Source organism: Onychostoma macrolepis, chromosome 16, assembly GCF_012432095.1.
Source record: "Onychostoma macrolepis isolate SWU-2019 chromosome 16, ASM1243209v1, whole genome shotgun sequence".
NCBI classification, from domain to species: Eukaryota; Metazoa; Chordata; class Actinopteri; order Cypriniformes; family Cyprinidae; genus Onychostoma; species Onychostoma macrolepis.
In genome coordinates, this window is record NC_081170.1 from 30,233,932 (window position 1) to 30,305,719 (window position 71,788).

The 71,788-nt window shown below is 37.6% G+C and overlaps 6 protein-coding genes across 8 annotated transcripts in view; 1 reads left to right on the forward strand and 5 right to left on the reverse strand.

Moving 5' to 3' along the window:
• Positions 1-12,082: 12,082 nt before the first annotated feature.
• LOC131522474 (uncharacterized) lies at positions 12,083-20,692 on the reverse strand. Its single transcript, XM_058747978.1, has 3 exons — positions 19,600-20,692; positions 17,928-18,632; positions 12,083-13,885 (listed from the first exon to the last, which is right to left on the reverse strand). The coding sequence occupies exon 3, from the start codon at positions 13,421-13,423 to the stop codon at positions 12,083-12,085; it is 1,341 nt and encodes a 446-aa protein (XP_058603961.1). The 5' UTR covers positions 13,424-13,885; positions 17,928-18,632; positions 19,600-20,692.
• Positions 17,920-19,609, reverse strand: LOC131522475 (GTPase IMAP family member 8-like). Its single transcript, XM_058747979.1, has 3 exons — positions 19,600-19,609; positions 18,342-18,632; positions 17,920-18,251 (listed from the first exon to the last, which is right to left on the reverse strand). The coding sequence occupies exons 1-3, from the start codon at positions 19,607-19,609 to the stop codon at positions 17,920-17,922; spliced, it is 633 nt and encodes a 210-aa protein (XP_058603962.1).
• A 125-nt stretch (positions 20,693-20,817) lies between the features above and the next one.
• LOC131522248 (uncharacterized) lies at positions 20,818-23,661 on the reverse strand. The gene is made up of 2 exons (XM_058747617.1): positions 22,893-23,661; positions 20,818-22,695 (listed from the first exon to the last, which is right to left on the reverse strand). Exons 1-2 carry the CDS (start codon positions 23,644-23,646, stop codon positions 21,899-21,901), a joined length of 1,551 nt encoding a protein of 516 aa, XP_058603600.1. The 5' UTR covers positions 23,647-23,661; the 3' UTR covers positions 20,818-21,898.
• Positions 23,662-25,062: 1,401 nt separating this feature from the next.
• med18 (mediator of RNA polymerase II transcription, subunit 18 homolog (yeast)) lies at positions 25,063-27,792 on the reverse strand. 2 transcript variants are annotated; one of them, XM_058746407.1, is made up of 3 exons: positions 27,772-27,792; positions 27,145-27,311; positions 25,063-25,831 (listed from the first exon to the last, which is right to left on the reverse strand). In XM_058746407.1, the coding sequence occupies exons 2-3, from the start codon at positions 27,215-27,217 to the stop codon at positions 25,278-25,280; spliced, it is 627 nt and encodes a 208-aa protein (XP_058602390.1). In that variant the 5' UTR covers positions 27,218-27,311; positions 27,772-27,792; the 3' UTR covers positions 25,063-25,277. The 2 variants fall into 2 exon arrangements, with proteins under 2 accessions (XP_058602390.1, XP_058602389.1); XM_058746406.1 differs by lacking the exon at positions 27,772-27,792 and adding an exon at positions 27,399-27,543 and having other exon boundaries at positions 25,065-25,831.
• A 153-nt stretch (positions 27,793-27,945) lies between these two features.
• atg5 (ATG5 autophagy related 5 homolog (S. cerevisiae)) lies at positions 27,946-59,056 on the forward strand. 2 transcript variants are annotated; one of them, XM_058746405.1, is made up of 8 exons: positions 27,946-28,042; positions 29,179-29,332; positions 29,423-29,550; positions 30,578-30,656; positions 30,730-30,892; positions 34,282-34,376; positions 38,345-38,462; positions 57,612-59,056. In XM_058746405.1, the coding sequence occupies exons 2-8, from the start codon at positions 29,219-29,221 to the stop codon at positions 57,746-57,748; spliced, it is 834 nt and encodes a 277-aa protein (XP_058602388.1). In that variant the 5' UTR covers positions 27,946-28,042; positions 29,179-29,218; the 3' UTR covers positions 57,749-59,056. The 2 variants fall into 2 exon arrangements, with proteins under 2 accessions (XP_058602388.1, XP_058602386.1); XM_058746403.1 differs by having other exon boundaries at positions 27,964-28,042; positions 29,219-29,332.
• A 4,619-nt stretch (positions 59,057-63,675) lies between these two features.
• The window catches only part of prdm1a (PR domain containing 1a, with ZNF domain), a 10,484-nt gene continuing 2,371 nt past the window's right edge, over positions 63,676-71,788 (reverse strand). Inside the window, exons 3-7 of the mRNA XM_058746402.1 lie at positions 70,665-70,784; positions 69,295-69,547; positions 66,425-67,389; positions 66,191-66,319; positions 63,676-66,079 (exon numbers count right to left, since the gene is read on the reverse strand). Coding sequence (XP_058602385.1) covers positions 65,492-66,079; positions 66,191-66,319; positions 66,425-67,389; positions 69,295-69,547; positions 70,665-70,784 — 2,055 coding nt within the window. The 3' untranslated portion in view covers positions 63,676-65,491. The remainder of the gene's footprint in view (positions 66,080-66,190; positions 66,320-66,424; positions 67,390-69,294; positions 69,548-70,664; positions 70,785-71,788) is intronic.

The following is a 71,788-nucleotide window of genomic DNA, read 5'->3' on the forward strand; positions in this document are numbered from 1 at the left end:
TGACCAAGTGCGTGAGCCGGCAACATCATCCGTCGCAGAGGGAGTTTTGGTGGAACTCGAGGGCTTGGAGGAAAGCCCCGCCCACACTCCTACGACTGAGGGTGAGCTGCAACTGTTCTCTGGGAAATATGTAGGGGAACTGAAGGACATTTTTCAGACAGACCTTATTGACTGGTGGGGAGAAGTACAAACCTGTGTCCCTGAATCTCCTGTATCTCCGCTGGTTCCGTCCAGCTCCGCGCTTCAAGAGCGCCTCCCAGTGCCTGCGCCACGAAGGCGCCTCCCTACCTCCGCACTTCCAGAGCGCATCCAAGAGTCCGCGCTTCAAGAGCGCCCCCAAGAGTCTCCGCTGGTTCCGTCCAGCTCAAGTCCTCCTGTGGTCCCTCCCAGCCTCCCTCTCCCGCCTCCTCTCAAGCCAGCCAGTTCTTCGTCTCCATCTCCGCTGATGCCTGTCAGTCCCTCGGCTCACCCTCAGTCAGTGCCTGCCATGCACTCCACTCCGCCGCCTCGGGACATCCAGTCTCCAGCTCCGCCCAGACGTGCGGATCCCCTGTCTCCACTCCCAGCCTCCGAGCCCTCGACTACACCTCGGTCCTCCGACCCATCGGCTCCACCTCGGCTCCTAGCTCCCTCGTCTCCACCGGTGCCAGTCATCCCACTGGCTCCACCGGGCTCCCTCGTCCCTCCGGCTCCACCTTGGTCAGTCGTCGACCATCCGCCGCCTCGGGACTGCACTCCTCTGGCTTTGCCTCGTCACTCCATCCCTCCAGCTCTGTCTCGTCACTCCATCCCTCCAGCTCTGTCAGGCTCCTCCTTCCCTCCGGCTCCACCTGCGTCCTCAGTCGCACCGGCTCCACCGCGGTCTTCCGGATCCCCGCCTCCGCCTCAGTCGCCTGAGCCTTCAGCTCCGCCTTGGCCCTCCGGATCCTCAGTTCCGCCCCGGCTCTCTGTCTGCCCCGTTCCATCTGGGTCTCCTTCTCCAGCAACGCAGTCTCCGTCAGTCGGCCCCCTGGTGTCGTCAGACCATTCTCCACCATGGCTCCTCCCACCGTCGACTCCGCCGTGGGCCGCCATCCTGGCTGGCCTCTGGAAAACCACCTGGCTTCTCCTGCTTCAGGTTCCTCCCACCCTCCACTCCCCCTTGGACTAACTTCTGGTTTTGCCCCTTTCCCATTACCTGCCCTCCTCTTGCTCCACGCCCACCTCCAGAACCCCCACCCTCCCTGTCACATGTATGACCTAGTTTCTTCTGTTCCCCCTATTGGTTAATTAGATCCTCACCTGTTTCTGTTTTCCCCTTGATTACGTTTATTATTTAAAGCCTGTGTTCTCCCTCCATTCCTTGTCTGCTATTTCGTTTGGCATAAGTGTTTTGCTACTCAATGCTCCTGGAATTCTACTGTGGATTATTAATAAAAGACTTTTGTTTTCTCTACTCCTCGTTGTGCGCCTCCTTAGCATACACGACCGTAACAGAGAGAGAGCTAGCGAGTAAAATAAGGGTTACGCGTAAAAGAGCATTATAGTTATTTTGTTGGGGCCCTGTACCTGAAATTTTCTTAGGGCCCCCAAATCACTAAGTCTGCGCCTGGATGTGGTGAATAAGCTTCCAGTGATCAAAATATTGAATATGAAGTCATTGGAAAGGATAGTTTTGAGAATATTCTTGAAATTGCAAATATGAGTCAGATGCTGAATATACTGTGGAAGTGCGCTCTGATGATGACAGCGATGGTAAAACCATCTGATCAGATTGAACCCTTTTAACTTTCAAAAGGTAACGAAATATGCTTTATTTTAATCTTCTGTAATTATTCTTAAAATATCAAAATTTTTTTTTTTGCTATTGCAGCAGTTAGATATCCATCTGTGCTGGATATATTGTCCGGGTCGCTAAAAACCCGATATGTAATAATGATTGGCGAAACATTTAACAAAGGGTTAAAGAGACGTGTGAAAAGTGCAGCACATATCATTAACTGCAGCCATTTCTTTAGCCTCAGTTATTTCTGAACTTTGCCCAATCTTGGCTGCTCAATTGACCCTTCGCCGGGAGTGTGATTAACAGGCGATCTGACACCGCGGTCAAGCCAGCCGCAGTTCAGAAAAACACGGTCAAGCCAGCCGTGATTGGAACTATGGTGCGCGCGTATTACTATGATTACGGTAATTGCAGGACTAACTCAGAGTGAACACGCTTTCAGAAAGCTTTTCATTCTAGACACCCAGAATTGAGAGAGATAATGAAATTTTTTCGGGATTTTTTTGTTTTTTGTACATCTGCTTTAATATTCGTGTTTTTATTGGTTTGTTTGACGTTTCTGTTTTAAGCCTACTATATTCTTCTACCTTTCAAATCATTGCAAGATTTGTAGAAAAGGAGATATGGGACATTAATCGATTTGGAGAGGTATTAGGACCCCGTTTCTAATAAGTAGAAGAAATGAACGGTCAGTTCTTATAGAGGACATCCCACACTATATGCACACCTGATATGAAACCATTTTACTGCAGCATTTTGGATATATGGGACATTATTGCATTTTAGAGGGCTTTAAAGACCCCATTTCTAATAAGTAGAAGAAATGAATAGTCCATTCTTATATAGGACATCCCACACTATATGCACACCTCATAAGACACCATTTTACTGCAGCGTTTTCAAGAAATGGGACATTATTACTCTTTAGAGGGATATGAAGACCTAATTTTTAATAAGTAGATTAAATGAATGGTCAGTTCTTATACAGAGCACACTTTAAATGCACGCCTCATATGAAACCATTTTACTGCACCATTTTTGAGATATGGGACATTAATACACTTTAGAGAGCTATAAACACCCCATTTCTAATAAGTAGAAGAAATTAATGGTCAGTTCTTATACGGGTCATCCCATACTATATGCATGCCTCATATGAAACCATTTTACTGCAGCGTTTTCGAGATATGCCACATCATTCAATTTAGAAGGCTATGTGTACTGGACATAGCATGCATCTGAATACAACAAATACAACAAATTGCTATTTAAACAAATAAGTAGAACCACTGACTATTTTTTTAAAAGGCACATAATACATGAGGGGTACCCAATCCTGTTTCAGTAGATACCTTCCTGCAGAGTTCAGTGTCAGTCCTGCTCCAACAAACCTGCCTGTAACTATCTAATGTTCCTGACTCATAATTCGATTAGGTTTAGAGCTGAACTTTTAGTGAGATCTCCAGAAGCAAGACTGGGCATACTCTATGATCCATCCATGCTCCAAACTGCTACAGAGCAAAGACTCCATATTAGGTGTTCCGACAGTGTGTATAGTGTGACAGTTCTGACAGTGTGTGACTTCATTTTAGCTGTGCTGATAGAGTAGGAGGTGCCTTGCATGCAAAGGCCATTATTTTTATCTATATATTTAAATTGATGTTTCTATAAGCCTCAAAATTGGAGAAATAATGTACAAAGTGTCTTAAAGTGTCTTTAAGAATTTTTGTATTTGAATGTATGCAACTTCAAACTGCCACAGTACTTCTCATTAGGTGCGCTGAAATAGTAGGAGATACTTTGGAAGAATTAGCCTTTTTCTACTTATTTGAAATAATATTTCTAGTTTTCAATACTGGAAAAAATGTTTCTTTGGCTTTGAACTCCAAATTGCTACAGTAAAATGTTTGTCCCATAAAATAATGTCCCATAAAGGGTGCAGATAGTATGGGAGGTCCCTTATAAGAATTGGTTGTTGATTTTTTTTTTTTTACTTATTAGAAAGCATAAATGTACAATTTTATAATCCTATAATTGAAAAAAAATAGCATGCTCTTTAAAAATGATACAGTAAAATGTTTTCCTCTGATGTATGTATAGAATATGGGAAATGACTTATAAGAATCAACTGTTTTTGTACTGAGATTACACAAAACAGATGTGTTAAAAACAGTACAACCTGTTATATTTGAACACACCTGTGTGTCAAGTTAAGGATGATATTATGGTTGATATTCTTCAAATATTTAAGTAGTGCACCTTTAAGAATAGCACATCTATGACACAAATTGTGTTATTTATGACACATTAGTGTGTTAAAAAAGGGATGTGTTAAAAACAACACAACCTGTGTTGTTACACAAAACAGATGTGTTAAAAACAATACAACCTGTTATATTTGAACACACCTGTGTGTTTAGTTAAGGATGACACATTTTGTGTTAATAAAATTTTAACACAACCAGTGTGTTATTTTTCTTAACACAGGCAGTGTGTTAAAATTTAACACACTAATGTGTCATAAATCACATGATTTGTGTCATAGATATGCTATTCTTAACCAGTTAAAATGAATGCAATACATATATATATATATATATATATATATATATATATATATATTTATTAAAACTTGACTGCTACATTTACACCAAGTCAATTTTCACATGTGATTTGAATACTGAACATTAATAATACAAAAAGTAGTTCACAAGCACTGTTAGAATGAACAACATCTACCCCGCTAGAAAGGTAAAGTTCTCAGGACGTCCCGTCAATGACGTTCCCACAATGTTTCCCGAGATGCTCATGATGTGGAGTTCTTTAAAGGGTTGGGCGACGTTATTTGGAGGACCTTCAGGGATTAACACTGCTCAGAAACAAGTGCTTAATGAGAATTAAAAGAGGTTTAGATGTTAGCTTCATTTCACAAAACGTCACCATCACCATCACTGTGGTCAGTGTTTGCTTTAGATGGGCTCTTGACCCTTAAATTTATAACATTAGTTTTTCATTGGCTGTTATAAATCTGTGTTTACAAAACACTCTTATTATGACAGAAAAAAAAAACATGATCAGTTGGTTTTGGCTGATCAGTGATCTGTTTAAAAAAAAAAAATTAAAATTGTGTAAATCTGTGATTATGTTTGATGTTAAATTAATTTAGTGTTTTTGTTTTAATCAAATAATTTGTTGGATTTAATAATGATAATAAAAAAAACATTTTGCACAAAGCATTTTGAACATCTGTGCAACTGAGATACAAACATTCATCAAGAATCAGCACATGAATCTCAATGATGGTGACAATAAACAAAAAGCTTCATGCTGCAGTGCATTCTGGGTGCACCAATCAAAACTCATTCATGGATCCCAGAATGCATTGCAACATGAATAAATTATGCACCTGAATTGTCTTAGTATTTTCTTTTATTCTTATTATTTGCTTTAATTGTTGTTATTTTTGATGTGACTTTTTAGAAGCTTGCTTTGTGATGTTCAAATATGTTTATCTGAATATTTTGTTGATTGTCACCATTGTTGAGATTCATATGCAGATTATTCATGCCAATGTGTGCTTTTCGTGCCCAATTGTTTTAATTGTCCAAACACAGTTAAAATTCAATCTAAAATAAAACAGTGTGAAAGGCAACATTCAATAAACCAAGCCACTACGTGATGATTGCTTCCATCAAGTTTTCTTTGCTACGTTAATGTGCTTTATAAACACAAAACTACAGCAAGAAAAAAAAAAAACAATTTTGTAAATTTAAGGGTCAAGAGCCCAACTAAAGCAAACACTGACCACAGTGATGGTGACGTTTTGTGAAATGAAACTAACATCTAAACCTCTGTTAGTTCTCATTAAGCACTTTTGTATGACAGAAATAAAGTCAAACTGGTTAGTAATGAGTGAAGCTGGTGATGCTGTTTGTGGAGTTGTTTAATCCTCCTCTGCTGAGATCTTCAGAGATTTAATGTGTTTTATTTCAGTTGATTTCCTCTAAGTCTGTGACTAAGTCAGTTGTAGTTGTGTTTCTGTTCATTTCTCTTTTTTTATGTTTCTCTTTCTTCAGCAATTCTGCTTGTTAACATTCTCATTAAGTTCAGCTCTGCTTCAGTGTTACTTTAACACTCTGTATTGTGGGACCAAATACACTCTGAGCAGTGTTCATCCCTGAAGGTCCTCCAAATAACGTCCCCAACCCTTTAAAGATCTTCACATCATGAGCATCTCAGGAAACGTTCTGGGAAGGTCATTGACACCGGCGGGACGTTCTGAGAATGCTCTGGGAACATTACATTTCTAGTGGGGAAATCCATATACCTGACATGAGTGCATCCACATCATCCACCAATGAAAAAAGAGACGCGGATTTGGTTAACAGCTTGTGGAGTGATGCAGCAGCAATGTGATTGGATGATAGTTAACACATATTGTGTTGTTTCTCTCTCTCTCTCTTTCTTTTTACACATGATCAACTTAAAATTACACAAAATGTGTTAAAATGGCCATAACACAAAATGTGTTATTATTTAACACATCCTTTTTGAGAGTGTAAGATTTTGAAGTAAAACATAATGGTACATTTCTCTAAAATGTCTCAGCAAAATAGCTTCATATAAGAACTGACCTCTCATGACTTCTACTTAGCCAAAAATTAGATCTTTATAGCCCTCTAAAGTTTAATAATATTACATATCTCTAAAATTCTGCAGCAAGCTGTTTTCAAATGAGGTGTGCATAAAATATGGGATGTCCCGTATACGAATTGACCATCCATTTCCTCTTATTAGAAATGGGGTGTTTTTGGGACTCTGAAATAAAACAACAGCACATTACTCTGCAGTAAAACGCTGCAGTAAAAAGGTTTCATATGAGGTATGTATATAACATGAGATGTCTTATATATGAACTGATCGTTACTGAACTGAACTGAACTTATTAGAAGCCCTCTGAAGTAGAATAATGCAATATTTCTTCAAAACGGTGTAGTAAAAATGATTAATATGAGGTGTGCATATAGTATGGGAAGTCTCGTATAAGAACTGACTATTCGTTTTTTCTACTTATTAGAAATGGGGTCTGTATACCCCTCTAAATCGAATAATGTCGCATATCTTGAAAACGCTGCAGTAAAATGGTTTCATATGAGGTGTGCATATAGTATGGGACGTCCCATATAAGAACTGACCAATCATTTTGTGTGCTTATTAGAAATGAGGTCTTTATAGCTCTCTAAAATGTAATAATGTACCATATCTTGAAAAAGCTGCAGTAAAATGGTTTCATATCAGGTGTGCATATAGTGTGGGACGTCCCCTATAAGATTTGACTATTCATTTCTTCTACTTATTAGAAATGGGGTCTTTATAGCTCTATAAAATGTAATAATGTCCCATATCTTAAAAAAGTTGCAGTAAAATGGTTTCATGTGAGGCGTGCATATAGTATGGGATGTCCCATATAAGAACTGACCATTCATTTATTGTACTTATTAGAAATGAGGTCTTTATAGTCCTCAAAATGCAATAATGTCTAATTTCTTGAAAATTATGCAGTAAAATGGTTTCTTATGAAGTATGCATATAGTATGGGACGTCCCATATAAGAATGGACTATTCATTTCTTCTACTTATTTGAAATGGGGTCTTTATAGCTCTCTAAAATGTAATAATGTACCATATCTTGAAAAAGCTGCAGTAAAATGGTTTCATATGAGATGTGCATATAGTGTGGGACGTCCCCTATAAAAATTGACTATTCATTTCTTCTACTTATTAGAAATGGGGTCTTTATAGCGCTCTAAAATGTAATAATGTACCATATCTTGAAAAAGCTGCAGTAAGAAGGTTTCATATCAGGTGTGCATATAGTGTGGGACGTCCCATATAAAAACTGACCATTCATTTATTGTACTTATTTGAAATGGGCTCTTTATAGCTCTCTAAAATGTAATAATGTACCTTATCTTGACAAAGCTGCAGTAAAATGGTTTCATATGAGATGTGCATATAGTATGAGACGTCCCCTATAAAAATGGACTATTCATTTCTTCTACTTATTAGAAACGGGGTCTTTATAGCGCTCTAAAATGTAATAATGTCCCATATATCAAAAACACTGCAGTAAAATGGTTTCATATCAGGTGTGCATATAGTATGGGATGTCCCATATAAAAACTGACCATTCATTTTGAGTACTTATTAGAAATGGGGTCTTTATAGCTCTATAAAATGTAATAATGTCCCATATCTTGACAAAACGCTGCAGTAAAATGGTTTCATATCAGGTGTGCATATAGTATGGGACGTCCCCTATAAGAATGGACTATTCATTTCTTCTACTTATTAGAAATGGGGTCTTTATAGCCCTCTAAAATGTAATAATGTACCTTATCTTGAAACAGCTGCAGTAAAATGGTTTCATATCAGGTGTGTGTAGTGGGTTTGTTTCTGCGTTGTGTGTTGTTGATAAAAGAGACTCCATACAATGATGCAGGTGTCACGTGATTTACTTTCGCCTTCTCAATTTCTGCATTAAAACATAACAGACACCATCAGACAGAAAAAGGAGAATCTCAGGTCTAGCCGTGCCTCTCATCGCCATGACATCCCGCGAAAGAGAGAGAGTTACCGGAAATTACATCAGCTCTATCCTCGCGCTTACTCACGACATAACTTGCGTGGCAGCACTTCCTGAACATTTTGACTAAATTAACAAATTTATAAAAAGGAAAACCAAAAACAATATGCAAGAAATACAAATATACCTATATAAGACAATTTTAGCATTTCCGCAATCAGAGATCTTTCAAAGTTTGCACCCTTATCTGAATGGATTCGTGCCGGGAAACCATATATACAAAAGAAATTGTTCCACAGAACACGGGCAACAGACTTTGCAGTTTGATTTGGACAAACGTACGCACATGCAAGTTTAGTGAAATGGTCGGTTATTACCAACACATCAACTGACTTATTATTGACATCCTCAGCAGTCCAGAAATCGATACAAACCAACTCAAGTGGTGCGGTTGTAGTTATCGACACGAGTGGTGCTCTGGCCTCTGGCTCAGGAGTCTTACTTAATACACATCTCTTGCATTGCGACACGTACAATTTTGTGTCGTTCTCCATAGAAGTCCAGTAAAATCTCTGCCTCGAAGCCAAAGAGTGCGGTGCTGGCCCTGATGACCTGCGTCATCATGCACCCCTTTCAAAACCAAACCTCTTAAAGCTGCTGGCACAACATACTGAAAATTATTATTTTTTTATTCTTAGACACACGGTAAAGTATGCCTAACTTTATCGTGAATTTGCCCCATTGTCGAAGTGTTCGTACGGTTTCTTTCGACTCATTACCTCTTTCTCTCCTAGAAGGCCGTCTACCTCGCTCAACAAAGAACCTCACCCTACTTATGACTGGATCCTGACACTGCTTGTCAAGTAACTCAGCATGGGTAAGTTTATCAAGTGGGTACTGCACGTCATCCTCCAAAACTCTCAAATGCTGAACATATGCGACTGCTCTTGCTGCAGCACCCTGCTCCCAGTGACGATGAGAACGGATCACAGCTGACATCTCCTCACAAGAAACTTTCCCTTCAACAAAACTCTGAACCAGGTTAGTCACTTCATTACACTTCTGTGACCCAGACATCTCCTCAACAACCTCCCCTTTTGTATGATCACAGGACAAATGAAACATACCCTGCACCTGCTCAACCCCAAGCGTCTCCGCCTCTTGCTTCAAAATGTCATATGGCATTCTGGTCAGTCTGTGTAGAATCCTGGAAGCAGCAAAAGGCTCTCGACTCAACGCATCGGCTACAACGTTTTTCGGTCCAGGTATGTACTGTATGTCAAACTCAAAAGGAGCCAGCCATGACCCATCTCTGCTCGCAAGCATCAAGCCTCGGTTTGGTCAGAATATACTTGAGCGGGTTGTTATCTGTCCAAACCGTAAATTTGTGCCCACGAAGCCAATGACTAAATTTATCGCAAATGGCCCATTTCATAGCCAAAAATTCAAGCCTATGAGCTGGATACTTAGACTGAGCATGATTAAGTGACTTTGAAGCAAAGACGATTGGCCTTGCGACCGCACAACCCTCCTGAACTTGGGAGAGCACGGCCCCAAGTCCACTCGTTGAAGCATCCACCGACAGTATAAACGGCCTCAAAAAGTCAGGGTGAGCAAGTAAGACCTGATTTACCAGTGCAGTCTTAAGATTCTCAAATGCCCCTTTGCATTCATCTGTCCAGTCGTCAGGAGTGAGTTTCCGGACAGCTGCTGACCTCTTTCCAACACCCTCCCTTTTCTAGGTCTCTTCTGACCGGTCATCAACTGAAAGAGAGGCTTTGCGATCATGGAACAATTCTCAATGAAATGTTGATAGTATATAACCATCCCCAAGAAGGACCTTATTTTGCCCACTGAAGGGGTGACACCATCAGCCTCCATTACATCCCTTTCTGTCACATTCGTAATAGCCTCTACTTTCATTGGATCACTAGCCACTCCCTCCTGTGAAACAATGTGACCTAAAATTTCACTGACCTCCGTAAAACCTACACTTGGGCGACAGCTTCAAATTATGATCCTTGAGACGCTGAAACACCATTTCTAGCCTCTGCAAGCTTTCTTCCTCATTCTTACCAAAAACCAACAGGTCATCCAGGTAGCATAGCAAGCTCAGGAAATTCTGATCACCGAAAATAGTTAGCATCATTCTCATGAACGTCGCGGGAGTGTTACAAAGACCTTGCGGTAAGCGGTTGTACTCATGCAACCCAAGGGGAGAGCTGAAGGCTGTAAATTTTTTATCCTCTTCATGTAAAGGGATGTTATAGTACCCAGACGTTAAATCCATGGTACTGAACAAAGCATTCCCCCCCAGTGCTGCCAGTACATCCGCCTGGTGAGGAAGGGGATGCGCGTCCTTCACCGTACGAGCGTTCAGCCACCGAAAGTCAGTGCACAGTCGCAAGTCCCCATTCTTTTCCAAACTAACACTAACGGTGATGCAAATTCACTGGATGATTTTCTGATGATCTCTTTCTGCTCCATTTCATCTAGAGTCTCCTTTAGCTTGTGGTAGTGTGCCGGTGAGAGTCTGCGGTAAGGTAAGCGAAAAGGTCTGTCATCCGTCAAACGAATGCGATGACAGAAACCCTTTGCCTCACCACAATCCAGCGAATGTCTAGAAAAAACACACTCATATTTCTTTATCAGATCAATGAGCTTGCTTCTCCAGAAAGGTATCACCTCACAATCAGTCACATTTAAGTCTTTGAGGCCCAGCTCATCCAACTGACTGTCACTAAGGTGCCTGGCACCAGACACAGAGTTATTTGCTGACAAGCTACCACAAGAACTGCCGCTACTCATGGCCACATTCTGGAAAACTCTCTGCTCTGGCACCTGATCAAAATCTTCCAAAGCGATGCATGGGTAGACATCAGCCAGTTTCGCATTTCTGCGCAGCACAATTTCAGAGTTTGTGGGGTTTATCATTTTCACCGGGAGCCAACCATCACCCCATAAAGGCGAGATCACTCTACCGACGAGGACGTTACGATGGACACAACGAGAAGTACTAGGCTCAATCACAACCGTGCTACCCACTGAAAGTTTCAATCCTGGTGGCAGCCGACCCCAGACAAGGTGCTCACTCATCGGCTGCAAAACCACAGCCGATTTGGACTTTAAAGTACCAACCTTGTCAGGATAGTGCTACCCTCCACCTCTCAATGCTCGAAGCATACGTAGAAACTGACAATCTTCACTCTGATTTGATTGGTCTGGTTTATCTAGTACTCTCCAGAATCTGTCATTAGATTTCATCTCTCTGATCAAAGGTTTCAGCACGTTGGTACCAATGATAAGTTGGTCCACTTGTCCACCCACAATAAGGACTGGGACACTAAAATGGACCCCATATACCTCAAGTGTCAGATCACACAAACCTTCAGGACTTGTCTGTTTCCCACCACACCCAACCAGGACAATGTTCGACGGAGGAAACAACTCCTGATCCAGGACTCCAGCCTCTCTCAGTTGAGGTACCACATCAGCACTCAAAGTAGTTGCCATGGAGCCACTGTCCAGCATCCCCCTCAGACGAACTTTGTCCTGTACCAAAACACTTGTATAGAACAGACTGTCATTCTGCATTGACTGAATAGTATTTTGAAAAATCACAGTTTTGTCTTTGCTTACACTCTCACAATGAAATGAATAAATCGACTCGGCATCAATATCCAAGGAGGAACTTTCATTTTGCCCCACATTGCCCTCCCCACAATGGAGGCTCTCTAGTTTCCCTGAGGCTCGTCATCTCCTCGTCTGCCAGTGGTTTCCCTGGGCACAGTTTTCTCACAATTAAAGCTCATATGCCCAGAAGAAAAACACTTAAAGCAGAGATTGTACATCTTGCAATGAGCAGTAGTACTGTGATCTTTGCTAGTACAAACTCTACATTCCCGGCTCTGTCTGTTAGGATTCTTAGACCAGCCACCGCGCATAGACTGTGCATTACAAACAAGAGCTTTCTCCAACATGGTCAAGACTTTGTCTAGAGCGCCATTATCTGTTGCTGGAGTGGCTGTTTCTGACCTATGAGACAGAGGAGTTGAATCATCAATAGGCTCAAGAACTTTGGCTGTTTGTTGACATACAACTCGCTTTGTCGCTTTCTGTTCCCTAAGCATCTCATCCAATCTCTCTTGGACCTCAGAAGCTGTCCACGACTGTGTAGGTTTGCTTTTGAACACTAGAGACAGTTCCTTATCAGGGCAGTGTCGAATAAACATAACAGCCAGTTCTCTACTTCGATTTTCTAAAGTTCTGCCCTCCTCCCTAAGGCCCTGCTCAGCCACCTCAGCCGCTTTGTTCAACCTTATCCAATAATCCAGGGGACTTTCATTGGAGTAAGGTCTCACAGAGTAGAAATCGGCTAAAGGCATTCCTGAGCTACTGGAATCACTGAAATGGTGTCTCAATACTGTGAAAACAGCATCTACAGTTGGAGTAACCATTCTGTTACTCAACCAGACTTTTATGATATCTCTAGCCCTCCCCATTAGTCTATTTGTGACTTCTTCAACCCTTTCAGAGTTTACCACTTCTTTTTTATTAAGGTATACTCGCATCAGTTCTTCCCACTCCATCATGGAGCACTTATCTGTACCGTCTCCCCGATAATACGGTGGTGCAGTTATCTCAGACTTCAGTATCAAATTTAACTTGGAGGCATCGATAATGGTTGCATTCGACATCTTGGTGTCAGAAACATTACTGCTTTCTCCAAGACAACCACTAGGTGACAGACTTGAATGTCTAGTCTGCAACAGACTGTCTCTGATAGCTTCGCCAATTTCAGATCCAATTTGTCTGACAAGGTTACTCATGTCACTTGGAAGTCCTGAATCATGTTTGGTATACTCTGGGTTGCCCGATTTCGTTATTGGGCTACAGCCCACGTCAGGCCTAGCATCAACTGACAATCTCAGCAATCCACCCCTCCCAGTGCTTGCATACTCAGGACCCATAAACTGAAAACCTCTGTCAGGTGTGGCTAGTAGTGCACCCCTTCCTCTACCAGCCATCATTATGCGGTGTTCGAATGCTAACTTTTCCTCCTTGTCATCGGTCATAATGAATCCCCTCAATTCGCGTAATGCACACACAAATAAATTTGATCCGAAATCAAAATGACTTTAAAGTAAAATGTCCATAGTTCCTTTACAGAAAGAATCGTCCCTTTGAAAGAAAGAAGTTAGAGTTCAAACCAGTCACTGATGAACCGCTCCAATCATGCAGATCAACGATGACATCAACACAGTCCCAGGAAAGACAGTCACTCTTACAGCGTCCCAGGCGGTCAGCAACCCGCAAGCCAAACTACTCCAGTCCCGCAGATCACCAATGAAGACGTCGACAGAGTCCCAGGAGATGTTCACCCTCGCAGCATCCCAGGCGGTCAGCAATCAGCAAACCAAACGACGGGTCACGGCACCAATATGTAGTGGGTTTGTTTCTGCGTTGTGTGTTGTTGATAAAAGAGACTCCATACAATGATGCAGGTGTCATGTGATTTACTTTCGGCTTCTCAGTTTCTGCATTAAAACATAACAGACACCATCAGACAGAAAAAGGAGAATCTCAGGTCTAGCCGTGCCTCTCATCGCCATGACATCCCGCGAAAGAGAGAGAGTTACCGGAAATTACATCAGCTCTATCCTCGCGCTTACTCACGACATAACTTGCGTGGCAGCACTTCCTGAACATTTTGACTAAATTAACAAATTTATAAAAAGGAAAACCAAAAACAATATGCAAGAAATACAAATATACCTATATAAAAAAAATGAAAATAATACTTAATGTTGTGCTTGTAACCACATGACCGTGCATCACTCATGCAATCTCTCCTAATTACAATTTCAAAATAAAAGTCCTGTATATTAGTACCATTAATTGAAAGTAATTACAATAATCTAGTGTAACAACATTACACTTGCCACATCTGCATATAGTGTGGGATGTCCTCTATAAGAACTGACCGTTCATTTCTTCTACTTATTAGAAACGGGGTCCTAATACCCCTCCAAATCGATTAATGTCCCATATCTCCTTTTCTACGAATCTTGCAATGATTTGAAAGAAGAATATAGTAGGCTTAAAACAGAAACATCAAACAGACCAATAAAAACACGAATATTAAAGCAGATGTACAAAAAACAAAAAAATCCCGAAAAATGTCATTATATATCTCAATTCTGGGTGTCTAGAATGAAAAGCGCTGTGAAAGCGCATTCACTCTGTGTTAGTCCTGCAATTACCGTAATCATAGTAATACGCGTGCATCATAATTCCTATCGCGGCTGGTTTGACCGTGTTTTTCTGAACTGCGGCTGGCTTGACCGCGGTGATCTGACTAGGGGCGGTTTCTCCATTAGGCCGATCGGGCAACGCACCACCAAAGCGCGAAAGGGAGGTATTTTTTTTCTTTCACATTCAATCACAGTGTTACGCTAGCTTTTACTCTTCTAGACTGTTTGTTCCCGTATAGACTTTCATACAAAGATTTTTTTATTTATTTATTTTTTTCCAAACTGCAGGCACTGCAATGCAATCTCTATGGGTTCCAGGATGGGTAGCACTAACGTGCTTTAGTCATCATGCGTAACCTTAACTTGTGCAGCGATTGGTCGGAACAAATATACCGCTAATAAGAAGAAATATGGGTAACACTTTAGAATACTGTTCCATCATTAATGAATAACTACACAAGAACACATGAGTAATGCAATATTAGCACTCTAGTAACTACTAGTAACTAACAAGCAACTCTGATTATTGAATTAGTAAGTAATAGTGCTTAGTCGAATGTGGTAGTTCACTATTAGCTAATCAGTAACTATTATTTTTTTCATACCTCCCCAAGAACTACTAGGAACTACTAATGTATTATTAATTCTAAAGTAAAGGTCATGGTAACCCACTAGTAATGACTCAAGTATTACCAAATTCTTCAGAAGGAATTACTAATTATTTGGATCAGTATTCTAAAGTGAAGATCATAACTCCCTAGTAATTACTGAAGTCACTGTACACTTTTGAGATCTTTGTAAGGTCCTGGTTAGTAATTCATTTAGCTAGATTTGGTAACACTTAAATCATTACTAGTTGTTTTGTGTTGGTTACCGTGATCTTCACTTTAGAATACTGATCCAAATAATTAGTTTCTTCAGAAGGATGTAGTAACACTTGAGTAATTACTATCCAAAACCTTACATATATCTCAAAAGCTCACAATGGCATCAGTTAATATTATGAAGTTATGATGATTTTCACTTCAGAATAGTGATCCAAGTAATTAGTAGTTCAATACACACAAACTGTGTATGTGCACTCTCTAGCTTTATGAACACATTTCAGTATGATCGCATGTCTGGCAAGTGTTTTATAATGGACACTCGCTGAAGAAGCGTGTTTTTATAGGAGTTTGCTATGTACAGTGGTGTATTGGCATCAACATTCACTCTGACAGAAGAACTGTTCACTGGTCAGTCATGTTGAGCTGCCTTCGGATCACCACACTCAACAAATTCATAATGTTTTTATTTTATTTTTTTTAAAGATTTTGCTCTGTTTACTAATTCTGAAAACAGATCCGTGTATATTTATATAACTTTAAGGTAACTGGTATAGTGGTCTGTTGGCGTCTCCGTGTGGTCCTGCTTGGTACTGCAGCTTGACTTGTAGTTATATAAATATGTATAGAAAATGGTCTAAACAAATGTAACAACATTTATTTTTATCACAGATTTTGCTGTTGCACTGTTTACATCAATATTGAGTTATTATTCAAATTAAAAACAAAATGTTTTCATTTTTCTTGAAAAAAGCATGCAGAAAATATAGTTTCTAGTATCTTGAATTTGGTGAAACAATTTTCTTTATTTAAAATGTTTCATTTCTTAATACTTTTCCTTTTGTTATACTGGGATAAATCATATCGGCATGTATGCTAACATTTTTGGATGTGGCGCCCGACCTAGAAAATTTGCCACCAGCCGCCACTGGATCTGACCAATTGAATCCATCATTTCTGTCCAACAAACAAACAAACAGGAGAGTAGATTAACGTCGTGGACTTGGACTTGAAAAATGGTGTGTATTGACATCTTTTAAGGGCTTGAATCAAGATATCTTCTGATGCTCATTCATGTTTATTTCATGCTACAACTAGTAAAGATGAAGAGATGATTGGTTCATGTGCCGCTTGAACTGAGGCGCTACAGTGATCTGTCACAACACATTAAAGAGCAACAAAACAGTATTTATTGTTTGAATTTCAAAAAAAAAAAATTAACTCAAAAAGTAACTTGATCTTTCTTGTATATCGGTGCATTGTCAGTGTCCTCTTTGCTCCGTGATGTATTTTTCACTGCATGAGAACATGATATGTGGCATAAAAGTGCCATGGTTTGTCAGACAGTAACTAAGGGGGGTGGGTCTTTGCGAAGGGTCAATTTAGAGTAGCGGGAGGTTGCTGGCTCAGGTTCTGAAATGACAGCATGAACATCTTTCTTACAGTAGAAAATGACATCTGGAGTTTGTGCTTGACTGCAGGGTTAAAATTAACATAACATGCTCTCTATGGCAAGCGTTTACTTTGCTTGGCAGTGGAATCTGGTAAAATAGATTAAAAATAGTTATTAATAAATAATAAATTACTAATGAATGTATAATTACCAAACTAAAATGACATGTTCTAAATTTTTTCTCATGTTGTATAAAGACTAAACAGAAACATCTGAAATGACCCAAATTGCATAAAAATCTATTCCAAAGTATACTAAAATAATGTATTTTATGTACATAAACCATAAATTGAATATAAAAGCACAAAAACTCCAAATCTGGGACATATATCTATAACGTAAAACACTCTGCAGTGGTCGCACCACATGATATTTTCAAATTTAGTCAAAATTTACAAACACATAATTGGCCACCTAAGCAAAACAAGCTAGCTTCCCACAAAAGGTCACTATGAAATTTATAATAAAAATAAATAATTGTAGAAATAACGTAATATTCATTGTTTTTTTAGGTCATACCACATGATATCCAAATGTGCTAACTACATACCAGCCATTAAAAAGGCTATTTTTTTCAAAATTTGCTTGATGCTTCCATGGGTCCTTGGCAAATTGGTATATGATGCAATGTCCTATCTTTGAATGGATTTCAACATGAAAGTATTATTAAATATAAATACAAATGCTTTGCAATTTTATACCGGATTATAAAACACACTTTGGAAATCATGTGAAATAGTACAGAAAATTAATCTCAATAAATTTAGGGTAATTTCAGAGATGCTTCCAAAACAGTTGCACCGCACGATATTTTGATACTTTGAATAACAGAAAAATTACAAATAACTAATGTTTTTTGAAAGGTTAAAATGAGTACATACATGAGAGAGGCACTTCATTTTTTCTGCATTTAAACCAATTTTTAACTGCAAAAAATGCAATCGCACAGAAAATTTAGGCATCATGTCATTGACCCACTTACATTTATAGGCCAATATGAAAAAAAAAAAACAGGATATGATTTTTGTGCTGTTCATTTTTTACTCACTCATCTGTGATCGGATGTTTTCTCTCTGTTTTTTTATCATCTTCATTCGTTCTTTAGCTCTCTCTTCCTCTGCTCTCCTTTTTTCTTTCATGTCCTGTAAAAACTTTCTGTCTAGTTCAAAGTGGCAGCTGTTGTTTTGAGCCACTGTCTCCTCAATCTTCTCTAGCAGCTCCTTGATCTGAGTGTCGTCACTCCTGTTCTGATTGTTGAGAACATGATATCTGTTCCCACATTTGTCCAGCAGCCACTGGAGATCTTTCCCTTCACTCTTGATGTGCTGCTCTATAGATGTGTCTAACAGTGTGTCTCCATATGTGAACAGCACTATAACGTGATTCCAGAATCTCTCACTGAAAAGATCCAGATGCCCCTGCAATACTTTTCCCACATAATCTTAAAATCTAGTGGCTGCACGCATGAGCATTAGTACAACGTGTGGTCCTGGAGGACAGAGAGACATGCTGAGCAAAATCTCCTGCTTTAGTATCTCAGGACTTTCCTCTGCAGGTATATTCCTCCACCATCCTGGAGCTTCAATGACAGTGATGTGTCTGTCTGCTACTTTTCCATGTCTACTCACACACAGGGCAGATCTCTTTAAGTCAAACACTTCTCTGCCCAGGATGGTGTTTCCTGATGAACTCTTACCAGCTCTTCTGTGACCCATTAACACAATCCTCAGCTCTGAGAGATGTTGATTGTCTCCTGCAAATCAATAATGCATATATTAACAGAATAGTTCACAATAGTTAAATAATAATCATAATACAATTCTGTGCATCAGTACAAACTGAGTGAACACCAAGTGTAGAGAACATGCAAGAATCAATCTGATTTAAGTTCATTTGGGGTACGAGATATGAAGTACTACTTAGAAACATTCTGAGAATATAAGGCCAGGGGCCGGTGGCATAAACTGCTTAGACTAGTCTTAAAAAGTTAGTCATGTAATAATTGTTTCTTCTAGACTGGTCATAACTTTTTAAAAGCAGTTACAAAAGGTAGACTGGTCTAATTTGAAACAAATGTAAAACTGGTTATCCCTTGACTAACTGCTAGTTGGTCAAACTAGTTCTTAAGACACAGTCTTAACATAGTGGCTATGTTTAAGCAACCGGCCCCAGAACTGCACAAAATATACAGCCCTAGATGCTATACTGTTGAGAAGTACTTAAAGACAAATACAAGGTGCATTACATAGTGGCAGTATAGTGAACCAACAGCAAGTTCAAATTCTTAACAGATATAAAAATAGATAATAAAAATAGTCACTTGGTCAAAAATCATAACTTACAAAGTCCCTCAGTGAGTCATATTTATTTGAGGTGAAGCACAAACATGAATTCAAAATGCTGTAGTGTGTTATTGACTCTCAGCCACAACAGAGTTCCTCATCATTGCTAAAAAATAAAGTTGTTTAACCAGTAGACCATTAGACTTTTAGCTTGGCACAAACTATGTAAAATGTTGTTGTCACAGATCAACTCTTACATGCATGTTCAGGAAGCACATATTGTGTTGGTATTATCCTTGGTTCAGAACTAACACAATTTCTAACGCATATTTCTGGTCAAATGTTGAAAAAAGTATGCTTTTCTGTGTAATCATGAGAGTAGTACTTTAAAGTAATACCGAAAAAGGTTCTGAATAATTTTCAAAAGAGAAAACTTACCAGTGTCCATTTTCACGTCTTTTGTTTTGTAGGAGCTTCTGAGTAAAGTTTCTCTAGCTATCAAGTTTTTACTTTCGCATTTGATCTGATTCCTGCCAAAGCATGTCTGCTATTTGCTCCAGTCAGGGTTCAAGAAAACAAGAAGTGTCACATATCCAGAGGTAGATAAAGTACACAAATCAAGTACCTTGAGTAAATGTACAGGTACGCTAATAAAACATTACTCCAGTAACAGTATAAAGTACTCCTTTTCAATTTTACTTGGGTAAAAGTACAAAAGTACTTGATTTTTAATGTACTTAAGCATTAAAAGCAAAAAGTGGCGTACATCATTTGAAAATAATTTTACATCATTTCACATCATTTGAAAGTGCTGTGGCAGCAGGTTAGATGAATGGGCATTAATTTGTGTTATTTTAACTTTGTTTATTTTTAAATTAATCCTACCCTATTTTCAGATGTTAATACATAAATGTCTAGGCCTACATGTCACAACAGTGAATTAACACATGACAAGTTCAGCAACCCACATTTTGCTTCAGATTTCCATCAGAATGGCTTTCATTTGAATGCATCAGAAAATGACTGTATCTCTGCTACTGGTTTTTAATGTTTCTTTCCATGCTTAGCCCTCTTCATCTACATATGCTCTACAATGGACAAAGTGGCCAGAAGGGTCATTTATGAACATTCAAATAATTGTATTATTTCAAAACCTAATTTACATGCACAATTCAAAAATATTGAACTCAGTTCTGTCCGAACATGGCAAATGCTCTATATATGGTGGCATCCCCACGACCCTGCAGAGGACAAGAGGTTTAGAGAATGAATTGATAGATGGGTGGTGGTACGAACGTGCAAGTACATCTTATTTATTTATTTACTGATTGATTGATTGGAGTTCAATGAACAATGAAGAGGAATTAATTTGCAGTTACCCTTTACCCAAACAGGTTTCCACCTGGAAATTCACCTGGAATTTGCACCTTGCACTGAACTAAATATTTGTTGTCAACAATCTGATTTATGAATTAACCGTTGTTATGTATGGATTACTGAACGAATAAAGTAATGCATGATGATTAACAAACTGAAATTGACTGCGTAACGGTGAGGCTCTCTGCTAAGATGGAGGTAAATGAGCCTTAAAATAAGCAGAGTTTCAAAAGTATAGACACGTGACGTTGACATGATTTTAGAGTGAGAAAAGAAACAGAAATATTGTGAAATTTTATTACAATTTAAAATGGAATAAAAAAGAATAAATGTAATTTATTCCTGTGATGTCAACGCTAGATTGTCAGCATCATTACTCCAGTCCTTAGTGTCATATGATCCTTCAGAAATCACTCATGTTGTTTATGCGCATTTTGTAAATTTTCTATTTCAACAACCATTTGTAAGGTGAGGAAGTCTTGTAATATCCCTTAATCACTAGAAAACTGCCACAAAGGCATGATTCTCATCTTGCTCCGAACTAGATTGCAACTAATTAATCAATTCTCAGCTGTCTTTCACATGCATGATCCATGTAAAACAATGCAATCCATGATTCTGAATGATTACCTTATTCACACTCCATAGTATTTATAAATTATTTCAAAGAATACCATGGTTGCATCATGGAACAAGTATAAAAGACACGGTATTGTATACTATAGTACAATATAGTAAAGTAATACTGTAGTACCATTTTGTTATTATAGAATCCCAATATAGAGTTTAAGTTAAAAGAGAGTTTACTTCACTATCTCTGTTGCTCAAATTGATGCATCCTTACTGAAAAAAGTATTAATTTCTTTTTCTTTTTATTTTATGGTTGCGTACCACAGTTTACAAAACAAATAAATATGAAATATTTAGTAGCAAAAACTATTTCTTGAGCACCAAATCAGCATATCAGAATGATTTCTGAAGGATCATGTGACAATGAAGACTGGAGTGATAATGCTGAAAATGAAATCACTGGGGAAATTGTAGTCTTGGACGGATGCGGTTTAAACAGACCGTTTGTCATATCAGCTGTCAGAAGTCAACAATTCATGCAAGAATGAATTTACACAGAATTACCTGAATTCATCAAGTAGTAAAAAGGGAAGAAATTATTTCATTTTCATTTCATTTAGTCATTTTGCAGACGCTTTCATCCAAAGCGACTTACAATTGGGGAATACATAAAGCGATTCATCTTGAAGAGGCAATCAGACAGACGAAGTGCTTGCAACACCAAGTCTCAGGCATTGTTCAAATAAATACAAACTACCAAAGGAAGGAATACATTTTTTTTTTTTTTTTGTCAAGTCAAGTGCTGTCGAAAGAGATGAGTTTTCAGTTGTTGCTTGAAGATTGACAGGGATCCAGCAATCCGGATAGGGGTGGGAAGATCGTTCCACCAGCCAGGAATGGTGAACGAGAATGTTCTGGAGAGTGATTTTGAGCCTCTCTGTGATGGTACCACGAGGCGTCGTTCACTAGCAGATCTCAGATTTCTGGAGGGGATGTAGTTTGTTAGTAGAGAGTGCAAGTAAACGGGTGCTGAGCCTGTGGTTGTTCTATATGCAAGCATCAGTGTCTTGAACTTGATGCGAGCCGCGACTGGTAGCCAGTGCAGGGAGATAAAGAGAGGTGTAACATGGGCTCTTTTGGGCTCGTTGAAGACCAGTCGTGCCGCTGCATTCTGAATCATTTGTAGAGGTTTGACTGTGTTAGACGGAAGTCCAGCCAGAAGAGCATTGCAATAGTCCAGCCTAGAAATGACAAGGGCCTGGACAAGAAGTTGTGCAGCATGCTCTGTCAGAAAGGGCCTGATCTTTCTGATGTTATATAGTGCAAACCTGCAAGATCGAGCAGTCTTTGCAATGTGGTCTTTGAAGGTCAGCTGATCATCAAAGATTACACCAAGATTTCTGACCGAAGTTGATGGGGTTATTGTTGATGAACCTAACTGGATCGTGAAGTCATGCTGTAGAGTCGGAGTGGCCGGGAGGACAAGAAGCTCAGTCTTTGCCAGGTTGAGCTGCAGGTGATGTTCTTTCATCCATGCCGAGATGTCCGCCAGGCAACCTGAGATCCTTGCAGCTACTGTTGGATCATCTGGTTGAAAAGAGAGGTAGAGCTGTGTGTCATCAGCGTAGCAATGGTATGAGAATCCATGTGCCTGTATGATGGGACCCAGTGATGTAGTGTATGTGGAGAAGAGGAGGGTCCAAGAACTGATCCCTGAGGAACCCCAGTGACCAGTGTATGTGCTTTGGATACCTCCCCTCCCCAGGCCACCCTGAAAGACCTACCAGTGAGATAGGATTCAAACCAGCGAAGTGGAATGCCAGTGATGCCCAGTGCTGAGAGGGTGGACAGGAGTATCTGATGATTGACAGTGTCAAAATCGGCAGATAGATCCAGCAGAATGAGGACTGATGATTTGGAATGGGCTTTTGCAATTCGCAGGGCTTCAGTGACTGAGAGTAGCGCAGTCTCGGTTGAGTGGCCACTGCTGAAACCTGACTGTTTAACATCCAGTTTGTCGTTCTGTGAAAGAAACAGTGAGACTTGGTTGAAGACAACTCGTTCAAGTGTTTTCGCTATGAACGGAAGGAGAGAGACAGGTCTGTAGTTTTCTATAAGAGAAGTGTTTAATGTAGGTTTTTTGAGCAGTGGGGTTACCCGAGCCTGCTTGAACGCAGTGGGGAAGATGCCTGTGAGGAGGGATGTGTTGATGATGTGTGTGAGTGCAGGTAAGAGTGTGGGAGAGATTGCTTGGAGAAGGTGTGAGGGGATTGGGTCAAGAGGACATGTTGTAGGATGGTTGGAGAGGAGAAGCTTGGATACTTCAGCTTCAGTGAGGGGACAGAAAGAGAAGATGGGAGTTTTAGCAATGGATGTGGTAGGGTGAGGGTCCTGTGTGCGTGGAGGTGAAAACTGACCACTGATTGATCTAGTTTTGTCTGTAAAGAAAGTGGCAAAGTCATCAGCTGTAATAGAGGTGGTGGGAGGTGGTGGAGGGGGACAGAGGAGAGAATTAAATGTTCTGAAGAGATTACGCATGTCTGGAGCGCTGTCGATCTTGTTATGGAAATGTGAGGATTTGGCAGTGTGGACTTTAGCAGAGAAGGATGTGAGCATAGACTGGTACCTACTGAGGTCCGACAGATCGTTTGATTTGCGCCATTTTCTCTCTGCCGCTCTGAGTGTAGTCCGATGTTCACGAAGAACCTCGGATAACCAGGGGTTGGAAGGAGTGGCCCGTGCTGGCCTAGAGGAGAAAGGACAAATGTCGTCTAGACAAGAGGTTAAGGTAGAGCATAAAGTCTCAGTAGCTGCGTTTACATCCAGAGATGAGAAATGGGTGGGTGAAGGAAGAGAGGAGGATACTACAGAGGACAGATGGGAAGGAGAAAGGGAGCGCAGGTTTCGTCTAAAAGTAACTGGTAGGGGGGTTGGTGGCACAGGAGAAGCAAAGTGTAATGTAAATGTAATGAAGAAATGGTCCGAAGTATGTAGAGGTTGTACCAGAATTTTATCTGCAGTACAATTGCGTGTGTAAATTAAGTCAAGTTGGTTGCCTGATTTGTGCGTGCTAGTAGTGGTAAGGCGTTTGAGATCAAATGAAGCTAGGAGTGAATGGAAGTCTGTAGCATAAGGTTTGTCTAGGTGAATGTTGAAATCACCAAAGACTAAGAGTGGAGTGCCATCCTCCACGAAAGAGGACAGCAGCCCGTCCAGCTTCTCTAGGAAAGTGGCTAGAATTTGGCTAGGGGGACGGTAAATGACCACAATCTGGAGTTTTATCGGAGCTGATACAGTAATGGCATGAGATTCAAATGAGTTGTAATTGCATAGGGAAGAGCGGGTTGAGTATTTCCAATTGTTAGAAATGAGCAGACCAGTGCCTCCACCCCGGCCAACTAGACGCGGGGTATGAGAGAAAGAGAGATTAGTAGAGAGAGCAGCTGGGGTTGCTGAGTCTTCTGGACGAATCCAGGTCTCAGTCAAGCCCAAGATGCTGAGCGTGGATTTTAAAGAAAAGCAGAAATGAAGTCAGCTTTGTTGACAGCTGACTGACAATTCCAGAGACCCACAGAGAAGGAAAGAGGTGTAGTGGAGGAGGTAGAGATAAGGCGAGGTTAGCAGGGTTACGTTGCCGTCTCGTGGGACGTTAGAGCGTGGTTGAGAGAGAACCGGAATGGTTTGGAAACACATGATAGAGGTGGCAGGAAAGAGGATGGAAACGGAGAGTGTGTAAGGGAAGGGGGAAAAAAGAAAATATACTTAAGTGTGTCGCCGAGTCGTTGCTCGGTTAAAGTCGCAGGAAAAGTCGATGGTCTTTACCTCGCCGGTCTTCACACGAGGAGGCTGAACGCCTGCCAGCGCCGGACCTCTGATAAATACAGCCTAACACACTACAGTGAAAACAGCTGTGGCCGGCTTCTGATTGGCCCAGCCAATAGCCAAGTGCAAATAACTCAAGACGAAACTAACACTTCGCTTGCAAGGAGCAAAGAAAATGATCCAGGTTCCTTCTTAATTACTTTTTTTAATTAATTTTTTTACCATTCAGTTACTTCAGACTTTTATTATATAACTAAAAATACATGTTTTGAATGTTTATCAATCAATTAGCATAAAATACCCATCATCATAACACAAGCAAAAGTCTCCAATGAAATGAAGTCACACTACATTAGTCTTTTAGGGTCAATTTTCTCCAGGTGCACCAGAGGTTTCAGCTGTTCTGCGAAGCTTCTCATGTCCTCAGACACAGTGTCCTGTCCCGCAGGAGCCAGTACGCTCAGCTCAACAAGATACGACAGAGACAGCGGCTCTGTGTTCTCCGTGTTTCCTGTCGCCAGGACACGTAACAGTTTGCTCACTACCACCTTCATCACACCCTTCCGGAACACTTGACCCTTGGCCACAAACTCATTGTCCATGCGGAAACCCATCTCGTTGAGAAACTCCGGTAAGCTGTGCGAGGCAGCCACATCCACACAGTTTCGCACCAGGGCATGACGGCTTTTGTCGCCCACCTCAGGCTGACCTAGATAGCGCAGATGCCAAGGGGCAGTGGGGTGAAGAAGCGAGCGGCGTGCACGCAGCATGAACGGGTTGCCCTGTTGACCCTTCAGGAGATACACAAGCTCATGATCAGAAAAGCTCTCAGGCTCCATGTTATCACACAGACCTCTGAGTCGATGTAGGAGACTCTCCAGAGACTGATCCAGTACACTGCCTGTGCCGAAGAAAATCAACAAAACAGTAAAGTTAGAAGATATAACTTTACAAAGCTTACTTAAATTTAAAAACCAGTGACACATTTATGGGAGCCTGTTATTGTCATGGAATTAAGGAATAAAAAGGTAATTGCAGTTTATATGTTATAACTGTATTACAATTCTGACTGTGTTTCTTGCAATTCTGAGAAAAGTTAACTGTGAGATAAACTCAGAATTCTGACTTTTTTCCCTCATAATTCCAAGTTTACATTTCACAGTTCTGAGTTTATATATATATATATTTTTTTTTTGCAATTTCAAGTTTATATCTTACAATTCTGACTTTTCTTCTCAGAATTAGGAGACTCAAAATTATGAGACTGAAAACTGTGAGAAAAAAAAGTAAGCATTGCGAGATAAAAAGTCGCAATAGGCTTTATTTATTTTCTTATTATTTTTTTCCATGGTGGAAACAGGCTTCCATACATGTTTCTGTTCAAATCAATTCAAAGTTTCTTTATCAAATTCAAATCAATAGAATGACTACCAGTAATCCCTGAAACATGTGCATGGGTTAAAGCAAAAAATAACCTCACAAAATGTTTTTGTGGTAATACCATGGTACAGTATTGGTGTCACTTAGAAAAAGAATAGTGCAGGGATCCTACTTTACCTCTTCTGACCAATAAATTTCCATGACTTTTCCAGTTGTTAACAATTATTAGAAAATGATTTTAAAAACTAAAACAGTAATTTCTATCCAGTGAAATATTTTAGAGCTGAGCACTTGTTAAACTCACTACAGAAAATCCCACATCTTCTCCATATTTTATAAACATAGCTATCCAAGACCAGGAGGATAATTTTTTTAATATAATTTCCATGTTCAATTGTTTCATTACAATGCGATACATAATTCTAAATGATTACCTTATTTATGATCCGTGGTATTTACATGGCATTCAGAAGTACTTCAAAGAATACCATGGTTGCATTATGGCACAAGCATAAAAGTCTTCATATACCATTTTTGTATTATAGAATCTCAATGTAAGGAGAATAATAAGATCAATAAAAAAAGTTTAAAAAGTCTTATTAGGTGCATATAATTATTGTAATGAATTACATTTACTTTTTTTTTTTTATCTAGCAAACGCTTTTAACCAAAAGATTTACAAATGAGAAATAGCTACAATGAGCGATTTATCATAAGGAAGCAATTACACGAGTCATGCTAATATAACAAAGTTGTAAATGTTGTCCAGATTGGTATAATGACTGAGGGATAATCATAGTAATGAGATTATATTTATGAACTGATGGTGTTTACCTTGCAGAAGATACTCCATCATATTTATGGTTCCACCCGTTACGGGCATCACAGTGACCGGCGGAGCCTCCATCACTCTGTAACTCTTCTCAACACTTCAAGTCTTTCAACACATTCAACAGTCAACTACCAGTGGAAAATGACACATAACATACACAACAAAAGACCTGCAGAGACAGTAAGATATTAACAACAAAACACCGCCAGCCAGTATAATACTCTGAATAATAAATGCAAAATAACATATATTTTACTTGTTATAAGAAAGCAAAATCCAAACGTTTTATGTGTTTGCCTAAAATGCCATCAACAATTAATACAGCTCACTCGACTGCCTCCATGTGCAAGAAAAAAAAGCGCACGCGCAGTGTAGATAGAAAGTACAACGCATGCGCAACATTTTTTCCCTTCGTTTAGCGCCATCTATCGGACTGAAGGGATCTCTTTTCATACTAGTAATGTTTATAACATTTGACTCAAATGTATGAAAACTGAAATGCCTCCAATATTCCCTCAACTTATGAGTTGAATGAAAATGTAATTCTATCAAATTCTGTAAATGTGTTTTGTAAAAATGTGGTTATGTAATAATAATGCGTGACATTGACGCAATCAAAAGCACATGACCTTCTGTAAGTGTAGTCCCGTCCAAATCAGAAGTGAATCAATCATTAAAACAGCGCCACTGAAAAAATAAAATAAATCAAATGAATTACTGTATGCAGAACTGTGGAATAAACGCATAGACTAACTGCGACTTTTATTCTGAAAAACAACGAACGCATTCAACATGTAGAGACTTTTAATTTGAAGGTACGTGCCATCTTAGGGATGCATGACATCGCTTGGTGTTAAAGATGAGCTCAGCTCCAATGCTTCCTGTAGACATCTAATGAATGTAATTTATTAATCTATTTTCTGTCTGTTATTAATGTTTGGATACAGTAGTTTTTGAGTTCGGGGCAATTTTGGTATCGTTAATTACTCCAAAGGTGTCTCACCGTGTGTAATGTTGTTCTGTCACTGCTAGCTGTAACGTTATTTACAAACATGATCATAGTTACAGCCACAAAAACGCGAGTAAATATCACTAATACCTGATTTTAGTAGGTGGTTTTACAGTGTGTCGATTTAAAGATTGTCTTGGGTCTTCTGTATGCCATAAACAATGTTAAACGCTAACACTAACTTAGCCCAGTGTTAGCAGAGCTAACATTTTACTTATGTTTACGTATGTCCTCTATTAATGATTATTTCTGGAGTCATTTAGACTAGAAGGTGTTTTCTGTATTCTTTGGAGCACTTGATGAGATACGAAAAGAGGTTTTATACGTTGTTGTGTTTATGGCTGGTCCCAGATCATTTTCTGTCTCAGAAAGGTGTTTAATATGTTGCTCTCATTGTTTAGCGTATTCAAAAACTTGGGTTGTCAATGGAATAAAACAACTGATTATGTCATGATTTTCAATCGGTACGAAACAGGATTAAGTTAGTATTAAATTCCGTAAAAATTATGTTTAAAGTATCTCAAATGAACAATTCTGACAACCCTAAAATTTCGTTTTATAAAATAATTTTATCATCTCAAATGTTCCATCAGTAGTAAAAAAGTAGTAAAGTTAGTGAAAATTAAAGTGGTTAACTATCAAGCACACACATTCGTGGCCATATGAATATCCATTTTCAGATGTCGATTGGGTTTCTAGGTTACTTCTTGATATTGGCTATGTTTATTTGAAATGTGAATTGTTTACTTTCTGAAGTGCAAAAATAATCACTGTTTCACCTATCTGCTATTAATCAGACAAACGAATAGTCCCTCCCCGAACTCAGGTCACTAGTTGAGCCAGTGTTGCTGTGTTGGGGTTTTTGGGATTCTTACTTACATGTGACTTACTTTTAGTTGTTCCTGCAGTTGTTAAGATAGATAACAATGTATTTTATCATATTCAAACGCTTACTTAAAATCACTTAAGTTACTTACCGCTTGATATCTTGGTGTTATGAAATATTGAAGTTCTGTGTTCTAAACAGCTCAGTAACTAAAGACATTATATGTGTCACCTGGAGAAAGATGATAATGGCAGATGACAAGGATGTGCTCCGAGATGTTTGGTTCGGAAAGATACCGGCCTGTTTCACACTGTCTCCAGAGGAAACCACAGAGAGAGAGGCAGAACCCTACTATGTAAGTTAAGGTGACAGATTTTCTTTCTGCTGTAGAATTGTTAGTTTCATGTCACCTGACCTGTACTGTTTTTCTCTGTCAATCTGTCAGCTGCTCCTCCCACGGGTCAGTTACCTGACGCTAGTCACTGATAAAGTCAAGAAACATTTTCTCAAAGTCATGAAGGCAGAAGACGTGGAGGAGATGTGGTTTGAATATGAGGGAACGCCTCTCAAGTGGTATGTTGGGTTTACAATGTGTTGTCAAACCTTGTTTAATCTAAACTAACTTTTGCACATGACTTCCATTTTCTCATTCATGAATCTTGCAGATGCTTTTATAAAAAGTCACTTACACAGCTACTCAACTAATTGAAGTACAGAAGCAATTAAGGCTGAATGTAGGCCACTTATACAAAATGCATATCAGTTGTCAGTCTATTTCTCCCAATAATATGTCTTAGTTAGATGATGAAATGCTTCGTTTTATGATCAGAGGTCTGTAGTTTCAAAACAAACAATGCATCACAATACTTTGATGATCGAGAGATTGCAAATATATGTTCCTCAAAAGCCTGATCATATTTTTTCTAAAAAAAAAAAAAAAAAAAAAAAAATGATGTAGGTTAAGTTACCCAACTAAAACCTACTAAAATGATGCATGGATAATCAAGTAAACATAAGTTGTTTAAGTTCAATAAGTGTTCGTCTTGAAAATATTACTAACAATATTGCATTTCTCCTTATGTTTACTTTATAAAGATCAGTAAAGATTTCACAGCAAAAAGGCACTTGTATTACAACCTGTAGGTGGTACTAAAAGGCCTTTTACTTGCTAAAGACATAAACTGTCAAACAGCTGACAGAAGGCGGGTAGTAGATCGTGTACAAGAAGTTTTTCAGAAAGTTTTCATCATGTTGATAATTTAGAGGCTGTTTACATTACTTTCTCAATGGCATTTTCTTAGCTGGTGCATATATGTGGTTGCTCGCGTCCAGCACTTTTACTTAGATCTGATTTATTCCATTTTATAGATTTTTGTTCTCTCAAATCCTGGCAGCTTTTTATCTGTTAGTCTGTTAATAGTCTGAGTTATAGCTGTAATTTAGTCTTGTACCACTAGGTGGCAGGACAAAACAAGGTTTATGGATGAGATCTCTGTTTTCTTGAGGAATGAGAGCTGTTTGATTTTTGCCATATTTTGGGCAACTCAATGATTGATTTTGATTTTATGGACTATAAACGTGTTATTTTCATCGTTTTAAGGCACTATCCCATTGGCGTTTTGTTTGATCTCCTCGCATCAAACACAGCTCTGCCCTGGAATGTCACAGTGCGATTTAAGGTGTGTAGACTCATTCATTTATTGTTCATGAAGTTATTAATATTCCACAGTTGTAATTTCTTTTATTTTGTAGAACTTCCCAGAACATGACTTGCTTCACTGCCCATCAAACTCTGTGATAGAAGCACATTTCATGTCATGCATTAAAGAGGCAGATGCACTCAAACACAAAAGCCAAGTCATCAACGACATGCAGAAAAAAGACCATAAACAGCTGTGGATGGGTCTGCAGAACGGTAAGAACTGCAGACATATTTGATACTCACATTTGTTTCTCAAATATTCTAAAAAAAAAAAAAAAATATGTTAACCTACTAAAACCTACTAAAATGATGCATGGATAATAAAGTAAATATACAAAAACCTGCTGAAAATCATGAATAGATAATTAAGTAAACATAATTTGTTCAGGTTTAGTAAGTGTTCATCTTGAAATATCACTAAAAAAAAATTTAATTTATTCTTATGTTTACTTTATAAAGATCAGTAAAGATTGCACAGCAAAAAGACACTTGTACTACAACCTGTAGGTGGTACTAAAAGGCCTTTTACTTGCGAAAGACATAAACTGTCAAACAGATGACAGAAGGCATGTAGGACGTTCATATCTCCTGTTTTGCTTGCACTCTTCATGTGCATACTCTGTGTGAAGGCAAGACAATACAACTCCATACTTTCCCCAGTTGGATAATCACTGTAGATTAAAACAATACATTTTTATTAAAAGTGTTCTGAAATGTTATGTTTAAATAAATAAATAAAAATTGACATGGTTTGATTTAATATTAGATTTTGGATATCTATTTTAATTGCTCCATAAGTCAGAAAATACTGTCAACAGCTAGGAAAAAAAATACCTTTTTACTTTTACCTTGTTAGGAATAGAAATCTTTAGAAACCCTCATGATATAGATAAAGCTGTAATGTTTGGTGTATGTTAGTGCTGATGAAGTAGAGATTTCTGGCTTAGTGCAGGAGAAAATTATAATTTTGAGGAAACCGCCTTTAAAAATATGTAATATAATAGAAACCTACAGATCCAAATACATAGGGTCATTTCACGAAATCGGTGCCTTTTCCACTTGGAAAAATGAAAAAATAAAATAAGTTTAATCAACATTTTTTAAATATCCATGAAATGATGACACCTTAAAATGACAAGAAATTATTGTATTGTGCCATCTCAGGCTATGCAATTTACTATTTTATGACAATTTTTCTACCTCATGTTTTGGTATTTTTGTCAACCCTGTTACCAACACAAGCATTACTATATATTATAGTTTAATTAAAACTATGTGATAGTTTTCACATATGTGAGCAGCATTTTAGTCCCTCTTTTCACTGGGATTGTTTCAAACTTTGGATTTTTTAAAATATTTTTATATTTGTCATTCAGATGACCAAGAACATCCTAATTTTGGAGGGTGACCACATGTCAATTAAGAATTTTTTTTTTTTTTTACAAGAGAGAAGAGGGCTTTGTCCAAAATAAAATATAGTTCAAGTTACAATGGAAACACCTGGAAGGCTGTATCAAATATATTTTTACAAATTTTTGTGAAATTAATGACAGTAACAGGATTAACGTCATAGTCACAGGACTGACCAGAGTAACAGGGATGACATGACACATTCTTCAGCACACTGCACATATTTGTTTACATAATACTCTACAGTTTTTTTTAAATTGCATTATATTGTTTTTCCCAAAATTGCCCTGTGGCTGAACAAAAACAACAATAGTTTTACTCATTGAGTCTTGCCTTAAAGGGATAAGTTACCCAAAAATTAAAATTATGTCATCATTTACTTGCTCTCAAGTTCTTTCAAACCTTTATGACTTTATTTCTTCTGTTGAACACAACAAATAGGCTTGTTTTGAAGAAAGTGGGTAACAAAATATTTTTTCTTGGACCAGCAACTCTTTGGTAACCCACAATCTTCAAAATATCTTCTTATATGTTCAACAGAAGAAAGAAACTTCTACAGTTTTGGAGCAACTTGAGTATGAGTAAATGATGACAGGATTTTCATTTTTGGGTGAACAATACCTTTAAAGCGGAGATACACTACTCAACTTTTGCCCATATTTTCCCCCCAGTTTGCAGTCTAAATGAGTTGACGGTAGTTGCAGAAAGTTATAGCCAGTTTGGAGATTTTTAGCTGTCATAGTTGACAGATTTCATAGAAAATGACATAATGTATGATGGGCACAGATTTAGATATTAAGACTATGATTCCGTCCAGTCGGAGGATGTTCGATATTTTGAGATGGTTTTAGAACAAATATTGTTTTAATTTTTCATGTGTCTCCTAGCAAGGAGGTGCATGTTTCTGCTCATGTTTGTGTGATTCTTAGTTGTTTAGTGTTTGAAATCCAGTTTTTTTCCTGTAACCATTTACAAAGTTGGAAAGTGTATGAATAATTTGAAAATCTGTTCAGATTTGAAAGGAATAGTTTACCCAAAAGTGAAAAAATGCAGAAAATGTACTCACCCTCAGGCCATCCAAGATTTAGATGAGTTTGTTTCTTCATTTGAACAGATTTGGAGAAGTTTAGCATTACATCACTTGATCACCAGTGGATCCTCTGAAGTGAGCAAATCATGTAATGCTAATTTTCTACAAATCTGCTCAAATGAAGGAACAAATTAATTTACATCATGGATGTCCTGAGTAAATTTTCAGCAATTTTTCATTTTTTGGGTGAAATAGTTGGAATGGTTTAAAAGTCACGTGGTGCATTCCAGCTTTAAGCTTTACACATAATGTCCTCGGTAACTTCAAACCCATACGTTCATCTGAGAATTAGTGTGTGTGATCCAGGCAGTGCTTAGGCAGTGGTTTCAGTTGTTAATTTAAAGGTGAAAATGTGAAGCTCTGCAGATAAACCAAGAGAGGTGTAAGTTTCAGAAGCATAGATGTTTTGATAACACACTGTCACAGCTGTCCTGTTCTCTGGTGAGAGTGTGTGAGCAGAGAAAGTAACAATTTCTAAGCGGATGTTGAGTTTCACCTGCACATGTGAGAATGCAGCCAGCGTGACGGAACACACACGGCTTAGCTCAGAACTCATGCCTGTTTATTCCAAAGTTATCAGCTGTAACTATAACATTTTAACAATCATTATAATTCTTTTAGAGTAGAGAAATCCACAACTATAATTCACAGCTGTAATGATAATGACACAGGGGAATGGTATCATTGGAATCACTTTCAGAATGATTTTTTCCAGCTGAATAACAATAAATACATTTGCCGGATATTGTCTGTTGCTGTGGAGGCTAAAATAGTTGTAGTTATTTTGTATTTATTGTTCTTGGTGTTAATTGACCTTTATTTGGAATAATTTGGTTCCAGACCTAAATGGTTTTCTTTCTTCTGTGCAGCACAAGAAGAGATGCTAAACAGATGTTAGGGGACTGACTGCCTTAGTCACTATTCACTTTCATTGAGTTTCTGTTCCATACAGTGAAAGTAAATGGTGACTGAGGCTGCCCCACGGAAGAAAGAAATTCAAATTGTTGGTACAATACTGTGCTGCATAATTTCAGAGAGAGAGAGTCAAAAATGAAACATGAGTTATTGTCATTGATTTAAAACAATTTCTTTCTTTTCTCAGATAAATTCGACCAGTTCTGGGCCATGAATCGTAAACTCATGGAGTATCCTACCGAAGAGGGAGGCTTCCGCTATATTCCCTTTAGAATATATCAGGTATTTTCCTCATTTATTTACTTCCTACAGTTATGTACTGTACAGTACGGTAAAGGATTTGACTGATTTGACTTAGCGAATAGCAGAAATATTTTTGTTTATGACTTTATATGACATTTTATGACAGGTTTTTTATAAAAAAAAATTTACATGTTTGTTTTAGTGAAAACATTCAAAAACATTTAGAAGAGTGCTACAATTTTTAGATTTGTTTATTATTTAGAATTCAAAATTATATTTAGGTTCTTAAAGGCTTGATTTTTTTTTTTTTTTAATGATCTGAATCTTGGCTGCAGCAAACCAGGAAATTACATTAATGTAATGTAAAGTCTTAATGTAAACCATAATAAAAGAGAAAAGAAAACATGCTTCTATAATGCATCAGCAAATTTGTTGAATAAAAAGTGAGGATCTGTCTTCATAACACTTGGCCTGTTGAAATGAAACTCATTGTGACTATTCCTTGATGGTACCTGAGCAGATTACTGGCAAATCATCACATACTGATCAAGAAAGATGTCTGAATAGTTTGGCCTAAAATCATGATGTTGAAACTTGTTATAGGTGTCATCATACTTTGAAAGTACCTGAAAAATTTGGGGCAGCACCACCTAATGATCAAAATGTTTTCAGATGCTTTTGATTATTGCTTTTGATCATCTAGTCTAATGCATCAATAATATGAAGGCAAGATGTTAAAAAAAAATCATCTGACACAACCCTTCATGAATATAAACAACATTATTATTTTTACGAAATGCATAAATTATGTATGTTTTTTCAGGTTGAAGTCTGTCCGTATTAAAAGAATAACCATTTTCAATTTCCATTATACTAACTAAACAAAAAAAAAAGATAATGACTGATACCCATAATGCCATATCTAGTCCGTGACATTACCACCTGTTGATCAAATGTTAAAAGCAATTGTTTTTAAATAATTCTTTAAATTGTAGTTAAATTAATTGCTACATTCAGCTAATTCCTTGCTTTAATTCTGCAGTCAGCTGTTTGAATGTTGGTTTTGACAGTTTGAATGTTTTAAATTCACAGTGCAAATGTTTGTCTAAATATTTGTATTGATACAGTTATATTAATGATTATTTGAATTCACCATTTGAATATTTGAAAGACAGTTTGGATATTTTGGTTGACATTTTATTTATTTATTTATTTTTTGAATTTTTGAATTCAGATTTTTTTCATTTATTTATTTATTTTATTATTGATTTGATTGATTGTATTGACTGAATTGACAGTTTGAATATTTAAGTTTAAGTAAAATTTTCATATTTGAATATATATATTTTTTCTATGTATATATTCAAATGTTTCAGTATTTTGATATTTTTTTGACTATATTAATATTGTTTGGACTTTGAATCGACCGTTTGAATATTCAAATGACATGTTTTTTTAATTTACTATTACCTGGGGTAATAGTAAATTACCAGGGGTACCTGCTTCCCTGAGTGACTTACTTTGTGTTTTACACTCCGATTATTGCTTAAAGAACCTATGGTTATCTGCATGCTCTAAAGAATAGAGTTAGCCTCTGATCATGAGCTCTGAGACCTGAGAGCATCTCTTTTCTCTGGCCTCTTGCTTTTGGAGAAAGGCTAATGATGTCTGTTGTGTGGTTCATGTGCTGGTTTGCCAGCTAGGGTGTCAGGGGAGTTGAAAAGAAAGTGTCGGCACCCAGAGTATCACACTTCTCATCGGTATCAGGAGCCTTTTGGATAATGCTGGGGTCAATAATTAATGCTGCCGTTTAAAAATGCAACGAAGTAGCTGTCACTTCTCACACTCTCTCTTCTCTGACTCTGGAGATGATCTTGGTGCAAGTGAGCAGTGAGTCAGTTTTTCTGGTAACCTGATCGAGGCCGTAGCATCCTGAGACACCTTCTCTTCCTGAGACCTGGGGGTGTCGGTGTCAGCTGGACTACCTGAGCCGTTGTGTCACCAGTTTCCTTTTCACAGCACCAAGATTGACTCCTATTGTTTGTCAGGCCGCTGTTTGTCACCATAGGTCCAGATCTTACAGAATGATACCCTCTATCACTGACCACATGCAAGTTGTGTGTGAAAACTGGATCCTGTCCAGCATTCGACACCTCGCTCGCTCGCTCAAGGCCAAAGGAAAGACTAAGCCGTGACTGCCGGCTGTTAATCTGCTCAATATCTTATTCAGCAATTCACAACATTATACCCAACTAGTGTAGGTTAAAACAGCTGCTAACTGACATGATATTAGCAAATGAATTATTTGTTGTTAGTGCTCCTTAATGGGTGTGAAAAGTGGGTCCCCTGGAATGACGTAGGTGCTATTTCTCCAAACTGTAGTCATGTATGCTGACTGGCTGAAGAGGACATATAAAAGAAAAGTAAATTGAGAAAGCTCAAAGGAAAATTGTTCTCACTTGAGTGTAGGTGGTCGGTGTGTATAGTCATTGTGTTAGGGTGTGCTATATCTGCGTCACTGGACTTTGCTGGTGTTGTTTGGTGATTCTTAGCTTTCCAATATTCCAGTATATACTGTACATCCACTACACATGCCTCTGTTTCATCATCTGAAACAACTCTTCATGAATATAAACAACATTATTATTTTTATGAACTGCATAAGTTTTTTTTTTTTTTTTCAGGGTAAATCATGAAGCCTGTCCTGTTCTTAAAAGAAACCTCATTCTCACTTTCCATTGTACTAACAAAAACTAAAACTGTTTTAGTTAAAATATTTGTATTTTAAATTTGACCGTTATGGGCTTGTGCCAATGTAAATAATACAATTTAGCAAAAGAATGCTAAATGCTGAATTTAAGTAGCAATCTTTTCTTGCATATTGCAATGTATATCCAAGTGAAACAGATTATTGAAGAAGAAAACAAAAAATGTAGATTGAAGACAATTTTTTGATTGTTTGGAGGCAGACTAGAATGTTAGTTTGCAGTTGATTGTAAGAAATAAAATAAAAAAATGCATGGATTAATTATTCACAGTGGGATGAGTGCATTTAGACAACAAAATTTTCACTTCATGCTGACTAGGAACTTTCTGAACTTTTCACTTTCTGTTGATAAGTTTGTTGTTTCTTTTAGAACAGCCAGAAACACAACTTTTGTAAACTGACCTATCAAGCACAATCATTCAAATTTATTTTATAAATATATTTTAGTTTTTTTAATGTGATCAACATTTTTAGTATTTTCGAATTTCAGCTTACGGAGCATAGATACACAGTCACAAATAAAATAGACTATATGCAAACTAGAGATGCGCATATCAGCTGTAACTTCACTCTGCTGTTAAAAATAAATCATCCACCCTAATATGACAGTGTGTACAAAACAGTAACAAATAGCTCGGAAGTCTGAAAATGCGGCTTTATTTGAATTTATCTGTCAATCTGAGATGTTGTTGCCATTACGCTCCGCTGTGAGTTGTGTGTGTCTTGCTCAAACAAGCTCAAATTTCATTGTCAATGACAATGAGAAGTTGAGTGGTAATTTCCTAGTCTTATTCATAAATTGGTTGAAAACTATGCAGACACTGTCTGTTTTCAGTTTTTTAACAAACTAAAATGGCTAAAATAGTAGTCACATTAATTGAAAGTCATGTTTAATTTACTATATTTATTTCCTTTGTTAACATTTTGTCTAATCCACCCATGACCCACCTGCAATTAATCAGAATGTTATTTTTTTTGTACTTTTATTACTATTACGCCCACCTGTGGATTATCTGCAGTCTCCGTAGATATAATCCCGATCTACGCACCACTAATACAAACATATCCTGTGAAAACTGTTCACCAAACTAAAACTGTCCACAAAATAAGTGATTTTTTTGTTGTTGTTTTTTTTGTTATTCTTCAGTGACACAATTCAGATTCTGCATTTTTGAGAACTTTACACTGTGATTCTACTATCATAATCAGTCTAATGGCTTTCATATTTGTCTCGTTTTAGACGATGAGTGACAGACCGTTCCTCCAAAAGCTCTTCCGACCTGTGTCTCCTGAAGGTCATGTGCTTACGTTGGGAGACCTGCTGAAGGAGCTGTTTCCTGCTGCCATATGTGCGGAAGGTGAGCTGAAAATAATTCACACACATATTATTTGATAAAAACGTGTTTGCAGTTTAGACTTATCTCTCACAGGAGGTTGGAATCAAAGATGAGAGGCAAAGACATGAGAGGAAAACAAATCTTTAACATCTAGAGATTTACAGAAGAGATGAGAAATAGGGAAAGAAAGAAAAGGACAAATCAGGGTTGCATGAATGAAATCCACAGCCAAAACAGGGGCGGTCTTGGTTTCTCCTGAGAGGAAGTAGCATAGATAAGCAGACAATAGCAGTGACAAACGGAGCACCTGCATGACGGAGCACATCTGTGCTGCTTCCAGCCCAATTCAAGACCTGCTTGCTTTGTCTGAACGGCCTGGTGGTTTGGTTGAAGAGAAAGTGGCACTTTGTGCTTCTCTTTTTGTTATTGTTCTGCCTCTTCCAGATATGTGGGATTTGCTTTAATAACCACGCAGAGCAAAGTGTTGAGATTACAGGGAAATACGTGTCTACTTACTCAACCTGGGAAATACCTTTTCTGTCTCAGGATGGTCTCAAATCATTTTTGTTTATCACAGTGTCGGCTTGATTCATATCAATTACACACGAGTGAAAATCTGCATTTTGTGACTTTAAATGTGTTCTTTTATCAGCAGATGAGGTTTTCTGTTTTATGAAAGGCTTTGATGGTGTCTTAATGCCACAGATGATTTACAGTACTGTTATGGTTGCAATGTAATGGGGATTCCCACAAATAAAAATAAAAAGTATAAGCTTTAGCCAGTCTGACATGTAATATCCGTGCCATATTATAGCCATCTGTATGTCTCGAACACCCAGCGGAATGGAATCTATTGCTATATTCACCCCTTTGAGGGTAAAAATGGAGACATTCTCAAACTGTGAGGTCTCTCCTACGCTTCTCACAATAAGATAAAGATTTTTTATATCGAAACGCAATACATGGTACTTTACAAATTTCCCCATGTTGTGCTTAAGAAGTCGGTCAGAACAGTGAGAGGTTTTATAGTGAATAAGAGGGTGTGTGGTGGTATTATTTCAAATAAATGAATTGCACAGAAAACCCCCGCCCAGCAGCCCTTCATGTCAACCCACGCTGCGAGTGGGGAAACCTCCAGCTGGCCCTCCCACCTCCATCACCACCTATTCTCAAAACTATTGAGTCTCACTATTCAACCTATGACGAGCACTGAAGTAGCACTTTCAGTGGCTGTCTTAACGTGGTAAAAGAAAAAGGGTCAGTGACTCAAAAATGATGAACTCTGTAGACTGATTAATTTTGAAATCAGAGGGCTTTTTAGAGACTTACATAGATTATGTAAACTGTGTAAACTCATATGTTGGATATACAGGGTTATGCGTTACTGGGTAGTTTACACAATGTGTTCATGTTTTTTTTTTTTGATAAACTATATATGAATGTATAAGGAAATGCATATACATTAGGTGAGGTTTTGCAATATTTTTAAACTTTACTCTTACCTTAGAGGGATAGTTCACCCAAAAATGAAAATTGTCATAATTTACTTACTCATGTCATTCCAAACCAATAAAACATTTGTTCATCTTTGAAACACAAATTGAGATATTTTAATCAAACCTGAGAGATGTCTGTTTATCCATGGAAAGTCCATTCATCCAAAACTTTGCATTCATAAAGACATTGTAAAAGTAATCCATATAAAATGAGCCGTTTAATCCAAGTCTTCTGAGGAGACATGGTTGATTTTTTATTCTGAACATATGTAAATTATGCTTATATATAAACATTGATCAATTCACATAGATGGAGCACATCAGATATGGTAAACGGAAGCTCAACTGTACTTGTGTGGCATGAGAACAAATTTGATTAGTTCTTGCGGATCAGTCAAGCATTTTTGAGTTTCTGTTTACCACATGAATGCAAGTAGAAAAGCTTTTTATGAAGTACGCTCACTCAGGGACTTTTACCAGAAAAGATTTCAGGTTTGCTTTAATTTTTTTCTTTCAAGTTTAAAGGCAGACTTTTGCTCCCATGTTGAAGAAAGTTGTAGAAACTATATGTATACTCCTTTAATACATTTAATACATGTTTACATTAGTAACATAATAAAATTCGCTATGAATAGCTCACATTTCTGACACAATACCATGGTGCAGTTAGTGTTACTACAGTATGTCCATGGTAAATGATGGTGATTTGTAGATTGAAAAGTCTTCTGACTGTATCGTTTGCACAATGTTTCTCCCGTTTATCAGTGCTGTTTCATCTGGCTGTAAACTAGTTTATTTATTTATACACTTTTTAGCTTTCCTCAGTGGATATTAAAACTAATGTTTTATTGTGAATATTAGACAGAGCTGACGAATGACTGCTGTATCAGATACAGGTAATCACACTCGCTCAGTCCATCTCTCTCTCTCGTAACACTCTACATAATACAGTGAGCTTTTAATACAGTGATACGATAAGTTTTCAATGAAGCAACTCAGTGTTCCTTCGTTACTAGTTCTAAAGTGACATTTTGGAATTAGTAACGGAGGCTCAGCTGTTAAATTGTCAAACTGAGAATTGAATCCGTGGCTGAAGGAAGTAGTTCTGCACAAAAATGGGTATTTTAAAGACACTCCATTGTTCTTTCTTATGTATTTACACACTTATGCCGTCAAACTGTTGTATAAATGCAACATCACACTCGTAGCATTGTGATATGGCTGTATGGCAGCAGGCTATGATTAAAAAAAAAAAAATTAAAATAAAATATATATATAAAATAATACACACACACAAATATTTCATATTTAAATATGACTTGTATAGAAATATATATTACATATATTTCTTACAAATATATATGCAAGTGTGTGTATTTATATAATATAAATATACACAGTGCACACATACAGGTGCATCTCAAATTAGAATGTTGTGGAAAAGTTCATTTATTTCAGTAATTCAACTCAAATTGTGAAACTCGTGTTTTAAATAAATTCAATGCACACAGACTGAAGTAGTTTAAGTCTTTGTTTCTTTTAATTGTGATGATTTTGGCTCACATTTAACAAAAACCCACCAATTCTCAACAAATTAGAATATGGTGACATGCCAATCAGCTAATCAACTCAAAACACCTGCAAAGGTTTCCTGAGCCTTCAAAATGGTCTCTCAGTTTGGTACACAATCATGGGGAAGACTGCTGATCTGACAGCTGTCCAGAAGACAATCATTGACACCCTTCACAAGGAGGGTAAGCCACAAACATTCATTTCCAAAGAAGCTGGCTGTTCACAGAGTGCTGTATCCAAGCATGTTAACAGAAAGTTGAGTGAAAGGAAAAAGTGTGGAAGAAAAAGATGCACAACCAACCGAGAGAACCGCAGCCTTATGAGGATTGTCAAGCAAAATCGATTCAAGAATTTGGGTGAACTTCAGAAGGAATGGACTGAGGCTGGGGTCAAGGCATCAAGAGCCACCACACACAGACGTGTCAAGGAATTTGGCTACAGTTGTCATATTCCTCTTGTTAAGCCACTCCTGAACCACAGACAACGTCAGAGGCGTCTTACCTGGGCAAAGGAGAAGAAGAACTGGACTGTTGCACAGTGGTCCAAAGTCCTCTTTTCAGATGAGAGCAAGTTTTGTATTTCATTTGGAAACCAAGGTCCTAGAGTCTGGAGGAAGGGTGGAGAAGCTCGTAGCCCAAGTCGCTTGAAGTCCAGTGTTAAGTTTCCACAGTCTGTGATGATTTGGGGTGCAATGTCTTCTGCTGGTTTTGGTCCATTGTGTTTTTTGAAAACCAAAGTCACTGCACCCGTTTACCAAGAAATGGTTTACCACTTCATGCTCCCTTCTGCTGACCAGCTTTTTGAAGATGCTGATTTCATTTTCCAGCAGGATTTGGCACCTGCCCACACTGCCAAAAGCACCAAAAGTTGGTTAAATGACCATGGTGTTGGTGTGCTTGACTGGCCAGCAAACTCACCAGACCTGAGCCCCATAGAGAATCTATGGGTTATTGTCAAGAGGAAAATGAGAAACAAGAGACCAAAAAATGCAGATGAGCTGAAGGCCACTGTCAAAGAAACCTGGGCTTCCATACCACCTCAGCAGTGCCACAAACTGATCACCTCCATGCCACGCCGAATTGAGGCAGTAATTCAAGCAAAAGGAGCCCCTACCAAGTATTGAGTACATATACAGTAAATGAACATACTTTCCAGAAGGCCAACAATTCACTAAAAATGTTTTTTTATTGGTCTTATGAAGTATTCTAATTTGTTGAGATAGTGAATTGGTGGGTTTTTGTTAAATGTGAGCCAAAATCATCACAATTAAAAGAACCAAAGACTTGAACTACTTCAGTCTGTGTGCATTGAATTCATTTAATACACGAGTTTCACAATTTGAGTTGAATTACTGAAATAAATGAACTTTTCCACGACATTCTAATTTATTGAGATGCACCTGTATTATGTAAACAAACCTTTTTTAGGATGCAATTAATTACGATTAATCGATTTGATAGCCCTTTGTTTTCATGTGATGTCAGGTTACGTATTCTGTCCCTTTATGATAATTAGGGGGAAAAAACTGCACAAACTTCACAAACTTCACAGGATGTTGTTACAGAAACCTGTGACAAAAGTCATGTGATAGTATTATTAAAGGGATATTTCAAATTCTTTCATCGTTCACTAACCATCATGTCGTTCCAAACCTGTATGCATTTCGTACTTCTGTCAAACACATAAAAGTTATTTCACAGAATGATGGACTCCAAACAACAATGAACAAAATATCTTCCTTTTCTTAGGTGAACTATTCCTTTAAAAGTTTTCATCGGCAGTTTTAAAGCATTACGGCCACTTACTTAAAATGAATGGTGTCTTAGTGCTGGGGGTACTTTTTCCAAGCAGCTCCCTGTACTAAAATGTTTTCTCCCACCTTCCTCCGACTGTTATCTGTAACCCAGTTGGGCCATGCATAATCTTGCATAGGTACCAAGTGCAACCCTCTAGCTCAGGAATCTCCAACCATTTTTACACCACAGACCGGTTATGTTTTGAAAATGTTCTTATGGACCGGCTGGAGGGTCCGTGAGATATATATTAGTGGTTCAACGGATCATGTTGTGGTTTTTGAGACTTCACGGATCAGATGATTTTTTTTTTTGGATAAGCAAGAAAAAAAGTATTTAAAGCACAGAGCATGAGAATGCCGAGAAGGTTTTTTTTTTTTTTTTTTGATATAATTTTATGTGCATGTATCTCAAATGCAGGGAGATGTAAAACAGAAATCAACTCTGTATTCTCGCGCTGTCTGAAACACATCTCTGTGAGTCAGAACAATCATTCATTTACTAATTAAACATTTAATTTACATGGAATTGCATGCAACAAATGAAAATACAGAATAATTAGAACAATCATTAGTATGCAATAAATAACAGAGTGTTATATCTGTACACATTTTTCCCAGAACATTCTTGTGACCCGGTAGCAACTCTTCCATGGCCTGGTACTGGGTCGCAACTCGGTGGTTGGGGAACTCTGATCTAGCTCAAAGAGTAGAGTGTAGCGCAAGCAATGGCAAGGTCACGACAACGGATATGAATAGTTTATTAACAATCATGTAGCACAGAAGATAATATGAGAATTGAGGAAATAACCGTTTTTGGGTTTTCATTACCAGCTTTGGTAAGTTGGTCTTGGTTGAGTGAAATATTCCAAGGTGGCAGAGGTCCAGAGCCAACCCATGCTAGGGTTTTCTGTGGGCGTTTGTCATAACTGCCAGAAGAAAGCAAGTGTGTTCGATTACTATACGAGTTTGTGTTGTTTGAATTCCCCTCGCATCATTCTGAGAGTTACACTGGGGACGCACCCACCTTACACCCTTACAAACTCCACGGGGGCAGACACACACACACAGGACTTCAAGGAATGAGTTACTACTTCTGCTCATTACTCTTATTACTGTGTGACTTCAAAATCAGGGTCAGTTGATCGTTTAGTCCTCTCTTTGAGTTGGTTTTTGTCTAGCTTGACCGTTAACAATGAAAAAAGTCAAGGTCAGAGCTGTGTTCAGGTTTTTAGATATCATCAAACTCTATCATGCAAAGGATTTAAATCTATATTCCAATAGCCCTGCAGCTTAAACAGGCTTCAAGTCAGTTCCGTTATTACGTGGATGTTTTGTTCATGGAAGTGTGTGCGCTTGTGTTTGAAATGGTCATCGTGTTTAGTCATTAGCTTAGCGAAGCTTGTTGCTTCCATGTTCTTGGTATTTGTGGGAGGTACGGATTTCAACTTTTTTTTCCTGTTGAGCAAAAGACCTTGTTGACTTACCCAAAAAACGAATTAACATCTACAACTGTCGCCAGTTATGAAGAACATGTACAATGAACAAATGCCAAAACGCTCATTTGTTACTCATTTTGTTGATTTTATTAAACGGGCTATTATTCACTAAATTTGTGAAATTTAGTGGAAATAATTTTGTGAAAACTTTGTGTCTTATAACAATAAAAATAACAATAATGATGATAATAATAATAATAATGATAAGAGGAAGAAAACAACAACAACAATAAATTATTATTATTATTATTAATGACCACCACTTATCTTTAACGGACAACAGCAACATATTTATACAAATACCAAAAATATGTACAAAATGGAAAAGAAAAAAAATCTGTACGTAATTTCAGAACGAAAAATATGCAGCAGCAGCAATAAATAAATAAAAAACCCTAATAACAAAGTACGGGAAACATAGATGGTCCTATAGTGGCAGATGCGATTTGCTATTGGAAGTATATAATGTGATGATTCATATAGTGATTTTTTTATATATATGGGTCAAAGACAAAAAGGGGTTTTCAATCATGCTTAATCTTAATACAGCTTTATCTATTTTTTTATTTTTTTTTCCCACATACATTAGAAAGTGTCCTGTTTAGTTTTATTTTTTTCTGTGCAAAAATGAATGACTATCATACATTTTTACCATGTTTTACAGAAGAAACCTATTAAAATGTTATTCAGTGTAACAGTACCAAAAAGTCTTGTCAGGCACATTTAGAACAAGAATCATTACATTACATCGACATTAAAAGACTCTATTTAAGGATCACAGTGTAACCCCAAAAAGTAATTAATTGTAAATTAATCTTTATCAGTCTTTGCCACTGTCCTTTAAACCACTAGGTTTTTACCCATTTATATATAGGTTTTTATATATTTATATACACTGTGTGCATAATTATTAGGCACGTTGATATTTTGATATTTTTTTCCAAGCACATTTGACTAATTCCAAATTTCAATCTTAATAACTACTATTAATTTTGTATTTAATCATTTATAAGTGATATATCATTGTCCATGAAGGCTGGAAGTGAAAAACTCCTTATATTGAGGTGTTAGGCATGTTTTCTTTTATTGATAAAATGAGCCAAAAAAGAGGTTTAACTCAGACTGAGATGCCAAAAATTATTAAATCCCCATGAGAAATATTAAAAACTAATGCAATATAGAAATTGCAAAGTTAAGCCATGACCATTGGACAGCAAAATGCTCACTGGGTCAACGGGATCAGAAAAAACAGGTGGAGAAGAAAAGACACGTTAACTGCAAAAGATTTAGGAATTAATGTGAAGAATTAGGTGTGAAACCATCAAGAACCATTTAGTCTCCAGTGCCAACATTTTCCAGAATGTCTTAACTTTGCAATTTCTGTATTGCATTAGTTTTTAATATTTCTCATGGGTATTTAATAATTTTTGACATCGCAGTCTGAGTTAAACCTCTTTTTTGGCGCATTTTATCAGTAAAAGAAATCATGCCTAATTCTGCACACCTGAATATAAGGAGTTTTTCACTTCCAGCCTTCATCGACAATTATAGATCACTTATAAATGATTAAATACAAAATCAATAGTAGGTATTAAGATTGATGTGGTTTGGAATTGGTAAAATGTCTTTGGAAAAAAAATATCATCAGAATATCAACGTGCCTAATAATTATGCACACTGTGTGTGTGTGTATATGTATATATATATATCATATTTATATATGTATGGGTAGTTGACAAATAGCCAGTAAAAATGCATTTTTTTTTTTTTTTTTGTAAAAGACCATTTTTGAAGAAGAAATGCATATATTTATGTAGTGTGAAGTCTGGTCTTTGAGAAAATATAAAGGGTCCCTAACTTCGTCAATTCTTTAATTTTTTTGTTTGTTTCATTGTTTGTTTGTTTTACTGTACCATAAATTTGTCCTATGGTGTGACATAGCAAAAAAAAAAAAAGAAAAAAATCTTAATAATATATATATAGCATGAGAGAGATTTATCTTCATTGTTAGACACTTATTTTCATATAATGTTATTTATTTAATGTGAAATTATAATTAACATAATTTTTTCCCCATGACTTTTTGGACAATTTCAAGACAAACTTTGACAACAACACAAACTTTGCTGTCATCTGTTCAAAACTGCTGAAAATTAAACCATTTCAAGATGAGAGATATTTCTATCTCCCCTATTGCAACACTCAACTGTTTTTTAAAGATATTTTGACATAAAAACAAATCTGTGGTTCTTTTACGTGTGTCACACCATAGGACATTACGTCACACCATAGGACATTATGTCACACTAAAGGACAGAAATGGTAGTTATTAAAGTATTTTTATTTAATTTTGAACATGTCAAATGAGAAAGAAAGTTTCATTTTGATACAAACAATATCAACATGTTTTTTTTAAACAAAACAAAATAATTTTCATCAACAAAATTCAGTCTCGTAGTCGATCAGTATGTTACTGAAACTCTTCTAGGCCCCACTGCTGCATGTGCGACACAACTAAATATGATTGATATTTATGATACAGCTAAATATTATTGATATATGATTGAAACTATATTCATTAAGATGTGAATGATTTTTTAAAAACTATATAGCTACTCTTTTTAAGGCATAATTTTGATTCTATTTAATTTCTGCATCGTTCTCTTAGGATCTCCTCCCTTCTGGTGGATCCCTGTTAATTTTCTATCTATATTTCCGCGTCCTCTCTCTTCCACTATTTTTTCTCCCTCAATTATTTCTGTTTCAAAAACAAAGCATCACATTTTATACTTATTTTCATGACACTTTAACAGTACGTTTTCTGTGAAAACTTTAGAAAATAGTTTAATTAATGTAATTATTACATTTATGAACACTGAAAATAATCAAAAAAGAATAAAAAGGAGTTAAACCAATCTTATTTAATTATTTAAAATGCTTTTTAAAAAGGCCTTGTCCTCTGGTGTGACATCTTTGTCCCATGGTGTGACAGTACAGGCGTCACACCTGAGGACATTTTCTGTCACACCATAGGACGTTGCAGCCTTTTGTGTCAATTAATGACCTTGCTATTCCGAGCTAACCTGTCATTAGCAGTTAGCAAGACACATTTGCATAATTTTTCATGATTATGTACTTTAACATGCAGTTTTTAATTCAAAAATATAATTTAGGGGTGTCACACCAAAGGACAACAAAACGTAACACTTTTGTAGTGGTTCCAAAAAAGTTAAATATTTGAACAATTCTGAGACAAAAATTGACCATCTGTTGGATGGGCTTGACAGTGGGCTTCAGTAACATGACCGTGAATGGGGTCCTTCAACTAATTAAAGTCTTCTCTGGAATTGCCGATTTAAAATAAGGATATGGTGTCACACCATAGGACATAGTTTTCAGAGACAAAATGTATCAAGTTCCTACACTTTCCGAAATATATGGATGAAAAAAGTTATTGTCATTTACTAAAATAGACACTTGTACAATTATGGCGGAGGTATTTATTAACATTTTTATGCTTTTCTTTTTAATTGATAAAAGTTGTAATTGATTGAACCATGCTTGAGACAGTCACACCATACGACAATTTTGACATTTGGCTCAAAAATAAAAAAAAATCTAATAGCACTGCAGCTTTTATAATAACAGTTCCATGTAGGACAAAGACATGTTTAACGATTTACAGCATTTTAAATAACAACAATATTAATTATATAAATTTTTATCTCGTGGGACAGTGAAAATGCCATGTCACGTCAACAACCCATATATTCACAGTAAATTCCCGGTGTGTGTGTGTGTGTATATATATATATATATATATATATATATATATATATATATATATATATATATATATATATATATATATATATATATATATATATATATATATATAAAAACACCGGAAATTTACTGTGTGTGTATATATATCAGAGATGGAAACTCGAGTCTGCGACTTGGACTCGAGTCGCACTTAAGTCGCATAAATAAAGACTTGGGACTTGACTTCGACTCGCGAACAGCTGACTCGAGACTTGACTTGGACTCGTGACTTGTGAGAGTCGTAAAAACAAACGCAAGTCATTTGGTATGGGAGTTTATATGAATGTATCTCTGGGGGGAACTGGCTGTCTTTAGAAAAGTTTAGATGGTATTTTCTTTTCATCTTGCCTCTGTATAATGCATATTAAAGTAGTGTTCATAACCGCAGCGCTGCTTTGTTTATACCGGCAACCAAGGAAACAATGTTTAAATGCTGTTCAAGCACCACCTGCTGGCAGAGAGTGAATCTGCATTCTAATTCAGCCCGTCTGCTGTTTTGTTTCGTGCAGATGTTTTGTGTAGAATAGTTTCACAAAACTAAAGTCAGACCATTTCGAACTTATACAGTCCAATTTAGATTAAAAGCTGCTCATGCTGCATGTATGCAGCCTATTTCTTTGGATTGTGTTGTGTTTAAAATACAGTGGTTGCTTCTAGTTTTAAATTGAAAAAGAGCACAAACAAAGCCTTAGTTTGCTTATATGAGATTTCTTTCATTTGTGTTATTTATTTGATTGATTGGGGTTTGTTTTAAAATTTCAATTTAGTTTTGTTGTTTGACACATTTCAATTTTACAAAGAAATGTGCAGCATTTTGTTTGACAATAAATTGACACCTTTTCATTGCTAATTTATCTTAAACTTTGTTAAAGTTTTTTTTTTCTGAGAAAATCATATTGTAAAATCAGTATTTCAAAACGGATTTAGCCTCAATTACTAGCTGAAAGAACTGTTGCTAATAAATAGAACAAAGACTTACGACTTGACTTGGACTTGGACCTCAGAGACTTGTGAACATGTCTTATATATATATATATATATATATATATAAAACTTGACAATAATCCCCAAGTAATGATTCCGGTCCATTAATTAATGTCTTGTGAAGTGAAATATATGAGTGAAATGTGTCTATAAGAAATAAATCCATCATTAAAACATTTTAACATTAAACTGTCACTTTTGGCCAAAATAATTCATAATAACTTTTCCTCCATTGAAAAGTGTGAACAAGATATTTTATATGACAAATTACATACAAAATACAAAATGTCAGTAGATAAGTCAGAAAAATATGTACCGTAATGCAATATATAAATAAATACATAGATAGATATTCAATAGTGGCCAGATTGGATTTGCTATTAGAAGCATAAAATATGATGATGATTTTTTCTTTTAAATTTATATATATATAAGTCACCAAAAAACAGGATATCCGGTTAGGTTTAAGCATTTTCTCCAAGCACTTTCTTTAGTTTAGGTGAAGTTTCAGGGATTTACTTGTTTCATGCAGAAATAGATCAAATACTTGTATTTTTGACCTTACTGACAGCTATGCCTAATGAAAGCGCAAATGATGCATGAATCTAGTTAAAGATAATTGAGCTGACAGCGGTCAGAGGGAAAGCTGAGGCCATGCCTTTTTGACCACTCATTTAATAAACAAAAGAATGCATTATTATGAGAAGTTCCTTCCTGCACCCATGTTATCTGTGTCCCCAACCACTCCTGCCCTGAGCTACAGCTCATCAGACTCATGATAAATGGAGTAAGTTGAGTGGACATGATGAATTGCTTTTGTGTGAGTTTGAGAGAGTGTTTACTTGTGCTTTTTGTGTTCTACTGTGAAACTTTAGGATTCTTCATGGGGAGATTCATTCAGGGAGATACGGTGTTGTTTATCTGAAAGTTTTTAAAGGCCAAACAGCAACTGCTTTCTGCATGTGCTTTTATGCAAATGATCTGGTAGGTCATGATGCAGTTCAGTAGTGTGAGAAGGTCATCCAGCGCACATGCTGATGCCTGAACCATCACTTGCTGTCAAACTGAAACTCCTTCCCTCCAACTGCATTAGCCATTTAACCTCCACGGGTCAACAGGGTAATGTTACTGCCTCTAGCGTTTCCTTCAATTTTCCAGTCATATGTAACTAGCTACGCAGCATGAACTTGGTCAATTTGTTCTGTGCAGGAGATGATAAAGTAGTGGAGAATAGAACTAATTATCATGCTGTGTTTCCTCTAACAATAGAACCTCTCACAAGATCTAGTCATGTATTTTCCACATTTCATGGAATAACGATTTTAAAATGTCAAAAAATAAATAAAGTAAAATAAATAAATAAATGCTTGGATATATTTGTGACCCTGGACCACAAAACCAATCATAAGGGTAAATGTTTTGAAATTGAGATTTATACTTCATCTTTCCATTGATGTATGGTTTGTTAGGATCGGACAATATTTGGCCGAGATACAACTATTTGAAAATCTGGAATTTGAGGGTGCAAAAAAAATCGCTTTTAAAGTTGTCCAAATGAAGTTCTTAGCGATGCATATTACTAATCAAAAATTAAGTTTTGATATATTTATGGTAGGAAGTCTACAAAATATCTTCATGGAACATGATCTTTACTTAATATCTTAATGATTTTTGGCATAAAAGAGAAATCTATAATTTTGACCCATTCAATGTATTGTTGGCTATTGCTACAAATATACCTGTGCTACCTATGACTGCTTTTGTGCTCCAGGGTCACATTTATGAATGTGAAGTTTTTCTTAAAATTACATTACCAGTTGAAAGTTCAGAAAATTGTTTCTCGTTGTCTTAAAGGAATAGATCACCCAAAAAAATGAAAATTTGCTCAAAATTTGGTCACTCCCAGGCCATCCAAGATGTAGATGAGTTTGTTGATCTTAACAGTTTTGGAGAAGTTTAGCATTAACCTTTGAATCTTCAGTAGTGAATGGGTGCCAAATAATAATCCACAAATAATCCTTCCTCTAGTGAAGATGTATGTAAATCATTCCCTTTTTTCCTCTCATAAATCCACCCACATATTTGTTTAGAGCCATTTTGGACCGTTTTCAATTGTAAACGGTGCTTTATCTTTGCATATTTCTCTCCTCATTCAGACGAGACAACTTTCTCACTGGAGAAAGCACTGTAGAGTGGGGGAACTAGGACGTCACTTTGTATGCGGATCGGCTGTTAGCATGAAACTGGTTCCCTCGACAAAAAGCCAATGGGGTTTTTCCATAGGCTTTTGAATTATCGCAAAAAATAAGTTCTGTGTTCAGTCATAGTTCATGAAACTTACACGTTTTGTCCATCAAGAATCTTCACAAAATAATATAACTTTGATGAATTTTGATGCCTAAATACAAGCGGCAGAACTTAAAAGCACAAAGGACATTTGAAAGCATGTATTTCTGTACATTTCGAAATAAGGTGCATTAAAAGTCAATAAATCCTTGATTAATATGAATATTTTAATTAAAAACGTGTCTCCACGTACTATTCAATAAAATTCTAGTGCATTTAATCTATTAAATAACAGCAGAGTGAGCGAGTTTTTGGATATGGTAAGATTAAAGTTATTTTAGTGAATAAAGTACCACATTTCAGCTATCATTTTGTTAGGGTGGGTACACAAAATGTTATTTTATCCTTGCTTCTAGGAAATCCTCAATCTATATGTTTTCTAACAGCTTCATGTGGCCGCAAACATTTAATTTTAACGTGGCTTTAAGCACTATGCATCATTAAAGTTTCACTTTCACCACGTAAAGCCGGTAAATGTGGTGTTTACATGGCATAATCATATTTTTGTTTACCTTATGGTCTGAACCCAGAGTCTTCGCGTCAGTAGGAAAGCGATAAAACAAGCATCTTCGGGGCAAAGCAAAAAAAAAAAACATTGTTGAACAACAATATAAAATGCAGGAAACTATTCATTGGTTCTTCTACAATTAATTGTATTACAAATTATACTACGACTGGAAAATACTGTAAATTGATAAACTGTTCGGCGTGATGACGTTTAATGTCTCCGACAGCACCTGTAGTCCCATTTAGCAACTTGTTAACAACCGTCTTTTTTAAAAACATAAACATTCTGACAGCACCCATTCACTGTTCCAATGTAGAAAAGAACTCATCTGCATCTTAGATGGCCTGAGGGTGAGTACATTTTCCACATTTTTTTATTTTTGGCTGAACTATTACTTTAAAAACATTTTGACTTAAAGGTTTGTGCTTAAATTAGTATGATCCCTTATGTGTCTGTGTGTATTGCATCTATCCATCTATCTATCTATCTTGTGATTCAGAACTGATTAAAAAAAAATGAAATGGAAGTGTTGGAGTGGAATGTGAAGAAAAAGTGTTCAAAATACATGGGAACTCTTTGAGTGTGAAGAGCTGCAGTCTATGTAAAGGGTGGCTACTTTAAAGAAAGATTTATTTTCATATCTAAAATTGCCATATTTCATGGATATCTAAATTGTAAAAAATAAAGTTTCAGTAGGTGTGCCCAAACTTTTGACTGGTAATGAATCTTTCAAATACTGTATCATCTTAGGAACTAGGAATTCCAAACGTACCGGTTCAAAACCAAGATCATCTTGCACTTATTGTGCAAGTAATCAAATTTAATACTTAACATATGTTAATATACATACAGTGCCCTCCACTAATATTGGCACCCTTGATAAATATGAGCAAAGGCGGCTGTGAAAATAAATCTGCATTGGAATATCTCTGAAGTATATTCCCATTCATATTTACATTTTTTTAGCATGCCAGGGTGACTAGGATCATGAAACTGTCCAGCCATGATTTCCAGTTCCACGGGATTATAAATATGAGGAACACAAAGGCCAAATTCCCTTAATCATCCATCACAAGGAGTAAAACCTAAGAATATAGTTCTGATGTGCAGAACAAGATTGTTGAGCATCACAAAATAGAAAGTGGCTGTAAGAAAAGAGCTAAAGCATTGAAAATCCCCATTTCCACCATCAGGGTAATAATTAAGAGGCTCTACTCAACTAAAGATGTTAAAAATCTGCCTGGAAGAGGACGTGTCTATATCGTCCTAATGCACGGTGAAGAGGAGAGTTTGAGTGGACAAAGACTCTTCAAAGACCACAGCTGGAGAATTGTAGAGATTAGTTGTGTCTTGGGGTCAGAAACATAAAAAAGAAATATATGTATATGTGTATATATATATATATATGTATATGTATATGTATATATATATATATATATATGTATATATATATATATATATATATATATATATATATATATATATATATATATATATATCAAACATCACCTACATCACCACATGTTGTTCGGGAGCGTTTCAACTCATCCAAAACAAACTCCAGCTAATTAATTTATCAGACACGACTGGAACTTCAAATGGCACTGGTTTCAATGGTCAGATGAAACTGAAAAGAGAGCTTTTTGGCAGCAAACCCACCAGATGAGTTTAGTACAAACAGGGATAAAAAAAAAAGTACCCCATGTCCACGGTTAGATATACTGCTGGATCTTTAATGTTGTGGGCCTGTTTTTCTGCCAGAGGTCCTGGACGTCTTGTTCAGATGCATGGCATCATGGATTCTATCAAATACCAACAGATAAAAAATCAAAACCCGACTTAGGGGTGTGCGATATGACGATTTTTGATCGTGGACGATAAAAATGTCTCCACGATCTGCTTTTGAAGAAATATCGTAGTATCGTGCTACAGCGCACATTCTATCAGCTGTAGTTCTTATTCCTCCGTCTCAATATACTGTACATTATTCGGATCTGCTTTAAAGCCTTGCCGGTTAAATGTTTTATCACGCGTTGGTCTGACGTGCGCTTTTTCTGAGTCCGTACACCCGAAGCGTGCGTGCTAAAGCCTGTCAAAAAGCCCCTGATTACTGAACTAAGTTATCTTGTGCACTAATACTGTCAAAACACACAAGGTTTATGTATAGACTCCGTTGCTTATGTCTAAAATGAGTAAGTAAACAGCTGAGAGAAAACGGATGCTTGCAGGTCTTAAAGAGGCAGTACTGAACATGCTGCCGACTGTCATTAAAGGGATAGTTCACCTTAAAATACAAACCTGTATTATTTTTTTTCTTGTGCTGAACACAAAAGAAGATATTTTGAAGAATGTGGGTAACCAAATAGTATCTGGTCCACATTGACTTTTGATAGAAGGGAAAAAAAGTACTATGGAATAAGTCACTGGGGACCAGCAACTGTTTGGATTTCCATGTTCCTCAAAATAGCATTTATGTTCAGCAGAAGAAACTCATTCAGGTTTAAAGAAACTTTTGAGTGAGTAAATGATGGTATAAATATAAAACACTTTTTATTTTGGGGTTAATTATTCCTTCAATGTTAATAAAACACCGAAACACAAAGAGAAAAATCACTCACTACTCTTGACTGAAAAACGTTAATACAGTTGATTTAATAGGAATCAATCTATATAGTGTTTTATTTTTATATTTGTTGATTCAATTTCTCGAATGCTCCTGCTAAATACACCTATTGTACCTGAAAATAAAACACTGTTTTATTTGCATAGTATGTGTATCTGTAATGTGTATCTTTGTTCTCATTTTTTAATAACAAAGATAAAATAATGACACAGATTTTTATCTTTGCCCACTTTGGCCTAAATATCCGCCATTCTTTTTTAATATTTTTGTTACCTTGAAAGGTTTTGTCTTTATAATAGGGAAATTAGTTTGGCTGTAATGCTCAGACAACTTGCAAAATAGTAAAACCAACATGACAAAGAATCATGATAAAATCGTGAACCGTGATTTTTCTTAAAAATATTGTGATATTACATTTTTGCCATATCGCCCACCCCTAACCCAACTACCTCTGTTAGAAATCTTATAATGGGCCGTCTTATAATTGGATCTTCCACCAGGACAACAATCCAAAACAAACATCAAAATAAACACAAAAATGGGTCACTGAGCACAAAATGAATATTTTAACATGGCTGTCCCTGTCCTCTGACCTGAACCCTATAGAAAATGAGTGGTGAACTGATGAGAAGAAGCACTAACATGGAGCTGTGAATTTGAAGGATCTGGCGAGATTGTATGAAGAAAATGGTCTCTGATCTCTTATCAGGTGTTCTCCAAACTCTTCAGGCATTATAGGAGAAAACTCAGGGCTGCTATCTTGGGAAAAGGACATTGCAATAATTGGGTGCCAATAATTGTGGCCAACATGAACTAGAGAAAGCATTTATTTGAAATGAGATTTTTCCCCCCACTTTCAATTGTTTTACTTCAATGATAGGTTGGAATTTTGTGAATTTTTGACTGAAAGATAAAAAGGATAAACAGTGCAGATTTATTTTCACAGCTGCCTTTGCTCATATTTATCAAGGGTGCCAATATTAGTGGAGGGCACTGTATATTATGCTTGCGTGGCTTTGTAATGTTCCTGGAGTATCCAATCATGTAATTAGTGCCAACAGCTATTAGATGTTACACATACCAGTGGTGTTTCGTGCCTTTGACCACTTCTTGGGCACAAGTCTCCCATCAAAATGTTTTATGTTCATTTTCTAGGGGTGAGTACAAGTTATGGTGACTGGGTTGCATTTTAAAGGGATAGTTCACCTAAAAATGAAAATTCTTTCATTACTCACCCTCATGTCGTTCTAAACCCATAAGACCTTTGTTCATCTTCAGAATACAAATTAAGATGTTTTTCATGAAATCAGAGAGCTTTTTGACCCTGTATAGACAGCAACGCAACTACCACGTTCAAGTCCCATAAAGGTAGGAAAAAAGGAGACTGACATGTAAGAGAAGAAATTGTTGAATAAAGTCGATATTTTTGTTTTTTTTGCGCACAAAAAGTATTCTCGTAGCTTCATAACATTACTGTTGAACCACTGATTTCACATCACTATTTTAATAGTGTCCTTGCTACCTTTCTGAGTCTTGAACGTGGTAGTTGCCTTACTGTCTATGGAGGGTTAGAAAGCTCTTGGATTTCATCAAAAATATCTTAATTTGTTTTCCAAAGATGAATGAAGGTCTTAGGGGTTTGGAACGACATGAGGGTGAGTAATTAATGACAGAATTTCATTTTGGGTTAACTATCCCTTTAACATTTTCTTGAATACCAGTGATCAGTCTAAATGTTAACAAAGATTTATTCCAAAAACAAAAACACATTTACTTAAATTTTACAGTTATGCTGTTATAATGCAAGCATTTACATTTTGCAGAACTTAACAGCGAGTGGGCATATATGTGTCCTTATTTGAACCTTCTCATAATCAGGTTGCATTTCTAAGTTTTGTCATTACTAACAGTGTTCAACTATTCTATTTTTCCTGAAACCATAGTTCCAAAAACATTTGCAAACAGCATTGCAAAGTTGTGTGGTTGGAACTGCAGCTTTTGATCTGTGGTTAGAAGCATGTCGTTAGTATGACATGCAGACCTAAATAGATCATGCTCTTGAGCAAAATAAGCAAACTAGATTACAGTATATCTTTCATTCCGAATACTGTACATGCAGATTTCATTCTGTCTTTTAGTTTGTCAAGAAAATAAAAGGTGGTGGAACCTGGGAGTATGACATAAGAGGGATCCTGCGATTGAATGAAATGTCTGTAAATATAAAAAAAAACAATGAAAAACAAAATATCAAAGTTATTCTCAGTTACCATGTTGTTATTTACAGCAATAATCTGACATTGATTGTTGAACTGATTAATTGAAGTTACTTCACCACTTGCGTTTCATCATTAACCAACGACAAAGTTTCTGCACTTTTGGGGAACGGTTGTGTGTTAGACCGTTTACAAGAAAGCGCCACTGTGTGACAAGCTTTAACATGTACCATAATGCATAACTTTTCTTTTTTTGACGTGACTTAAATAGTACTTCCCTGTGACCTTTTCTCTCTTTCACACTCATTCCAGACGAGCCAAAGAGATTCCAGGTTATGATTCACGGCATTGAACCACTGCTGGAAACACCCATGCAGTGGTTGAGTGAACACTTGAGCCACCCAGACAACTTTCTCCACATCAGCATCATCCCAGCACCAAGTGACTGATTCCAGAGGATCCAGTTGTCCGTTGATGGAGAATTAGGGATAAAAGATCTGCAGAGACGTTCTGATGGCACACCATTTCTTCCTGTTTTCTCATTCTCATCCCTGCAGTGGCCTTATCAAGCGATGGTCATCAAACAACAGAATCCTGTGCACTTCACATGAAGACGCTCTCGAAGCTTGAAGTTTATTTCGAGCTCTCAGATGGGTCCCGTGTTCTTGCTGCCTTTAAAATTCTTACATTCATACATTTGCACAAGCTTGATGTGATTGTACTCCCACATTAACTCTTCTACACTCCCGTTCCCACTCTCTAATTTGTGAGTAACGTATGCTTAAGACTCTCAGATCTGTTCATTATTAGGAGGAATCCTGTTTGGTGTTTAATGAGGCCACTAAACTGCTGTACGTACTACACGACCGCCATGGGGCTTGATTATCAGCATGTTTTATGGATGCATCTAGGTCAGATGAGGTGTAAAATGAAGATGGAATTCTTGCATAAAAACGAAAGCAGAAAAAAATGATGACTTTGGGATTTGAGGGAAAAACATCGGTGACTTCATTCACTGGATTATATGTGTCAGTGTCTGGTTTTGGCAGCCGTGTAGGGGGTCACACAGCTCAGTGGAGGTGATGATGGCCAAGCTGATTAGTCACAGTCCCAGACAAATGTTAGTGGGATATAGCACAAATGAAGCTTTCTTTCCCGGATACTTTCCCGGTGGGGGGTTGATTATTCATTTACAGCAAATATTTGATCTTTGAAATGGGTGTGTATCGTATAAAACATAAGTCAGAGGCTATACAAATACATTATCATATCGCACTGTTTCCAACAAATTAACCTTACAGTATTTTTTCCCCTCGTTTATTTACAACCTGTAGGCAGACTGGCTGTCTGTGTTTAGGGGGTTGTGGGGACTGTAGATCAGTGCTGCAGACGACACACAGCTGAGAGTGATTATTCGTTTAGAGGAATCGGTGAGTGTTTTACCCCAGACCGAGACAGAGAGACAGCGGGCAAAACCGCAGAGCTTACGCCACCACCAGGCGACTTCTCGGCAGACTGTTCTTGAGACAATGCTGTTTGTGTACAAACTTTCAGATGTTTATATCATTCCTTGTTTGACTCTGAATAATTACAGAAATAAAGATGCTGCAACTCCTCACTACTAATAACACGGTTAAAATGATAATAACATGGTTCAAATGTGCATTTTCTTGCGTTATTTTAATTGTGGTGATTGCTTTTCTGTCTTTGCTAGATTAATTCAAAATGCATTTAATTAAAACAATATTTTATAGCTATACAGTGTTTGGTTCTTTCATTTTTCAGAATGAAATGAAAATGCACCCTATGTATTCTGTAAAATTCATATTATTGTAAACAGTTTAGCTGTTTTTTTGTTTTTTAACTTTGACCATCATTTTTAATCAAAATGTGATAATCATCCAGTAATATGACACTTATCCAATCATTTAGTCTGCTTAAATCCCACCCCTACAATCGACAGCAAGCCTCCATCCATATTGTTTTTTGATGTTTAACTCACATGTTCGTTGAAATACAGAAGAAAATATCCGTCACTGCTTCTGTTTTATTCCGGCTTTAAATTCAAGTAATGAGTCAAGAAGGAGATTCTAAAAAAAAAAAAAAAAGAGAGGTCTGTAATAGTTAAAAATGAAAGCATTTTCATTTCATGAAAAAAATATATATTGTGATCACAAATTATGTTCAATAATTCGTTAAAACGATTTATTAACTTGTCACTAATTTGTTCCATTGTTTTAGTTAAATTTTGGCCATGTTCTGTTTTTTTGTTTTTTCCCCCGTTTAGTTCCGTTTCATTTTCATTTAGTTAAATTGTGTCCACAATCTAACTAAAATGAGTGAAGGAACTGGTACACTGTGGCCATGAACTAAAACTAGCAATTAAGTCATGGGAATAAATTCTTAATTCATGGCCACAATATTTCGTTTCCACATACATCCGGTTCATTAGTCACAGTGAAAATGGACAGTCTGGCTGAGTGCCTTGTACACTGTTGTATACTTCACATTTTGGCAAATGTTGTAGTTATTCTTTGCATTTAGAAAATCTACATGCTGTTCTACAGAGGTTTGAGTCTTTTCATTCCAGATTGTTTGTGATACTGATGCAGAAGTTTAACAGTCTGTAGATTACCAAAATGTATGAATTTATAATTTTTGTATTGTTCACAATCTCCTGTGTATCTAGTTTAATCCAGTTTCTCCCATGTGTATTGTAATTTTTTTTTTAACCTAGAGTTCAGTTTCATTCAGTGTCGTGGTCTTCAGCTGGGGGCAGGGCTGAGTGCCATTAGTTTTCTCAGGCACAGGAAGAAGGCTGGGGAGGCGGTCTCTCCTGTGTGGCGGCGGAGTGGACATCAAAGTGAAGCCGAGCACTCTTCATGTGTTCATTAAATAAAGAGCTATCCTAGGCCCACTCGCTGATTCCAGTAAACCCGTCACTTAAAAGATCAGAGGAGCCACTCTCCTCCTCTGCGTCTTCCTCTGTCATCTCTCCTTCAGACATTTGTTCTGCTGCATGTCGTAAGAGCAGTAAAAACGGTACTGCCTTTTTTTTTTTTTTTTAAACTCATTTCTTCATTTCCTTCATTTCTTGGTTTCCTCCATGGGACGTAGGTGAAGACTTGACCGTTTTAGGCAGTGAACCCTCTTTGAAGTTAATTTAATGAGGAAGCAGACAGGGTTCATGTCTCTCAGCTCTCTCTTATGTGTTTTTCATCCAGTTTTACAGACTTTATCCACATTACTCTTGTGTCGTCCACTCCCCTACGCTTGCTGATTGGGATATAAAAGTAAAACTCGAAGGCCATAACTCAGCCAGGCCCTGTTAAGTTATATGAGGTGTCAGAAGACAACTTTCCCCTCTGTCCGATCAGAACGGCCTTCTCGAACTCCGAATACACCTGGAACTGAGCTGCTGAGTGGAGGGAGGGGGGTGATCACCGAGGAACAAACAACAAAACTCTCTCTTCTCTAACATGAGCTGCCCTCTAATTTTCTTCAGACCCCCTTCACCCTCTCGCTCACATAGAGCCAACCTGTTATTAACCTCGGCTCCTAATGGACAGGTGCTGAGGGACCCCAAGGTGCTGTGATCATTTAGGGGACAATGATGACCCCCCACACATAATTATTTTCTTTTACTTTTTTTGGTACATGTACTATGTTTTCTTCCTTTGATTTTCTGTTTTCTACATTTTTTCCCCCCTTGTTTTTTATTTTTTATTTTTTTCTCAGCAATATCTTGCTGTAGGACCTGTTTACAGCAGGCCTGATGTGTGGTTTTGTTCACGCTGGTTATTTAAAGACAAAGATGGTAATTAGTTTTACTAAAGACTTTTCTTAACATTCAGCTGACATGTTTTTATCCATATATTAATGTTTTTGTATTCCAATTGTCACTGAAACCGCATTGACATAAAAGCAAAATCCATTTGAAAACATCAATCAAACTTTTTAGAATATAGATTTATTTATTTTTTATTTTTTTTTTTTTTACTCAAAAAGGCTTATTGGGAAATGGTGACATTTCTACAAAATGACGCTACTTTGCTTCTTGCAGGTTTTGCGACACTTTCAAAGTGAAGTGTCCAGTGAGTGGCGCTAAAAGCATGTTCAGTTCAACATTTCACGTTAGTTGTATGATCCGTGGCAGTTTGAAAATTAAATGTCCGGTGAGCGACGCTAAATCGTGTTTGAAAAGAAGGAACCATTTTGTTAACAAATGCAAATATGAGATAAAACAATTACTGAAAACATGCCATTTTCGATTGCTTCTACAAGTCTTTGTGCTCTTTTAATGTGACTCGTGTTTCATGGGATTCGCGCCCGAGCGCTACACATCGCACTGCTGTACAGGTGAGCTACTGAGCAAGTTTACTACATGGGTCATTCTTCAACTGGGTGGCAAATGAGAGGCAGAATTTGTAAAAATGCTTGTTTGTTTTTTTCTAATAAAATATATTGCTATGCATTTAAAATTAGTTTAATATGCTATATCCATTCAAATGAAAGTTTAAGAACATCTTGATTTTTAAATAATTTCAATCAAACACTGGTGACACAGCCACTTATGTCTCTGTCATTTTGAAGTAACACCACAGACTTTATATTGCAAGTTACTGTAGGTTCTGTGGTGTTACCAGAAAAGACAGTAACACCACAGACAAATCGGCATAAATCTAGACTTTTTTAAGGCTGCCATCATGATGATTTCAAGATAAGGGGACATTTTGAAAATATTAATAAGTATGTATTAATCAAATCCAAATTTTGATGAAAATATGTAAAATCTGCAAGTTATCAACACCACAGACACTAATAAAGTTCAACACATGAAATTGTCAGAAATTTAGCTAAACTTTAGAAAATTAATAAGAAAGGATGTATTCCCCTCAGATCAACCAGCACCTGCAGTGACCTTTACACACAGGAAGTAGTCCAAATAGCATTCCCCCTTTTCTTAAAGGGGCAAAATCCATTGTGGTAACACCACAGATATGAATTTGGGGGACACAACTTTTTTCTTAAATATAACAAAATATGTATTTTTTAAAACAATTTAATAAAATTGCACATGTTAAATAAAATCTATGTTCACAATATAACTACTTTATTTGTGTTAAAATGTTATATTGTTGCGATTACATTCCATGATACCTCTCTAAGGTATGGCGGGAACATCCATATTTTGTTACAAATGCAGTCTCTCAAACTCAATTAAATATGTATTTTAAAACAAAAATGTAACTATTAATAGTGCACAAATTGTGTTTATCCTACAGAATACAAGCATGCAAACATTTTATAATTTATTGGTATTTAAAGTTTATTTCAACTGTTGTAAAGTAGAGGGACACCACTTGCTGCAAATGAAGAATGACCCACATAAGAAAAGTCATTCTGACTTGCCATTCTGTCTATTCACTTTTGTCGATGTTCCGAAAACAAACTTGTTTCTGTAACTGTGTGTTTCCCCTTTTAGCTTCAGTGATTCAGACATCATCTTACAGCGGGAAATGAAGAAAGCCAATTATCATATAATCCACATGCTCACATGGGGCCTATAAATGTACAATTTGGGAAGAGCTGAAAGGGATTCCATTTGATATAGTCAGCGTTCTCAGAACTGGATTAGGAAGAGGACACGCACGAGCCAGAACTGCATAAGCAACGTATTACCACATCTGCTTAACAAGGAAAACACATTGTAAACATTAAATTCTGACAGTCAGGTTTCACAGCCAAGACTCAGTTCTTTACATTTGTATTACTCTCTGGATTTTTTTTTTTTTGAAGTGATCATGTAAAGCAAAAGTTACATTGGTAGGCTAAATGTGGCTGACAGAATTTCATTAAATCGAAAACATTTTGAAATGGACTTGTTTTAACCTGCACGGTCTTACAGCTAGACACAATCACACTGTTTACACTGATGATAGATTTTCATCTCTTTTGAGAAAAGTATACTGTTGTACAGTACTTGCTTATATAATCATCAACAAACTTCTAAGACATGACACATTAACAGCCAATCAGAATAATTTTAATTGGCTGATATGCATTTAATTATTATACTGACATTGCGTGTGTGTATAGTGTGATATATTTATAGGCCTGTTGTGGCTGGTATTACTAACAGTGTCATGATTTGTGTGGTGTGGAACTATACACTTTGGATTTGGTGACTGCTTCTTTTGTCTGCCTAGTCATGGATCTATTCATCGGAAGTGCAAATGAAGCATCTTGTAATTGCTGTGTTGCGAACTTTTACCCCGGAGCTACCCGCAGACCCAGAGTCTTTAATGCACCGTAAAGGATAGTTTGTTGTATTTTGAAGTACCTAAGAATCAGAACCATTCTGTATTTTCTAAATTAAATTTATTTGTGGCTGTTTTTTATTTCACTTAATTGCAAATACATTTTACACATTTTATTTTTGCTAATTATTATATAAATTAATGTTTAATGGAAAGAAAATTGTCAAAATGAAGTCATAATGAAAAAAAAAAAAAACCTCTTTGAAGGTTGATAGATTGCCAAATATCCTTTTTATACTTCATACTTTTTTATACAAAACTGAAAATGTCCTTTGCTGCAAAATATATTCTGTAATTGTATCGATTCACATTTACTATAAATCTATAACATTTAAATTAGGTCAAATTTTGCACAGAATCATCTCTGTGCTGCTGCCTGCAATCACATCAAGAATCCACTAAATATCCACATGAATTATGAATCTCAGATGTTTAGGAAAGTGTTGCGGTGAGATTTCGTGCCATATAGTGGTTTAGAGAAGGATGAGCCCTGTTTTATTTACATGAAAAAAAAAACACACAAGTGACAAAAATGCTTTAGATCAGTGAAGATTTATATTATAATTTACATTTTGTCAAAGCTGTACTTAAATAGCTACGTAAACCAGTATGTAAACAAAGACGGTCTTTTTTTCTTTAAAGCTGAAGATGAGGTGTAGACTTTGGTCATACTTGGGACAGAAAGTGTATGAGATACTACTACCTCACAGCACATGTTGCTGATAAACTGTCCTACTAATATTGCTGCACAAAATCATATTAAAAACAAAGATAAAATTACAAACATAAGACAAAAGAACCAGTGCATACAAAGGCCAAAGTGATGTGGAGTGTTCATAAACATCATCACAGACCTGCAGAGCAAACAGTTGCAGCAGCTCACGCTGCACTTGCACACATCTCTGAAAATAAACGAAAGAGTTCACTTTGGTTATCATTTCCACATTTTCATTTCTTTATCGTTTTGGTTTCAGTAATGTGCCACACATAAGTAAGAAAATGCAGTGTCAGTCTCACAGCCTGTGTGTGACAGCTAGACAGACTGCTATTCTTTGGACCACAGGTAGACCTGCACATTGGGACATTTGATTTCCTCTTCAAGTAGCAAAACAAACATCACATATGCCTCTGACGTCTCTCAATTCAAGCACACACCACACACACACACACACACACACACACACACACACACACTCTGGCATTTGAGGTAACAGTTGTTGGTAATATATAATATGCCCTTTTTGTATTCATTATATTGTGTAGAGCTCAACGTGAAGAGAATAAATGTTATGTAAAACACGTACACATAGATATGTAACCTCTGACCTCTCATATAGTTAAAAAAATGCCTTCAGCAAAAAGGTCTACCTCTGACTTCAAAGCCCACATTAAAAATAAACCTGAATGTGGTAAGCTCTTTGCAGTCACACATGAAATCACAGTCAACTGGGACACTATTTACAGTTACTATCCACAGAAGAATAAAACAAAAGAAAATATATAAAACAGTAAATTACAATGATTTAACTAGTCATTGTAAACATTATTTCCACTTGTTGGTTGTGAAGGATGACGCATTGAACAATAAATTAAATAGATTACGTAACAAACTAAGATAAACACCAAGAAGAGCAAATAATATTAATAACAACAATAATAATATTAATAAAAGAATATGATTGTCTTTTTAATTTGTGTAGGACATACTGGACCACTGATGGACTGGAACGATGTCTGTTAGCCCTGAGTACTCAAGTCCCTGAACATAAAGGCCATAGCCTGATTCTTTGAGAAGAATTATATATACTTGTGGCTGTCCATAACCTGGCCTAGAGAGCTAGTCAGGCAAATGGTCAGCATACCTCTAGTTGGCTAGGTTTCCATGGCCTCCTCTGTCTCCTTTTTAACCTTGACAGGTAGGAGCTGGATAGGGCTGCTGCAATGAACCTTGATGACAGAGGCCTCACTGCCATGCTCGTTGAGACGATATGTAGATAATGCAGGTGGTGGGGGGTGCAGGTCTCCTCCAGTGCTACCTTTGTGATAAGACGCTTTAAAATCCATCTCCTGCCAGAGCAGGCCAAAGATCTGTTTCTCTACCATGCTCTCCACGTCAAACTCTTCCATTTCTTCCAGTCTGTCTGCGTTATCGCTGATATCAAAGCGTTCAATTTCCTCGTTCATGCGGTTGAGTTCATCCAGGCTGCAGCTGGGAGAAGGAGAGACCGCTAAGCAGTAGCCTTTGAGATGGAGCCGCAGGCTGCTGAGGTGAATGTAATTGCGGTGGCAATGCGGGCATTGGTGTGGACGTTCTCGTGTGTGCAGCCGTTTGTGCAGCTTGAGGTGTACAAACTGTGTAAACTTGGCTGGGCAGATCTTGCACTGGTAGGGCTTTTCACCGGAGTGCAGTCGCAAATGGGTCTTCAAGTTGCTAGTGCTGCTGAAACGCTTGTGACACACCTGTGAGGTGAAAGCAGTTTTAAGATCTCATTCTTATTGGAGCAGAGATCTTACAAATGTACACAGAGAAGGAAATGACTGGTTACAACTGAAACTGTTGTTATTATTTACCTGGCACTCATGGGGTTTCTCTCCTGTGTGGACCAAATAGTGTTTCTGCAGGTGGGCCAGCTGAGTGAAACCTTTATTGCAGGTCTGACACTTAAAGGGTCGTTCACCGCTATGGACTCGCAGGTGCACCTGAAAATAAAGACAGGTAAGCTAGGTACTACCAGGAGTGTTTCTAACAGATGTGTAGCACACATATGCTATTCATCAAAAAGGAGGCACCGTTCTCTTGCTTACCTTGAGATTGGAAAGTTGACCAAAAGTCTTGGTGCAGACATTGCACTCATACTTGATCTTCCCGTTCTGCTTCTTAAGTGGGTAATCTAGACTTTTGTAGCCTATGGAACCTGGTTTCATCTTGCTGAGATTAATCGCCTTATCCTCTGAGCGGCTGGTACTCAGGATTGCTGAGGTAGGCTTGGTAGGAACACGTCCTGTAGAGGCTGCAGAGCCGGCTGTTGGAGACCCCCCAGCGGGAGTGTAGGGGTGCCCATGCCCATGGACTTGTTTATCTTTCAGAGAGGTGGCTGCAGAAAAGGCACTGGTGGCCGCTGGGAGCAGGATGTCCCTGGGAGCCAGAGAGTCAGGTGGAAGCAGAAATTGTCGACTACCCTCGGACGGAAGCATGCCAGGTGGGAAGGGTACATGAGGGGGTACCAAGCTGCTATAAAAGGGGTACATGTGTGGAAATATACTGCCCAAAGTAGGTGGCCCACTCAGACTGTTAACAGGGTAGTGGGGCATGAGGTAGCGTGAGTAGTGCGGGTTTGGGTAGAATGGCATGGAGCCTGCTGGTGAGTAGCCTGGGTAGTGGTTCAGGCCACGACTGTAGAGTGCTGGAGAGAAGGAGAGAAGGGTGTCTCTTGGCTCAAGGGATGCTGGTGTGGGACTGCTTTCTGGACTGCTCTCCGGACTGCTGAGTGCTGAAGGGCTGGGTGTCACTGAACACTGTCTGTGGGAGCGGTTCGGGAGGCCAAATACTGTGGTAGTCTTTAAAAAGTCTTCGCTTAGGGAAGGGCGGAGCGGATAGAGAGCACTGGGGTAAAGAGGTCGGTCTGGGCTGTTGGGACAGCGGGGACGGGTGGGAAGTGGTCTGCTGGGTTCTTGCAGTACGTCTTTTAAAATCTCTGAAACGCTGTGCTCTCTTTTCACTGGGTGCTTGACTTCAGTCGCTTGCTGTGTGGCTTCAATCAGGCTCTGCTCTGTTTTCACACACAAAAAACAATATGTTAATAATTTTCTCACTCATTCACATTCACTGATACAGGTCCGTTTGCGATATGTTTTACATGGTCGCGATCCCAATTCCAGTTACTGTTATTTTGAGGGACACAGCAGTTCCATTGTCCCAAAGGATACAGCTCTTCTTAAGGCAAATTTCAACAAAGCACCCCAGTGGTTCACTTAGTGTGACAGTTTGACAAATTATCCCGTGTTAGGGTCTACAGACAGGATGTGAGGCCTGACAGCCGCCCCGGTCAGGGTGGGATGGATGCACTGATACTATCTAATGGGGTTCACTGAGTGGGTGTGGGGGGACTGATGGCGTCCTGCTAATAGGGATCTACATGTCTAGATCTCTCCCTTTTAGAGTCCACTGAGACCAGGGATGGATTTTACTTAGTGGCTGATCTTAAAAGAGTTCACAAATTTCTGCACAGCACCAAACTTAAAAGCTTTTGCAGAATTCACAATAATAAATCAGATGAGGAGTGAAATATGAATAAAACATAAATAGAGTAATATAATTCTCAAATTTAGGCGAAATAGACCCATTATAAACCACCCTGACCCTTCCACCCACTCACATTTGATAAAAGGTGGAAAGCTAATTAGAAAATAACTCTCCCATATATCTTAAATACTTCACTGTTAATCTCCTTCAAAAGGATGTAAACAATTAAATAACTTCCTGCTTCCTGTTCACTGAACTTTCACAGGGTTAATTGTGTACAATTCAAGTGTGAATATGAGTGTGTGCATGATAAGTATCCCTTAAAAGATGTACCAGACTCTCTACTCCCCTATCCTTCTGTCCCGGCAGCTACGTGTAAACAAACCGAGAGGTTATCAGTTTTCCCCTCCCACCTCTCTTCCACAGATAGTACCAGTTCTGTTCCTCCCTAGAGAGCTTGCCAAAAACAAACAGCCGGCGATCACAGAGATATCAATCTGTCAGCACAGCCCTGCCGCCAGGAAGTTCAACTAGTCAATGGAGGTTTTTTTCCCTCTCTCTCTCTCTTTCTAGCCTCTCCTTACTCTTAAAGTGGCAAACAAATGAAGACGTTCCTCCCACACCTCCTGAGGCAGGATGACAAAGGAATGAAGGGACTCAAGATACATGTTGGGTGAATGTGCTGCCATTTTACACCAGACAGGACTAGTGAAATAGAAAGTCAATGTCTAAATCAGTTTCATGTGGGAGGCTGTGTCAGTCAGATCAGCCCATTCTATTAGATTGAGTCATACACGGGTTTCTTTAGGGTTGCTACTGTTCCGCTTTGAGATGCAGGGGCTATTATTCCTTCTTAAGGCTGCAGGTAGAGGGGCAGCAGACATGAGTGAGTAGGTGTAATTACAGACTATGTGTGTGTGTTGAGCTCAAGGGGTCGGCTACATCCAGTCGCCCCAGGGTATGCGCATGACTCTGGGGAGAGGAGTCACACTGACTGGCCTGTTCACCTACCTATAATCTCCCCCTCTCCTCCGTATCAATCTTTCCCTCTGTCTCATTTTTTTTTTTTTTTTTTTTTTTAGCTTAGAGACTTTTATTGCTGGTTTAGTATGCTGGGCAAAACAAACCTTAGTCTGCACTTTCATGTTTAAAGAACTTACTCAAACACCAATGGCTGAAACATTACGATGTTTTTGTTCAGACTAATTACAAAGAATAGGAGTGTAGAGGAAGAAAGGAGAGAAACAGAGTAGTTCAAAGAATTCCGATCTTAACAGAGATGAAAGGGAAAAACTGGTGTGTTTGCACAATGCTTACAGGGTCTATCTCTATAGTGGGAAAGGCATGTTTTTCTTGACTTTAACTGAGATAAGAAGGAACAGTCTATGGCAAATAGAGAGATGTCACATACATGCATTTTTGGTGAACTTACTGAGTTTTTGCATCATGATCTCTCCAGAGGCAGGGTAGTTGAGACGGCGGGCAAACTCCGGGCAGTACCACACCAGTAGCTCCTGATCTGCAGGAATGGCCTTCACGGTGTAGAAATAGATGTTCATGCCGTTTTGGCAGGCAGCAAGGTTCTGTTCCTGCTGGGAATGAGCTGGATTCACATAACGCATCCAGTTACTCTTCTCCTCGTCCAGTCCGTCCACAAAATGATGGAACTCCCCATTTGAGTATATCTAGAAAATACAATGAAGAAAATTAAAACCAGGTCCTTTTTAAAAAAAAATTACAATAACTTTCTTTGTATTTATTACAATGGTCTATTCTCTAGTCCTCCAGTGTGGTTCTCGTGTCTTTGAGACAGACGAGTGGGGTTTGCTCTTATAAAGTCTCACAGTGAGTCATCAGACGCCCCCACACTAATATTCACAGTCTCAGAGTATCTCCATTCAGCTCTCTGATGGATTCTTAGGTCTCGTCTGAAGTATGGTTGGGGGACGCCTATCTCAGTGTGTTGTTTATACTAAGCTTGCAAGTTCCAGGAACACTTTCAAGACGTCACAAACAAGGTTTCCCTCTGAATCTTTACCACCACACTTCCTCTATAGCACTTTTTCTCTATGCTTTGTAACGCTAACCAGTTACTCTGTAATCACCTGCTCTGCACCATATGGTAAAGGACTGACAGTAACACAGGAAACAATGATATCAGTGCTGTGTCTAATAGGTAAAGACCAGAGTTGTTCCACTTGGGGATCTTCGATTTGGCAACAATATGGAAGTGACAGAAAATAAGTCAACACAAAACCAGAGCGGGTTGACTTTGCACTTTCTCCGTGACGACAGCTGTAGACGACAGCTGGAAGTCACAGAGGAGTGAGAGAAATGTTTCGTTTGAATTGTTAGTGGCATTTAATGGTAGTGACAACTGTGATGTTGCAATGGGATTTCTTTTTTCACTGGTCAAACACTTTGAATAAGTGCAATGACACAGATGATCTGTAAAGCGGACATATTCTTAAGAAAGATATATTTACAGCAGCAGAACTGCAGAGTCATTCAGCACTTCCTGTCCCACACGCTCAGAGCGCTGCACAGTCAAATAAAGATTACACTACATGGAACGTATCAGTGCTCTCTCAGTCATTCAGCACCAGTGCAGCAATGCAGTTCCCAAAACAGCAGATCTTTACTCAGCAGTTTCTGATCACTCTGAGAATATAAAGGCACTGCTTCTACATCTAGCCCATGATGTCACATAGGAAGTCAGTCAGTGGAACAGGAAGTGACCCAGTATTTTTTTTTCTTGTCCACTCCTACTTTATTGAAAGATTCTGAAACAAAACAACTCACCCGCCAGAAGTACTTCCTGTTCGCATCTTTGGGGACATTCTCTGCAGTGTAACTTTCTCCCACAAGGGGGCCAAACCGTGTGCCTTTGGGGATGTATTCTCTGCTTACTACACCAATAACCTGGTTAAAAAAGTAGGAAAACAGGTGGTTAAAATAGAGGTAGATGAAGTTTAAAGCACAGTATCTTAGGTTCACAATTCAATCATTTTCTGAAAAATAATTCATTAAATTAGCTTGACAGTATTAGCAAGACAGAGTGTATGTGTGAGAGAGGGGTAATTAATTGACAGTCAGCCAGATGTGCACACTTGAAAGACATGGAGCCATGCCTCTCTTCACCCGTCACCTCTTCTGACAGCCACAGGAAGCTAAAGGTCATCAAGGTTGTGTCCTAAGGCTGAGAGAGACTATTTGTTTGTCCCGTTTCACCTCTTACTATCCGCACAGACACTTCTGAGGAGGTGATCACCAAAGCTTAACCTCTCTTCACAATACGGAATCATACAGGTGCTTTATTTGATAGAAATAGGGCCACACAGAATTTATAGTTTAAATTGATTCTGCAAAATGGATTTACATAAGTAAATGTACTAAACAGAGATGGGAATTTTAAAATCAAAGCCAAAATATTTAATATTTTTTGAACTCTAAAGATTACTACAACTCGACCCTTCTGCTACCTAAAGATCTCCTCACCCAAACTCCTGCTTTTCAACTTATTAAACGCTCTCCCCATCAATACTCTCTCATCATCATAATCTTCCTCTGTGAATCACATGACTTCACTCACTCTCTTCCTGTTTGAACCTCAGGTGTTTCTTGAAGAAAGAGGGTTAACTCTTTATCACCTCATAAGTACGTGCTCATAAAAGAGGAAGAGATAAGACAGACAGAGCGACTGATGAAAAAATCTATAACCCTGTTCCTATTGATCTATAAACACTTTCAAAATAAGAGAGGCTTAATCCTATTCAAAGCTTCTGCCGTCATTAGCGCTGGAAAGGTGGAAAGTAGTGTGTTTGTGGATTGTCATGGACACAGACATGGCAGTCTGCTGCAGATAAAACAGGTTTGATAGATGGCACTCTGGAACTTTTGCACTCGGGTGCTTGAGGAGCTTGTCA

Coding starts and splice junctions, on each gene's coding strand:
- LOC131522248 (XM_058747617.1), bottom strand. CDS start 23,646: ATGCGTAATCTCTTCAGAACATTTAATTCTCTCCTCTGTCCCCCTCCA. Junction 22,696..22,892: donor GTTTGAATCCTATCTCACTG/GTAGGTCTTTCA, acceptor CTTTTCAACCAG/ATGATCCAACAGTAGCTGCA.
- LOC131522475 (XM_058747979.1), bottom strand. Junction 18,252..18,341: donor CGTTGTACTAATGCTCATGC/GTGCAGCCACTA, acceptor ATCACGTTATAG/TGCTGTTCACATATGGAGAC.
- med18 (XM_058746407.1), bottom strand. CDS start 27,217: ATGGAGGCTCCGCCGGTCACTGTGATGCCCGTAACGGGTGGAACCATA. Junction 25,832..27,144: donor GATGGAGTATCTTCTGCAAG/GTAAACACCATC, acceptor TCTTCGGCACAG/GCAGTGTACTGGATCAGTCT.
- LOC131522474 (XM_058747978.1), bottom strand. CDS start 13,423: ATGACCGATGACAAGGAGGAAAAGTTAGCATTCGAACACCGCATAATG.
- atg5 (XM_058746403.1), top strand. CDS start 27,980: ATGACATCGCTTGGTGTTAAAGATGAGCTCAGCTCCAATGCTTCCTGT. Junction 28,043..29,218: donor CCTGTAGACATCTAATGAAT/GTAATTTATTAA, acceptor ACCTGGAGAAAG/ATGATAATGGCAGATGACAA. Junction 29,333..29,422: donor GAGAGGCAGAACCCTACTAT/GTAAGTTAAGGT, acceptor TCAATCTGTCAG/CTGCTCCTCCCACGGGTCAG.